The sequence below is a fragment of the Echeneis naucrates genome, chromosome 9 (genome assembly GCF_900963305.1).
Source record: "Echeneis naucrates chromosome 9, fEcheNa1.1, whole genome shotgun sequence".
NCBI classification, from domain to species: Eukaryota; Metazoa; Chordata; class Actinopteri; order Carangiformes; family Echeneidae; genus Echeneis; species Echeneis naucrates.
In genome coordinates, this window is record NC_042519.1 from 2035909 (window position 1) to 2107997 (window position 72089).

General features: G+C 40.3%; 1 protein-coding gene across 1 annotated transcript; it reads right to left on the reverse strand.

Moving 5' to 3' along the window:
* Window positions 1-399: 399 nt before the first annotated feature.
* adgrd2 (adhesion G protein-coupled receptor D2) lies at window positions 400-38376 on the reverse strand. Its single transcript, XM_029509826.1, has 24 exons — window positions 38332-38376; window positions 38101-38158; window positions 37708-37947; window positions 36984-37613; window positions 35081-35203; window positions 34390-34478; window positions 33860-34153; window positions 30737-30848; window positions 27490-27624; window positions 27036-27141; window positions 24006-24111; window positions 23862-23917; window positions 23513-23639; window positions 23301-23404; window positions 22911-23013; window positions 20926-21079; window positions 18529-18662; window positions 17861-17976; window positions 13054-13174; window positions 4872-4913; window positions 4691-4744; window positions 4375-4522; window positions 604-662; window positions 400-483 (listed from the first exon to the last, which is right to left on the reverse strand). Exons 1-24 carry the CDS (start codon window positions 38374-38376, stop codon window positions 400-402), a joined length of 3240 nt encoding a protein of 1079 aa, XP_029365686.1.
* Between the last annotated feature and the right edge of the window lie 33713 nt (window positions 38377-72089).

Here is a 72089-nt window from a genome sequence, read left to right on the forward strand (position 1 = left end):
GACAAGTGGAGAACATGCAAACTCCACACAGAAAGACCCAGGCTGGGAACTGAACCCGCGGCCTTCTTACTGTGGGGCGACAGTGCTAACCGCTAACCGCTAACCGCTGTGCCACACTCTGCAATACTGCGAAAATGGCCATGGTTAAAACTGAGGTTGGGACAGATACTGTCGTTTACTATGCATTTCAATCACCAATATTCTGGCCAGATAAAACAACTACTCACATAACACAATCACGTCATTGCACTATTAACTCTCTGCACCACTGCTTGTGCATTGTGAGACATTGTGTTAAAAGCTCAGCTGCTGGATTCCACACTGCGAAAGCTATTATCGTCCACTTTGACCTTCCACTTACTGGAACTCCATTGTCTCTTAATTTTGCTTTCTACATTTTCACTTTAATGCCACCTCAGGATTGAAGACCAGTATCCTGTAGTACATCTTACCTGATGGTTTGAACCCAGTCAGCTGAACTACCTGCTAAAATCAGAAGGGGCATATAATTAAAAATAAATAAATAAATAAAAAATCAAGATGTCATATTCAAGGGATGTGATAAAAGAAATTGTGCAGTGATATCACAGACACACTACTTACTTGGTTTCCTGATACTGGTTTCAAAGAGAAAGTCACAAAGCTCTCCTTTCTGAAACTCTCTGAAAGAGAGATATATATTTAAATTTACTGTTCGGATATAGTCAAAAACACCAGAGGCAAATACAGACCAGTGCCTCAAAACACAACAGTAACAACGTAGAGACGAAATGCAAACATGAATATTTAAAGAACATAATGAGTTCTCAGAATTAGCTGTTTAGTTCATTCTTTCTGCTGATTTCCTTAATTTAATCAGCCTTGTGTCTGCAGGACAGGTTGCTGCTGATGGCCACCCAGTTACGCTTTCTTCACCTCTTTCAAGAAGCAGTAACACTGCAGGAGATGGCAGCAGTGGTGGCCCATCATTGACCTTCAATCTTGAAAATGGAGGATAGCTTCATCAGAGGGCTGAAAGAACAGTGGCATCACCATCATGAAGCACTAAACACGTACGACAACAATTCCGATAAGACTCCTTAAAAAAACCCCTTCAGCAGCAGGTGTATTGGATCTTCATCGGCATGGAAACAAAAATAAACTCGAAACAGCAGTTTTCTGTGTGAAAGGGCTGCATTTTTTCATTCATTCCACCTCAACAAAAGTCTGTCTGATTTTGATCACTTTTTCTCCGTGTGACTCTGCAGACTTGAACTAAACATATTGATATAACTGAGGAGAATACTGATAACTTTAATGTTTGTGAATTAGGACTTTCCTCTTTTTTCGAAACAGATATTAAGAGTTTTCATTTTGCTTTAATCAATAGAAATTTGAAAGATTTTGGAAGATAATAAAAGCATGCAGCCTTGTAGTCATGGTAGAGTGTGAAGTGAATCACCACTGACTGCGTCCTTTTGTTCAGGAAAGGGAGAACAGGTAAAATGTTCAGGCACCCCAATGTAAAAGGGTTCACCGCCAGCTCTGACTGTGGGTCAAAAATGTATTTAATTGTACATTTTGAAATTACAACTACACTTCTGTACTGAACTATAACTAAAAATAAACTAAATGTAGGTGTAACCCACATAAAATTGTGTGGTTACTAAAGGGTTTACCCCCAGCAAGTTAGTGTTTTGACCCCACCAGCACACACAGGGGATGTCCTGTGTGATCAGGCAATGTGAGCGTGACCTGGGGCAGAGAGAGATGGAGATTAACAAACCTACAATCTGGAGCTAACAGAAAATCTCAATTAAGATGTTGTCTTTTGTTATTATGCTGACGAGTGTTTCTAGTGCTACTGGAGTTATTGTGGGGTTGTTTTTTTTTTTGTATAATTCTCTTATGTAAACGTTGGGTGCTTAATCATGCTATGAATGAGGATGTCATGAATTGGTATGGCCTGCTAATTGCCATTCTCTCTGGGTTTCAGTTTTGGATTTCCAGATAAGGAAATACACAATCTTACGCAGGTACACTAAATTATATGAACCAAGAACACAAGGGAACCCAAAGTTCCCTGATAGAAATACAACACGAAGAGGAGGGACCCTGAGATAAAGGACACTTTTGTTTGGATGATCATATTGCTTGTTCGTTTGTCCTGTAACAGTTTCCCTTGTCAAAACTGTAGTAAATCTGCCAACTGTTCACTCAACTCAATCTCTCTTTTTAAATTACTCCTCAGAACTTGGCGGTGAGTAGCGATTTCACAGTTTCTCAGATACTGCTACATAACAATTTTGTTATCGAGACCCCCTAGCGGTAATAGCATATATATATTTTAGAATGATACGATTTACACACACACACACTACCTATCATATGAAACCCAGAGTTCATTCATTCATCTTCTACTGCCAATCCCAGTTCACATTGGGTAAGGGTGGGGTACACCATAGACAGGTCACCAGTCCATCACAGGCAAACAGAGACAACCACCCACACCCTAACCCTAACCCCTGACCTTTGGACAATTTGGAGTCACCAATTAACCTAAACATAAAGTCTTTGGATGATAGTAAGAAAACGGAATACCTGGAGGAAACTCACACAGGCACAGGGAGAACATGCAAACTCCACACAGAAAGGATCCAGGCAGGGAACCAAACCCACAACATTCTTATTGTGGGGCAACAGCACTAACCACTACTCCGCTTTAAGAAAATGTGCAAACAGATCCCTCCGAAGTCCTATTTGGTAAAGTGTCTGCCAGTGCTTTACCTTAAGGCATTTAGTGAATGTATACATTTCTGATAATCACACATAATTGTAATAATTGCAATAATTGTAACAAAAAGGCCGGTCAGGGTTTTTGGGACAAGCAACTGCATTCTGGACATTCTGCAAGGGTTTCAATGGACATAGAGAGAATGACTGCCAAAGAGCAATGACATAATCAGGGCAAGAGATAACCAAGGGCTTTGTCAAGAAATAGGTGCAACGTGGTCCACTAGGTTTCTTTTAAACTTGCTTGCGGCAGGTGTTTACATGAATGACTATGAGTTCGGTCTTAAAGAGGTTTAGATAGATTTAGTTTTCTCCCACCATATAGATATGTGAGAGAGACAGACTGAGAGCTGTAGAGATACAGTAAGTTAAACTGGTGCCCAGTCAATTGCAGGGCTGACACGTAGAGACAAACAGCCATTTGCACTCATCTATGGGCTAGTCACCACTTAATCTGTCTGTTTCTTTAGGAGGATGCTCCCATCCATAATAATCATAATAACATGCAACAAAACAACTCAAATTTGCTTACCTGTAACACAGATAGAGTTAGTTCAGCAACATACTGGTTGGGACACATCCTTATTGCCAATACACAAATCTACACCCATGACCCCGAGATCCCCTTAATATGGAACTGATGCTATTAGATTAGCTGCCAGAGGGTATCTGTGTCTGCACTACTTTTTTCTGGCTTGTTTACTTAGTATGGTATCTTAGCTTTCTAACTAGCTAATTAGATAGCAAATGAATTAGCCTTGGGTTAGCCCTCAAGTGAGACAGAACGCCCAACTGTATTCAATTCAATTCAAAAGTCTTTATTTCGAACATGATGGCAGTATAAAATAAGAGACGTGCTTATTTATATTTATTTATATTAACATATTTAAACAAGAAATACAAAAAAAAACAAACTGTTGCTTTCAGCAGCAATCTTAACATTTTCGAAAAGGAGTAAAGGAGTAGGAAGAAGTAAAAAAAACGTATGAACTCCTACCCCTTGAACTCAATAGTAGAGACCCTCGTGATTATTTCTGCGGTTAAGATATCAAAAATGTTGGCGTACTTAGAAGTTATTTGTATTAATATTGAGAATTTTACCCTATAAACACATGTAATAGTGTACCTAAGTATAAATTAGCAGATATCTGAGTTATTATTATGCTGATCTATGCAACTGCATATAAACGATATTTACCTTGTGCACCAATATTCACCTATACACAAACATTATTTATAGTGTGCACCTGTATACACCCTTATACAAACATATACATTATTACAAGTATACAAGTATTCTTATTAATTGATATTTATATACAACAGTGCATACATATACATATATCTAATACACACTTGTGTATCCACATATCCACATACGTATATACACACACACAACCTCACAAGTCCAGTTCCCTCCACCAGACCCCACCCAGCACCCCCCAATGGCAGCACGAGAACAGAACCAGGAGTCCTCTGTCCCTATTGGCCAACACCACACCAACACCAGCAGCCAGACCCCCAGCAGCAACATCCGAGAGCCAGCCCAGGTACTCTATCGTCTATGGTTAACCCCTTTAGAACATATACAAATCAACCTACCATTTTTGATGACCAGTGATGTGGAGGTGGAGCTAGGAGGTCCGGAGGTGTCACTGGTCTCTGGGCTGGAGGGGGTTGGGGGACTGCGGCACCAGGAGGTCATTGGGACCCTTTGGGAAGGCAGGAAACTGGTTGGCTGGGAACAGTTCTGAAAATACATGATTACCCCATCAGAAGTACTGCAAAATGGTGATTTTATCATCAAGTATAGATAAGTGTATTACTGCTGCCCTAAAACACTGTTGAAGTAAGACAAACATATGAAGAAGGAATGTATTCTCTTCCATTAGTGCTGTGTTATTTTTCACTGACTCACCGTGAAAGATAAAGCCTTCCTCTTTTCTTTGATCCGCTTTATGGCATTCCTCACCTAAATGAGAGGCAACGTTTACGCCCACTGGCTTGGCAGCCTCACATACCACCCAAAGACACATTCTGATAGTCTGCCATCACGGCGACATTCAGCCACACTGACAATGGACTGAATGCCTTCTTACCTCACTGTTGTAAACAGCATACACTAAAAAGATGTATAGGCCCTGTGGACAGGAGAGGGACACATAAAAAAGCACATGAGAAAAATGTGAAGAAGTGGGAGAGAATTAACTCCATTCAAACAGCTTTTGTTGACAATATGGACATTCATAAAATCTAGTTGGCATTTAGTACTGCACTCTGTTGTCTGAGTCAGACAATGCCTTTCTCTTCATGACCATCAAATACAGAACTGCTAAATACCTCCCCGTGCTCTCCGTCTGTATGGGTTTCTACTCCCTTCTGGCACAAACATTTAGGTGTGGCATTCAGATCTCATCTGAACTGAATCCAGACCCATGACCACCTGGAGAGGCACCCGCTCAAACAGCTCATAAGGCTGAGATATGCTTGAAAAGATCAAGTTAATACGTGCCTTGCAGTCACATTAGGAAGTCCTAAGTGTTAGTTGGTTCCCCTAACTGCCCAACACTGAGAGGCATTGGGGAAAGCTTACTGTTCCAGGAAGGGGCAGGTACTGTGGAATCCGTTGGTTGTAATCTATGCACATGTTCATAGGCTGTACTTCAAAACATTTTTATGTCATTTCCTAACCACTTCATCTTGACCTGAATGGAAAACTTCAAGAGGTGAAGGAAAGATGCGAAGGAAAGTTCATAATGACTTAGGAAAAGACTACAGTGGTTTGGACCGTATTCACATGCAATAACAGATAGACATAGACATAGATACACATAGACAATGAATATTCACAAAAACTAATGCAAATGTATTTATATAGTGCCAAATCATAAGAGTCAAGGCACTTAAATATAGAGCAGGTCGGGACCCAACATATCCCAGCACCCCCCCATGAACCAGAATTTTTTAAAGTTGCAGTTGGGACAATGACTGACAACAGTGCAGTAGGTACCTGGATGAAAAAAACAACAACAAAAATCAAATCAGAATACTCAGATATTGACTTCAACCTCCTGAGCTGCTAAACAGCAGTCAAGGCTTGGGACATCTTAGGAAATACAAATTCACCTGATAAATGCTGTCTGTCACCTGATCCTGGGTAAGAGGATGAAGATGGATGGATGAAAATGCTGTTAGTAAAACCTTTATTTCCTCATCTCTTAGGCGGGTAGAGACATGAAATGATGACATGAAAGACATGAAGTGATAAGTTGAACTGAATTGATGTCCGCAACTGTTCTTGCAGGTACCATTGGTGTTTGTTTCATTTGTAGTCTGCAATAAAAGTCAAACTTTTAAGCTTGCAGGCAACGTTTATTTCATAAAGCTGCATCAGGCGCTGAAAAAATTTTGAAATCCCTCAGCTTTATTGCTGAAAAAAACAAAAAATTATGTTTACATTGTTTCTTACAATGTTTCTTCCGTGAAAGAGAGAAAGATACACAGATGACAGTGCACACAATGAGGACATGTTGCTGACTGAGAAGAAAAAGAGTTTTGTTGCTGCAGTTGTTTTGGAGCGTTTAGTTTACAGTTCAATCCCTCTGCTGTTTGGGAACAGACACCTGCAGCAACCATGTTTATGTCTAATGTGATATAGGCAGTGATGTGAGAGGAGGTGGAGCCTGAATTGATACAGTGTTCTGATTGTGTTTGGGTGATTATGCTCACAATCAGAGAAAAGTATAGTCACAGTCAGATACAGGGACTGTTACTGAAGGACACATTGCACATCCAACTGTAATTCCATCACAACAGTCTCACTGTTGTGCTGTTCACACAAGCTCTCTGGGCTAAACTTCCTGTGTGTTAACATGCGACCACAGTTGCTCTAGATCAATTGTTGTGTCGATCTCTGGGAAAACAACTTCTTTAAACCTTCATTGTACTTAAGACATACTTAAAATTTCAAGTAATCCATTCACTGAAATGTAATTAATTAATGGTCAATAAATTACCCTCTCTGTAGAAAGTAATTTTTTAAATGAAATATTGATAATTGTTTACAATTTCATAATTATGTGCATGTTAACAGCTACCAACAGAAATTATCAGGATCCAGTGTCTCAATGCAATATGTAAAACATCACTGATAACATTGAGTTAATGCTGGTGGGAAAAAAAATCTAAATGTTAATGCCCAAATGGCAAACTCAAGCTTTCAAAATGGCACTTCACAAACCAATGAAACACATCACAGATGGTTGCCACTTGGTTGCATCAGAGGGTTGAATGTGGGGGATGTCAACTAGAGGAATAGTGCTCAGCATCCATAGCCTCAAAGCATCACCCTAGTAAACAATCACCGCCTGTTACCAGTTATTACATAAATGTAGCAGAGAGAAACAGAGGTGGATGATTTGGTTACAGATAACATAAGTTACCAAAGCTATCACAGCACTAATAAGCAGCTGAGGGCTGCTTATTTACTTTCAGAACTCCGCTCTGTGTTTATAGACCACTGAAGCAGCTCGGTAAAAAAAATAAAACAGAAAATTTAAGAAGAAAACAGGCTGGCCCATCATGATCCGTCTACTGACATGAGGAAGAACTCCTACTGTAGTGTTATCTGGTCTTAGCCGGACACGGGCAGTAAATCTAAATTAACTAGCAGCTCTCTGAGGGTCACCCAGGGGCTAGCTTATTTTAATTAATTGAAGACTGCAGGGGAGCACGAGAGAGGTGGGCGGGCTAAGAAAAGACATACAATGAAAGATAGAGAAAGAGAAATGTAAAGACTTGGTGGAAGATATAAGAATAACAGAGCCAAAGCATCGAAAAGTGGACAGCAAAGGAAGAGTAAGAGAGAGTGAGGAAGTGAGTCCTTTGTGTTATCAGGGGAGGAAAGCCGGACGTTGATATGATATGACCCGCTTCTCAAAGAACCCACACACAAACACAAATGTGGATGAATAAATAGCCACAGTTATAATGTGAACGTTTCAGATTAGCAAATAAAGACGCATTCTGACGTGCTCCATATTATTTCCATCAGCATCTCCACAGTTTCAAAAAAAGTGCTGTTGCTGCTGCAGGTGAAACATTTTGTCAATAAAAATGTAATACTCTTTAATACAATTGCAGCTTTTATGAGTTGTTTTGTTTTGAGTTAGATTACTGGACTTGAAATGATCTATCTCACTGTGGTAGAATTATCATTCAGTGAAACAGGTCGACATCTGTTCAACACCATTTACTGAACAAAAATATAAATGCATAACTAATGTTTTTAGTCACAATTTTCATAAGTTGAAAATTGAAGTCTTCCACAAATATTTTTAAATCCCTGTCATTCTGCGTTTCTTGTATTGCTAAAATCACCCAACTATCAGAAAGATATGATAAGTTAAATTACCTAATCATGTGCATTGCACAGGTGAGCCTTGGGCTCACAATGAAAGCACTGAACTATTGATTTCTAATGACTTCACTACAAATCAACTTTTGCATTAGCTGGTGTGACTCGAGTGACACCAGAAAAAAAAAAAAAAAAAAAAATTCAAAAAAGATATATTTTGCATATCAAACCCCCCCCCCCAAAAAAAAAAGTCTCTGCCGATACATATCTAGCAGTGCGCTAATGAAGTTTGTCCAAACGGAGTTACCATAAGTCGCTGTCCAAGGTGGTGCAGTACAGAGCAAAGCCGAGCGTTAGCATGCCAGACTGCCCCCTTGGAGGGGGCACAAAGTCCTGGATAAGTTACGATAAACGATTCAGAACTGACACATGCTCTTTTATTTTGCATTTATCAATTATTATCAATACATTTTTAGAATAATCGATGCACAAAATAGTTGCATGTGAGTGTTGATATGTGGATACTGCGGAATTGATACCTCCATCACTGGTGGCCAGCTGGCTAAAAGATGAATAAGAGGGCCACATCAATTTGGATATTTGTTTGTTTCCAAAAAAAGAAAAAAGAGAGTGTTTTCTAAATATGATATGATTGATATGTTTTTGTTTTTTTTTTAATTTATACAATCTGGACACCACAACTGCTCTTTATTTTATAAACACGTTAAGTATTTATATATTGCCTTCTTTCATTCGTTTTTTTTGCCCCCTCAAAATGAAACACCATTAATAATGAATGAATATTAATTGTGATTAATCTAAATTAATCCAAATCGGCCATGAGATTAATCTGATTAAAAATATTTATCATTTGACAGTCGTAGTAATTATGCCATAATTGTCAAATGGATGGATTATATGGGCAAGGGCTGTAGAAAGCATTTGGGAACACAGACATGTATAAAAACAAATGTAATTGAAGTAAATTGACAGTTAATGCTTGGTTAACAACTGTATTTTAACACACAGGAGACAGAAGCAGTTAATGTGCAGTAGGTTCAACCAAGGAGTTAAAGTTTTCATTATCTCTTGAAATTTTCAGTGTCACGTACTGTTTTGTCTAGTTATTCAACTGTTGACAGGACTGTTTATTAGGTCAGATTGCTAATATCGACAGAACAAGCTCCATAGATTTTTTAAAATCAATTAGCCTTATATGTTGTTCTTCATCTGTATATAGTTTGATTACAAAGTCTGTCTTCTTATTGTATTGAGTTAAATAAAGTTGAATAAGTTATCAGTTAGGTTAAGCATTGAGTTCTCTGGCTTCTGGTTCTTGGTTCTTAAAAACAGCATCAAAGTTACTCTTGTGTGTAATGTCTTCTCTGGCCTACTCTCTTCCATCTCCTTTGCTAACCTACAGGACCTCAAATACAGTGGTATACTGTTAAACTATGGTGGATGAATGGTGATGTGAATTTAGCAAGGCAGAATGCTCTGGTAGTCACCCAGAATTCATAGAGCCATATAGTAGTTATATTTGTAACTATTCTATGGTACAATAAGTTATTCTATTTCATCCTTCCTGACAGCCACAGGCAGAGCTTTAAGCATTGGATGACATATAACAAAAGAGTCATGAAGACGCCGGATTGTAACTGTGTACTCCTTATTGTGTGGATGGAGTCAGGAAGAGGACAACACCCAGAGGATGAGGGATGTTCACTCTGGGCCCAGTCGGCTGCCCCATAGTCAGGGCTGATGACATCCATGATCCAATGGGGCAACCTCTGCCTGGAGAGAGCACCCCATCTTCTAAGACATCTATAACAGCCAACTGGACCGAGGTGTCCCAGCCACACTGTCAATGTAGGCTGTCAAAACACACATCAGTCCTGATCAAGCATCCCCTTCCCCAACCGGGCAGTCAAATCTAACTGACTCAGTGGGTTGGTTAAGGTGCAACCGAGACACAACCTTGGGTGGGAATGCCACAGGGTTACCACTGAGCCCCCTGGACTCCACCTGAGACATGAATCACTCACTGACAGAGCATGTACTGTAGCCTCCAAACATGCTTTGCCAATGGGATTGTAAAGGAGAAAACCTTTGCCGCCTGCCCCTTCAGCTCTGCCTCTGCCAGGAGCTTAAAACTCTTTCCATCACGAGTGCACCTGACACTAGGTGTAGTTCCAAAGCTGAGGACCTTAGTGCATGGGGGGGGGACATATTTTCAGCCTCCCTCTTTTAAGAAGAGGGACACAAGTCAGTGACAAACCAATTTGTCATTAGTTTGTTATTTCCTCTCATCATAAAAATGATGAGAGGAAATAACAAGAAATGCCGCACATGAGCCAACATTCCAGGTCGGCAAGAGCATGCAGTACCTCTGCTATGCTCAGTGTGTGAAAAAGCAAGACCTTCAGGTGCCTGTTGAGACCTTGATGGTCTAAAATGGTGTGAAATGGTGTGATTCACACATCCCATCAGCTGTGCCAGGGGATCTACTGGCTGGATTGGGCCCTTGGCCAGGAGGCCATTAGGAGGCATTAGAGGGTGTCTTCCTCCACCTCCACCTTAGGGGAAGTGTGTGAATTTGCCCTCTTGGAGGCAAGACCAGAGTGCTTCACCCTCTACCTCTTCATTGTTACAGGACTTCAGACTGGTAGCACGCCACGTATGAGCTGGGTCCAGGCTGAGACAGGACAGGGATCGTTCGTGGCCATCCTTAGACAATTCATTCCATGCAAGTATACAAGTTTAGCGTAGTGAGTACAACAGCAAAGAGAAATAACAGGCTGGGGTGGGAGCGGACATGCCGCCTCACCAACAATACACTGTAGACAAGCATATGCTGGGAGCAGACGCACAACCTTCACCAACCAACAGAAAGCAGCAACAGCAAAAAATATAATATTGATATGTACCAATGCTTTGGCAGTGGGAACGTACACACTACCTTCACTGGCAAAAATGAGCCACAGCAGAAGTGGAAACACTACCTTCAACAACAAAGATTTATGAATGACACTATCTTTAGTGGGGGCATACACAGGTCATCACCAACAGGCTATTCACCAGAAAAAAAAAAAGTACCAATCTGCTGCCATATTTGAAAACAACCACTTTTTACCTGAAAGTGGCCATGAGGGTACCAGTGACAACGTTATACAATACCAATGCCTGAGTCAGCTACTAGTAGCTCTCAAGATAGGCTAATCAAAGGAGGAGATTAAAAGACAGATCACAGATCACAGGCCACTTTGACACCTCATGAGCGCTAGAAGTGAACTGCAGTGCAGCTACCTTGTGGTTAATTGTAATCCCACAGTTACTCTGAGGGTGCAGATGTGCTCCTTCTGAAACACATGAGCTGCCCATCACATTTATTTCACCAATTAAGGCAAAGCCTTATGGGCAAAATACATAGGAAATTAAAGGGCCACCTTCCAATTTAACTCAAGCCAAATCAGGGTGAGTTGCATGCACACTTCATCTATTGGAATGCATGACCAAGCCCTATTTACTCAGGGTCTTTGCTGGAATAGACCTTTACTCAGACAAAGAAGTTAAATTTGAATTTACAAACAGAGCCCATATTTGTCAACCTACACTATCTCTGTTCATGCAGTTCATGGGAAGCTCTAACCGTACAAACTGTGCATAAACTGTAAACAGATGTTCCCTACCATCAACATTGTTAATCTCAATTATTTCACTTATATAATTAAGTATACTTTGAGTTAGTCAGAATGCTTCATTACACTGGAAAAGTCACATATCATTTGAAGGTAGATGTCTTTCTTTGGTTATAAAGCAGGTCTAGGTCCTATGCCCTAAAACGAGCCATCAACGCTTGTAACTGTAACAAGAAAGTCCTGCCCAGCCCATCAGGACCCATCGTCAAAGTGTCTGAGAAGGGAGAGTGCCTCTTCTGATTGGCTAGCTGAGCTGTTGTTACTGACCTTTGAGACCCCACAATAGCACCCAACGAACATGAAATGTAAATGAAGTGTAAAATTTAATTAAAATAAATTAATATTTGACTATGAATTAGTTGCCATTAATTACTCCTATGCTAAATTTAAATTATAATGCAGTATCTTTATTCTGTTTTGGTCACATGGGGGCAGCAGAAACAAGGTAAACCCAAACACTGATAAGTCACTTGTTCAAATTGTTGTGGTGAGCATATTGGCAAAATGCTTATTTACACATCCAGCTGTTACAGAGCAACACTGTGCCAAAAACGCAATGTACGCAGTTTCTTTCCACTGAAAATGGGTGCAGATGAATGAATCTGAGGCCCACACAGCTAAACAATGAGTTAAAATTCTGCAAAGCTGAGAGGAGCTGCTGCATTCCCCAGATGATTCTCTGCTGGTTAATCACCATGAGTTATACCTTGGTCAATGGCACTTTGTTTTGTCACACACCGGGTAAGTCAGTACTTTTAATTCACCAGCAAATTGCAGGTTCTGGTGTCTGGATGGGAAGAAGCAACACATTTACATACAATATGTGTTTTAACTGATCTTGTCAGAGATATATATTTGACAACTTAACATTTGTCCTGCGTCTTTCTACACCTGTAGCTGTTTTCCCTGCTACTTAGTCTTCACTCAAACAGGAGCAACATACAAATATTTAATGTTGCAATTATTTGCACTAGACAGCATTTCATAATATACAAAATAAAACATCCTGGTAACAAGTAACACAAACCAAATTTATGTATCACATGTGGTAGCAGCCTTACACGTGCCCTGGGTTATTGTTAACTAGTGTGATTAACACTCCTCCCACTGCTTGAAAAATGGATAAAATTTTTCCGGGCACTATATATTACAATATAACCTGTAAGAATAAGTCAACAACCATGGCGCTTATAAGATTTGAAAGTGAAAATAAGGTTGATAATTTACCTGGAAGGCGTTCAGAACAATGAAGACATAGGCGAGTACAACAGACAGATGGACCAGGAGCCCACACAGCCAGGTCAGACCCAGCACTGGCAGCAGGATGAGAACTGGACGGGTCACAGCCCTGCATACACGCAGGCAAAATGTACATATATGTATGAGAAATGTGCACACAGCCAGCGTTTGTATTGAAGATGCTTTCAAAATCCCAGCTGCATGAGCAAGACATCAAGCAAATAAAAATTCACACAGTTTTTGCACTGTTTAATTTTTGAGAACTACATGAGTATAGTCAAACAGAAGGTCCCAGTAAAGTGGAGTTTTCAAGGTATTTTCTTCTCGAACATTTCCTCCTTGAATCCACATCAAACGTTTTTGCACAGCTATAGATTTTACGCCTACCACAGTCATACTCCTGTTCCTTTGCAATCATCCTTTCAATGATCTTGGTGCTTATACGGCCAATAACCATTTCATGGGGCAAGGCAGAAAAGGTTGCCTTTGTTCAAACCCTCATTGTTGTCACACTGCTGCACCTGGGTAGAGAGATTGAGTTTTCAGACTGCACTATGTCTGCAAGGACAAAGCCAGCACTCAAAATAAAAGGGAAAAGAAGGCTCTTCCCTTTTATTTTTGAAAGTCGTTTTCCCTCTAATCTCCTGAATTCACATAACACTCTTGAGCTGGCACAGACATCTACTTTCTGTCGGTTTGTGAGGGAATGAAGGGACATAATGAAAAGGGGGAATGGCGTTGTGGAATTTCCATCAAACTAAGACAAAATATGTGAAAAGAAATTATGGATGGAAGAGAGCTGCTGCATATTTGGTTGAAGGACTTTACCTGAATATGAAAAGAAACCCTTGTCTCTCCTGAGCCATACAATATATTAGTTACACCTACCATTTTTAGTGTGCTGACCTGTGTATTAACCTTTGAAAGTGCACATTAGCGCAAGCAAAAAAAAAAAAATAAATAAAATACAGAGATTTCCTATAATCCATTTACATGTAACTTATGTAACAATTGATACAAAGTATGACAGGAGGAAGCTAATCACTGAAACTTATTCACAGCATTCATGGAATTGCTATTCTAAATTTCTCACTTGCTTTGTAACATATCTAGTTACAGATGGTTTTGGACCTTGTGTACAGAGTTTGAGATGTGTGCTTAAACAAATATACAATGGAAATTAATGAGCTTTCATTTGTACATTTGAAAAAAAAAGAAAAAAATCAAACAAGCATCCCAACCCATGAATAATTGTATATACTTTCCAGACCTCATTTTCAAAGATTTCTGGCTGCATTATTTATTCCATAAAGAGTAGTAGAAATCAGCTGTCAATATTTACATCATCTTCTGTAATTTGGGTTAACCAAACTGTTAATGTGAGTGTATCTTCATGTATTTTGCGAGATAGCCATCAGTCATGCAGCATCTTTGGTGAAATTTTAGAAGCTTGGAAACATACACTGTAGCAGAATTACTGCAAATGTGTGTATTATCATCCTGTAACCATAGCAACATAAACAGGCCCGACACATTTAAAGGGGAAATTATTTTTGCTGCTCAGACTCTAACAGGTTGTTTTATGTATGTAAATATGAGATGGTGGCTGCAATAGTAAACAAGCTGGCACCATTTAAAAAATGAGCCTATGATATTCTATATTCACCTATTGTCAACAAAATATTGTATCTAATATATTTTATTCATCTGAGCCTTGTAGCACCATCATTTCCAAAAACAAAACAATGAAGACAAAAGAAATCATATTTGGATGAGAAGGCAGAGCTGAGGAGGAGGAGTGAGAAGTGGGTCTGACCTGCTCTGTGCGTTTTCACAGGGTATCAATCCTTCATTGTAATTTTTTAAAAGAATCATAATTTATAAAAAATTACATCATGATGTATTGAAGAAGAAAGGATGTTAAAATCATTAGGACAATGTCTGCTGAGATAATAAATCAAGTGACAGGAAGTCATTTTCTCTTGTTCACACTATTTTCAGATGCCATGGGAGTTGCCCCCAGATGGTCATTAAATAGAATGCAGGTTTAAGGCGCTTAAACCTGAATTGGTAGAGGTAATTATGACAGGGGCAAGGGGAAAAGAGAGGTAATGCAATTTCAAGCCTGGTTTGAGGTGGATGAATGGGTAAACAGAACACAGAGCGCTGTTTGACTCACTCACTCACTCATCTTCATCTGCTTCCGGATCTCGGGGGCTGCTGGAGCCAATCCTAGCTCACATTGGGCGAGGGGCGGGGTACACCCTGGATAGGTAGCCAGTCCATCACAGGGCCAACACACAAAGACAAACAATCACTCATGCTCACATTCACACCTACGGTCAATTTATAGTCTCCATGTCATGCGCATCTTTGAACGGTGGGAGAAAACCCACGCAGAGACCCACGGAGAGAACATGCAAACTCACTGTTTGACTCACATGGGAAACAGTGAATGTTGCATCTTTTCAGAGACTTAATCAAGCAATGACTGTTATTATAGAAACCACAGTGACAGCCAAATGAGGAAAAAGATACTTTCCAAAAATCATTCAAGAAATATGTCAATGAAAGTAAGAGGGCTTGTTTAATCAATAACATATATTTGGTAATGCCCAGAAGGGTGAAAATGTTGAGTGCAAAAATGAGAGACTGAGAGGGCTCATGGGAGTTGTTATTTCGTATCCATTATTGCACTCACCTTATTCCTGTTATAATTCTTTTGTTGTCATTATTTAGGGCAAAATTGTGTGTCAACTTCAGGTTTTTGTGCATCCCCAAGATACATGACTCCACTTGTGTGCAACCAATTTTACAATTATATTTGCTGGAGGTTTATATAATGCCTTTAATGGTTCCACTATTGTGTTTCTTACTCTGACGCTTCTGGGCCTGTATTACTCGTAAGTATGCTCACTGCTGCAAACTGAGCATGTAAGAAAAAAAAGAGTCAAATCATCCTTAAATAAAGTTTTCATGCTTCACATTACAGACCAGCCCAAATCTCAGAATCTTCACTATAATGCATTTGTTTCTTTTGCATGTAGAATTATATTTCGATGATTAATGGGTGATTTGTGGGCAGCACACATAGTGGTTAGCACTTTTGCCCAACAATAACAAGATCACAGGTTCATTTCTCAGCCTGGGGTCTTTCTGTGTGGAGTTTGCATGTTCTCCCTGTGCCTGCATGGTTTTCCTCCGGGTAGTCCAGCTTCCTCCCACCATCCAAAGACATCATGTTTGGGTTAACTGGTGACTCTAAACTGTCCGTAGGTCTGAATGTGAGTATCAGTGGTTGTTGGTCTCTGTCTCTGTGTGTTGGCCCTGTGATGGACTGGTTACCTGTCATGGGTGTACCCCGACCTCACCCAGTTTGAGCTGGGATTGGCTCCAGCAGCCCCCACGTCCCAGAAACAGATAAGAGGTTGAAGATGTATGAATTAATGTCTAATATTCCATATGAAAAAATCGATTCATCCAATGAACCCGCAAGCTTCTTATCGTGGGCGCTAACCACTAAGCCGCCATGCTTCCCCCATGACAAAATCCATATTCTAAAAAATAATACATGTCAAAGGAAATATTCAATAATAAGGGACATAGATATGAGTCTAGGCAATGATGAAAATGTATTATTATTGTTTAAGTTAAGTGGATTTTGTTCTAGCTCTTATCGTGGCCCTCAAGGTGCAATAAACTGTAACCTTAAAAAACATGTAAAAAGACAAAACAGAACAAATCAGAAAACATCCTCACCAGTTTGACAACACGTGGTGCAAATCCAACCAACTGAAAGTGTTCCAAAAGAACAAAAATAAATAAATAAATAAATGAATTGATAAACCCAGTTGGGACAGACTTGGGAGGATGTGTTATAATACACTGATGCATACTTTCAATATCCTCCGTGCAACTTGCAAAGTGGCTTTTTGGAATCGGATGTATTGTATTCCCAGAGCGTTCATTGTCAATTTCATAATTTTTTTGTTTTGTCTATTGACATGTGCTTTCTTAAGTAGCAGCATGTTGAGCCCTCAGGGCCATTGCCGGATCTGGACCAGAGGAAATAGGAGAAAGTGGTGTGCACAAACTGTGCCCAGCTGTTTCAACAAATATTTAATTCTTAAGATAAACTTTTGCGCTGTTCACATTTTCCCTGTCCATAAGCATCGAGCAGTAGTATTTCTGTGTGTGATGCTATAACTGCTGTTTAATAAGAAATAAAGAGAATTAACAATGGGTTTTCCTCCCAGTCAGAACAGTCGTTTCAACAAGCTCCTATAAATAAGATTAACAACGTATGCATGTTTCAAACAGTCTTTCAGTAATGGTACAAATCTTCAAGTTTGACTTGAACTGCACTCTTGTCACTTGACCTATGCTGGATAATATGCACTTAAAAATGGACATGCCAAAATTTTGGTGAGATGTACATTAAGATCTCAGATGCACTGCATGTGCACACATACACACAGAACTAAGAGCCTACAAATATAATAAACAAGCACCCACACTCACAGTTGTGCTGGGACTAGGTGTTAGGCTGATAAGCCTTTACAACTCCCACAGCAGACTCCCTCACCTAAACTCCCATTCTCTCACACTCTATTGACTGTTGCCGGCTCCACCAAGAAGCAATCAAGTGTGCATGTCTGTGTGTGAGAGAGAGAGCAAGACTGAGAGAGAGGGAGAGCGTGGGTGCACAAGAGAAACATTAATGAGAGCCAAAGCACAAAGGCAAGAGGAAGGAGCGTGAGTGACAGAGAGAGGCAGAGAAGCCATTGTATCTCACCAGGTGAGGTCAAAGGTCTGCATCTTTGATGCTGAGCTTGGACTGAGCATCTTAGCACGGCGACGAGCACTGGAAACGGTCACCATGACAACCCGACACAGTACAACTGCGTTGACCTGCAGGCAGAGGACAACAGCATCTACACGGCCTCCAGCAAACACAAGACATGCCACAGCAGATCCACTTAGCCTCCAGCTCAGATGGAGAGGAAGCAAAGTTTAGCCTCCTGCTCAGGCTGCAGGAAATCAGTGTTCAGTGATGTACACCTCATCTTGTATTTAGTTGTTCTCTGCCTTTCTAAGCATAAAATATCAAAATTAATAGAAAATAGATGGGCAACATATCTTCATCTAGAGGTTTCCTGCTATAGCTTTGGGATTTTATTTTGGTCTTACTTCTTAAACCTCAAATTGGTTTCCTTTACCATAAAATAATTGTAAAATATGTATTTTTCTTCCTCTGTGCCCTTTGTCAGTGCACTTCTACATTTCTTGATCCTCCACTGGTGGATCAACAAATGTCAGGGCCCATGCAGGTGCATGTTTGTGCTACAATAAAACACAAATGAGATCTCCCTTTTCCTTGACCCCCTTTCAGCTTCTGAAAATACACATAAATGAATGTAAAATATTATGCTAAGTCATGACAGACGCACACAGATTACATACCACCAAGACAAATATAACAGGTCCCACAAAGGCCCAGATGGTGTCAGTCTTCATATTTAGCCAGCAGTGATCCTCTGCCTTGTACTCTTCCACTGATATAGCCAGTGTTACACCAACTATCAGAACAGGTAGTCCTGAAAAACAATCCAGTACAGGAAGATGAACTATGTTGCTATGTTAATAGATTACTGTATAAAAGAGAATATTTAGTCTGTTGCATTCTCTTTAGTCTCACTGGGAACATTTGGCACATCTGAGTGAGCTGAGAGGAACACCTGGATGTCTGTGGTGTATATTTACACACTTGGATTTGGGAACATGAACGGTAGCAGCTGCAGAGTGCATTGTGGGTTAAGGTTGAACTGTCGCATAACACTGCATTATGTTAACAGCAAATGTGAACAAATTATCATTACATATTATAATATAAATTGACAATAATTAGCACTAGCAAGCAAGCCTGTCATTCTAGAGCTCCACTAGCAGCCCCAAGAGGCTTGGATGCTCATTACATTAGAGTACAACAGAAGTAAGGGTGTAGAAAACACAACATACCCCAAGGGCACTGGTGTTGTTTACCGCTGTGGTGAGCATTGAATTAATTTATTGGCACCAGACATGACAACACATCTTCACTTGCAATATTAAAACCACATTGTGCAACCCAACATAATAAAATCCAATAGGCACACACCAAATAACCTACAACTTTGATTAGAAATTAAAAACAGGTTGATCTCATAATCTAACACTAGCTAATTGACATTGTGACATTTGGAAGGCATTTGGTTTTATTTTCCTCACAGGAAAGTCGTTATCTTATGTCACCATGATGTTGCCACGAATCATTTAACAAAAAACTGACTTTGTCTTTGCCAAGTTAAATATTTTCTCTCGGCTCTCAAAGTGCTGGTAATCATAACCAGAAATATTTTTGGCTTTAAGAAGCTGAACATATCTTTTTAATCCCCCCCATGTCAGGCTCCACCCTGGAGCTCCAGTAACAACATTTCTAAGCTTTCTAAGTGATCCAGTGATCACAAACAAAGTGGTCAAGATTTCACTTGACCACTTTGTTGTGACATTAATACAGATAAAATGACAAATAGTGTGAAGTCTCAAAATCAAGGTTGTGTGTGTTCCTCTGAGCATTTTCATAACATTAGTATTCATATAGGGCCGACACCTGTATCATTATAAAACTATTTACCTCACACTATGGGGGACCATAAAATGTGTTGTCAGAATTCTTTGTCAGTTCAACATTTGCATTCAGACATGGTCCTGACATTGAATTTTTGTCAACTTTGTAAGCTCCATTCAAGCACATATCAGCATGAAAGGATATTGGTAGCAGCTGTATGTTGCAGCAAAATGGCCTGCATGTTCAAGTATTACAGAAGTAAGTTAGCATTCAAATAATAAATTTAAATCATAGGTAAACGTTTATTAAACAAAAAAACATTACAATGTATAAATAAACAATATTGTACTCAAATAAATGACTTTTACAACGCTGTTGTAGCTTAGTTGCGAATGTTGGTAAATAGTAAAGTAAAAGTATGGCAGAATATATCTGGATTATCTAATGAGGCAAGTGTCTGTTGCACTCTCAGCTGACGCCATCAGCTATATAAACAAATTTTTAACTCTAAGTGTGAGAGATGTGAGATGTCTTTCCACCACACCATACTTATGTTCTTTAGAGAAGAATCCTTTGTGACTTTTTAGTAGTCAATTAAATACATTTCTCTTGTGTTAAAGTGTGTCTTGTTATCCTTATGTGACTGAAAGAAAATTGCAATGCTGAGTGTTTGTTGTTGTAGTGGCAACAAATGTTGATGCACAGTATCAATTGTTAAAAAACAGGCAGATAGATGCATGGTTTTAAATGCGAAAGCCACATTGTGTTTAGCTGCATAAATGCAGTCATGAACTGAACATGACCTCCTCTAAAATTAGACATAGAGAGCCATAAACCAGTCTATTTAAGCAGAATAAAAGAGGTGGAAAGCCTGACTCTTTCATGTTTTACCACCAATAAAGATTGTGATTGCAGATCAATTATTATGAGGTGACAATATGTATCTGTAGGAGGTTAGGAAGTGGTTTGATCTATGATGCAGGATCTTAATTATGCAAAAGCTTAGTGTCATATTTGCCTCTTTTGTTTCACTGGCTATGGTTTACTTAATTGTAGATCAACATTTCTTTACTTAATATAGATGATACAGCTGTAAAGCAAAAACCAATTTTAAAAAAGTCTTCAATTTGATTGAAACCTGACAGCTACACATATTCCAAAACGTTTTACCTAGATCAAAAGTCAGTTATAGTGTTGAATCCTAGAGCTCAACAGCTCACAGGTTTAACCATGTCATAAAATAATCAGTTTACCCCAGCCAATGATGTAGTAGAGCTTCATCCTGCGGTCCTCACTGATGTTGACAGACACAACTTTGCTCCAGAGCAGGAGGCCCTCGACCAGCATCCAGGAGAAGGAGGCCATGAAGAAGAGGTGTAGGAGTGCTGTGACCACAAAGCACACTGCCTGCAAATGTGAAAACTTACATTTAGCAAGCGCTGACTTTCTCCTAATCAGCAAGTCATGTTTCCATACTGCATCACATCAGTTCACGCGCCCATCATTCCCCTAAAATGCTAAATTTGTTATCTCAGATTTTTTATAAAATGCATGTGGTCTTCCAGAGTTTTCACTCAGACTGGATCCAAGAACAAAAAAAACATCCAGCTATCAGGAGAGCCAGTTCTTTACCTGGGAAACTGCTGATCTCCTGGGATTTTCACACAATTATCACAATATCATAGTTCAGAAAATGGTGAAGGTTTGTGACAAATTTGTCATTTTAAATCTGGATTTTTTTACATGTTTGAAATAGTTTTCCAGTACAATGTGCTTTTAAAATTGCAAGAGTTATTTGCCAAGTAACAATATGTAATGTTTCTTATTCAAGGAGCAATGTGTAAGATTTGTCCAGGAATTCAATTTAAAATGTAAAAAAAATGTGAAGGAGGAGCAGGAATGGGGTCATGACCAAGCCCTCCATTTATTGTATCATCGATTGTATTTCAGCTCCATCCCGCATCATTTTGTAATACCACTTTGTGACACTGGATGTTATGTGAGCTAGTGAATCATGTAGTCTGCTTTCACTCAAGCAGATTTAAAAAACAAAACAAACAAACAAACAAAAAAAAACAGCTACCTCAAGATCTTGAAGTTTGGATACATCTCCTGATGAGCATTATGGCTATTCACTGTTGGAGAAAGCTCTTGGTGAGGAAGGAGATGCTGAGCTTTTTTTTTCCATCACACTAAGAATAATCTGACTTTTTGACCGTAGATAAACACACTAACAAAAGCTAAATGACCCCTTCTACACGGTCAGTTGTGTTTGCGTGCCAGTTCAGACTGAGCACACACTTACAGTTACAGGCATACATATACACCCACAAACAGAGACAGACACATTTAATAAGAGCGGCTAAGCTATCAATTGCAATTGCAGTTAAAATTAGCTGAGTAATGTCTGAAAGTGATATTCAGTTTTACTAATGACTTCACCATACTGTCTCCTACATAGAAGCTGTTGGATAGAGGGATGAGTAGGTGAGCGTGGACACAGCCAAGGGCTTCTCTCTCTTTCTGCCTATCGGCCTTGGTGAGTTTGACACATTTAAACTGAAAGCAGTTACCAGCAGCCGAAAACAAATTTTGGTACAGTGTTGCTTCCCTTTGCGCTGAATGGCCGCTCGAGTCTGGCCCGTGCAGTGAGTCAGTGTCCTATAGACCCCAAAATAAGCTTAGAGTAGAACAGCTTACAATTTAAAGCCTAGAACAAAAACAAGGTTTTGGTCTCCATTGCTAATTTCCTACTTCATGGCAAATCTATATTTTATTATTGGTTAAATCAATTGGACATGAGTTGCTAGGCAATGTTTGTGGTGTTGGTGTCTTTTGGAGGATTTTTACCATATAAATAACAGATATGAAAAGCCTTTTTGTTGGTGAAGTGACTCTTGAGGCTGTACGTGCCTTCTACTTAAAGGGTATGTAAAATTCTGTTTCATTTGTATAAACTCACCAGATCTGACATGCTAAATTAGCTGGTTCACATGCTAATTTACTTCAAGTAAGTTGTTCTGCTGTCCTCCTGTCCAGCTGTCCTAATTGTGGTAACAGAATCATATGCTGGCAATAGTTATTAAACAGTTGTTAAAAGCATGCTTGAACAATAACCTTCCAGTCATGTCGTCTGACTGTGGTCAAGACCTCAGTCTTTGAAAAAATTCTAACAACATTTTTTTTAATTATTTTGTGACTACTCAAGCTTAAATGCTTTTCAAATGAGGACTCTTACCTCATTGACAGACGCCCAATCACTGCACATCAATAGCAGCTCAGCAATGCCCAGAGAAACAATGAGATTTTTGTGGACAGTGGTACGGTCTGATTTAGGGACACTGCACAATTAAACACACACACACACACACACACATATAAAATGCATAAAATGCATGGAAGCACACAGCATGAGTTTCTGAGTGAAGATCTTAGAGTATTTCTATCAATTTTTGAAAAAAATAAATAAATAATAAATTCACAAATACAGTACTGTCACGTGTCTACAGAGCACAATGTTCTGTTTTTTTCTATTTAAGTTCTATTGAAGTGAAACTGGCAGAGTTTTATGAAATGCTTTTCACCCTCAACGCTTTACAGAGTGCACTCTGTGATGTTTGTGACTCACCCCACAGCGATGAAGAGGATGAAGGTGAAGAGGAGGCCACATAGAGACACTCCACAGCCGATGAACGTCAGCACCTGCAGAGCATTTTCACTCTCTGGGCTCCTCTGACACACACACACACACACATACAGTGTGAGCTTTAAATAGTAGCACATGCTGCAGATGAAAGCCTACACAAAATACAGAGTGATAATTTGAGAGAGGGATGTTACCTGTGCTTCGTAAACCTGAAGTAGCAATGCAAAATTGGTTGTGTGGTTGCAGTGACAGACAGTGTATCCATATTCTTTGGACATCACCTCACAGCCTCTGGTATTCCACCACCCACCAGACTCTGGACTAGTTAGACACAATCAGTGCATACTTACATATCTACACACACACAGGGATGGCAAGAATGTACATGTCTTTTTTTCTAAAACTTTTGCAGAATTTATCAAATTTTTTGATCATTCAGGTAAGATGTGTAGTGCATTAGAGAGGAATAATAATCTATAATCTATAATAATAAGAAAGGGAAACCTCCACAAGACTTTTTCAAAAATATTCATTGGTACGTACGTGAGCTCAAAGTCCCAGAAGGCACACACTGGATCATGCAGCGTTCCAATGGGATTCTGACAGAAAGATAGAATAGATGATGGACATGATATTCAGTTCAGGAATAAATGGGATTGATGACAGTAGCAATTTCAAAGTGCTAACCTGTACTCTGTGCTGGAGTTGGAAGCGAACTGCTGTGTTAATGAGTTGGTCATCTCCCAATGCAGTGGTGGATATGACTGAAGAGCCCAGGATGGTGCCCAAATACCTGGTTATGTACACATGTATATTTGTTACCGAAATTCACACAAGGAGTGGAAATTGTACAGAATTGACTTTACGTTGAGGCTCCACACATTTACTATCTACTGAGTGAAACCTGAAGTATTTCCAAATTAATTTTTTTCTCTTTGCAGTCAAGTTGGGTTGGGAACTCACTGCAATAATAATCCTCTTTTTTATTTTACCTACATTTAATTTTCAAGCAATAGTAGCGTGGCTGACCATTCATTGGCCCAGAAAGAACCATGAGCAACTATCACAGGACACACGTTGACACTGTCTGAGTCTATACAACAAAAATAATAATATATAATATCATAATACATCATAATATAATATCATATCAAAGAGCAGGGCTGTGCACAGACCTTTAGAGGAGCAGATGCTCAAGCTAAGTGAGGCATCTCTCACAGTATTAGTGAATAATTAATTCCCTTTATATCTTGTTTGATTTTAATAATGTCCACTTGCACTTTTGTAACTTAGAAATCTCACAACCACAACCACAATAGTCTTTAGCATTGATATTTATATATTATATATTTATTATATATTATATATTGTATTTTTACAGGAAAAACAAAACAAAACAAAACAATGCCAGTGCTTTTTCATATGGATAAAGATGTTTGTTTTTTAATTGGACTATAAATATAAATACAATATAAATCTGTTCTCTAAATAGATAACAGAAGCTCGACACTGAAAACTACAGTTAGCAAAATCCATTATATGGGTAATGTAAGGGTTAAACTCTGGATAACACAGCATAAGTTGAAGCCTTCATAGTTGACACATTGCCCCTGTAATCTTCACCAGATGGTATCTTTATCAATGGACCAACTTTAAGTGCTCTACTGTAGAGGTACGGATTCTGAGGGGACATATTTATGAACTATATGCCCTGTCTTTTGATATTATATTTGGTATGCTAATTTAATAGCTTCATAAAATGTGTCATTATGACTGAAGAAGGCAGATACACATGAGACACCAAACATTAACACCCAGAGCAGCCAGAGTAGGAGGGAAGCAAGGAGAGAAAGAAATTATCATGAGACAATATGTTTACAGCAGCAAAACAATGAAAGTATTAGGGCTTTCACATGACATTGTTCCTGGAAATGTTGACTGCCGCTAAGAAAGTCCTGTGTTGAAGGAAATAAAGGCCTCGTCACTTTTGGAGAAAGAACAGTCGTATAAAATAGCTGAAAACTATGATCATTTTGTCAGTAAATATAGCTGAGCTCACAACTCAGGATTTGGCCATTATTCCATGCATATTTTAACCTCTACCCTGGAACTGCATTGTTGCTCAGCTTAATTGCTTGGCTGTGGTCCGAGCAAGGGTGCCTGTAGTTGTTTTAATAGTGATAAAATTGCACTAAAGTGACAAGTAGTGCCAAGGTTTAGGGCAAGCCATCTTTACTTGGTTGTCTTTAATGAAGGCAATTTCACTGAGAAGTGAATGCTGCCCTGCAGGGCTCTCAGTGTAGCATGTTAACTGTGCTGTTGGTGAAAGGTGCTAAAGAGCGAAGGAGAGTGGCAAGGACTTATGCATTTCACAGAAGTAGAAATAAAAAATAGTAGTGTGTCATTTCAAAATAGCTCTAAATGAGAACTGATGTAGAAGGATGGCGGCTTCGTGGTTAGCGCTGTTGCCCCACAGCAAGAAGGTTGCAGGTTTCTTTCCTGGGCCTGGGGCCTTTCTGTGCAGAGACTGCATGTTCTCCCTGTGCTTGCGTGTGCTTTCCTCACACCGGTCAAAGACATCACCTTTGGGTTAATTCGTGACTCTAAATTGTCCGTAGCTCTGAGTGTGAGTGGTTGTTTTTTCTTTTTTTTGGCGCCGTTCTAGCGGCAGCCTGTAGCCGCAGCTCCTCGTCGTGTTTCGTGTAAACTTGTTCATTTGTTGGTTCGCTCTTTTGTTGTTTTTTTTTTCTGTTCAATCTCAACCTTTCTGTTAGTTGCGAAATTGCTTTAGTTGGTTTGGTTGGTTTGGTTTTTCTCCTACTTTTCCTACTTTTTGTAACTTGGAAGATCGCCGCCGGCAGTTGTGGCAGTTGATTGCGCTGTGTAAACCCGCGCTGTTGCCTGGAGACAGGCCTGTGGGCCCGCAGGAGCTACGGAGGAGACGCCGGAGCGAAACGGAGGGAAAGAAGGAGAAGACACAAACCAGCGGTCCCAGCGATCATAACGGGGAACGTGAGGTCTTTGGGGAACAAGACGGACGAACTGGCAGCGCCTGTGCAGACCCAGAGGGAATACCGTGACTGTAGCATATTTCGCTTCAGTGAAACATGGCTGCACTCGCACATCCCGGACAGCAGCGTTGAGGTCCCAGGTTACAGTTTGGTACGGGGAGACAGAGACTTTTCCAAATGTCATGAAGGAACGTCTCTATAACCCAGACATCGAACTGCTGGCTGTAGGAATGCGCCCGTATTATTTACCAAGGGAGTTCACGTCCACCATTGTTGTCGCTGTTTACATCACCCCGTCAGCTGATGCAGCGGTAGCCTGTGAAGTCATCAGCTCCACCGCTGCCAAACTACTGACCGAACACCCAGATGCATTAATGTTATATATTTTATTCCCTATGTGTAATGCTGCTGTTACACTGCAGTTTCCCAGTCTGGGATAAACAAAGTATCTATCTATCTATCTATCTATCTATCTATCTATCTATCTATCTATCTATCTATCTATCTATCTTGTTTATCTCTGTCTGTCACTATGTGTTGGCCCTGCGATGGACTGGCGACCTGTCCAAGGTGTACCCTGCCCTCATCCAATGTGAGCTGAGAACCGAATGTGCAACCTTCTTGTTGTGGGGCAACAACGCTAACCGCTGTGCCACTGCGCTATGTTAGTGGGGTGAGTGGAAATTTTTAAAAAGCATAGACTTACCTCTGGCTTCCATCTGTGACGGTGGGAACCATTGAAATGTTCTCAGGACTGAAAAGGGGCGGCAGAGAGCCATACCACATGTTGACTAATGTGAGCTTCTGGAAGCCTAAACATAAGGATGGAGCTTTCTTCAGATTGCACCAGACCGTTAAATACAACAATACCAAAGGAAATGTAGTTAATTTAGGATCACGTATTGTTTAAGATGAATAGTTTTTGCAAAACCCAACAATGCCCATCCATTACAACTGAGACCTTGGGAGTGTAACTAAGAATTCATGCTACATTGAGATGTCTATCATTGTCAACTGCATTTATTGGTAAGAATTATATTAATATATTATATATTATATAAATGTTTCTGCAAACGCTCAACTGTGATAGATAATCTGAATAAGTGTTTGCTGTAAGCGCAATAGCAGGAATATTATTGTGTTTTGTATTACTTTCCTACCGTTGTTACGGAGATCCTGCATCTTCTGATATGGGACTGAAATGCAGTCTAGGTTGTTGTGTTTCTCTGTGTCAGGCCCACAGAAGCTTTGTCCCCTGGATCCTTCCTGCAGTGTGTACTGCTGCACCTCCAGTTCTTCAAAAGGAAGATTTATATACATTAAATACATTGAATTCTGCATTAAGACTCTGGAGAAAGTGATGTCACATTATTTGACTCTGGAAATATATTTTTAAATAATTAAATCAATTTTTAGAGAAAAAGGAAATTAGACCATTTTTAACAATATATATTATATAATCTCATCAATAAAAAATATGAATAATAATAGAGATCAATGTTTCAAAGCTTCTTTACAAATATATTTTCAAAATCATACCCCCAAATAGCTTTTGCTTCCAATTTTATGAATGGCTTCATCTTTCTAAACAGACAATTTCAATAACCCCATTTTCAAAACAACAGTAGGGGCTTGAATTTCAAATTGACCAGCTTAAATGGGCGTTACCATGGCAACTTAAACATATTTAAGAAGGCTTCATTTTAACTTGGAAATCTACTGACACTGTGTATCCTGTGTACTGTGGTAAAGTAAAGATAACAATTGTATCTATCTTAAAGAATAAATAGAGAAAATTGAGATTTGGAGGAAGGAGGAAAATATTGGAATAAATAAGTGGAGCTGAGGAAGAGAGAGAGAGAGGGCTGGATCTGACCCAGTCCGTTTTCTATCCTGATTTGTTTCCGGTTCAGTCTATCAATCACACACCTGACACACTACTGTCACCAACTGCTTGCTCATGGAGAGATTTGTTGGGTCTCTTTAACAACTATGTAAAGAGTTTGGTCTAGACCTGCTCTATTTGTAAAGTGATTTGATGTAACTCTGTTATGATTTTGCACTATGTAAATAAATTTGATATTGATATTCATTTTGGTGTGGCTATCCTGTGATTGGCTAACTATACCAGAAATGGCCACCTGCCGGAGAAAGAACCTATGCTCAGCTCAACCTGAGATAAGGTTTCTTATGGTTTCAAAAAAATCATGATGTTGACATCAAAGTGAAAACTTCAGGCTTCGGAACAGCAGTTCACAAACCAATGTGCCACAGTTGGTTGCCACTTGATTTAAATCAAGAAGTCATAGGAACATACAAGACATTACTCAGGTAGATCAGGAAGATCAGGTAGATCAGGAACAAGCGAAGAAGTGAAGACGTTCACTGTGTATTCATTCAAACAGCCTGTCCTATCATTTAACATCTTAACTCATGTAAAGTGACTTACCAAATCTTCTCCTTTGGAGATCTGCAACATTACTTGACAATAAAGAAATTCCAATAAGAAACACTGACAGTGCTGCAGTCCCAAGTGGTAGTAATATATATATATATATATATTATTATTTTACAATCCCTGAAAATTTTGTTTTCAGTTTAGCCAAACCATTCTAGATTAGGTTTGAGAGATATAACATATTTATGATGCCAGAATATCACTACTTCAGATAAGCTAAACCTGCAGGGAAGAGGAATATACGTTAAAGATTGCCTTAAATGTTTAGGTGTTGTGTTGGAAGCCGCTAACATCCATAGAATATGTTGCACTGAAGAAGATTTTGTCCCAGTATATGTCATTCACTATTGCTGGACTATGCAGACCCCTTTCAGATAAGAATTCATTTTATGTCCAGCTCACAGAAATCTAAATAATTTATAATAATTTTTCACCCAGTGCTCTAGTATACCTTTTTTGTTGGACAGGGAAAAGTATGTTAATGCTTCTGGTTTTACATCTAGCAACATTAGGTTTTCGTTGGGTGTTCCTCAGGGTTATGCTTTGGGACGCCTATAGTTTATTCATTACACTAATGATCTCCTGCAGCATTGTCATGGGATAGAGGTGCAGATGTATACTGACAATATTGTATTATATACACATGCAAAACCGCTGGATTAGCAGCCAAGAAATGATCAGTGATCATCAAATGAACCACAGACTGGCTTGGTCAGTCATGTCTTTCCATAAATATGGATAAAACAAAAGTTATGTTTTCACTAATACTATTAAACAATTAATCTATACTGATGTCGTCATGAAGTCTGAGAAGATCCAAATTCTTACCATATTTAGGTATTTCCGAGTAACTTTGGATCCTAACCTCAAATTTAAGTTACACATAAAAATACTGTCAAATACAGTTTAGCTAACTTTAGAAGCTAGAAACTCTCTTATTATGGCTGCTACCAAAATTGTATGCATTTCATGAGCCTTTCTCTCATGTCATATTACATTGCATCATTGGGGCAAAGGGGGGGGGGTTTCAAGTCTGCTCCAAACTGTGCCTTAAGTATAAAATCTTCATTGGTCTAGCTCCACCTCCATTAAAAGACCATGTCAACATTGGCACCAAAGGATTCGTAAGAACAAGAGACAGTGTCCTTTCCATTGAGGCCTTTGGGCATTCAACGTTTTGTATGAAGGCCACAAGTCAATGGAACCCCCTTACTGATACCATTAAAAACTATACCTCCATTTGCAGTTTTAGAGCATGTTAAAAGATACCCAGCATAGCTCTTGCTGATTTTAATACTCTGCCCATGTGTGTGTTTTGTTTATGTACCGTTATTATGCTTTTGTTTGTTACCTGCCTAGGAACTGCAGATGTAAACAAGTTCTAAGTTAAATCTGGTACAAAGTATAAAATGGCAATGTTTATGTTATTATTTTACATGGTCTCTGTACAAATGTACTAAAAAATGTGATAAATTATTATTAAATGAGGTGTAAGTCAAAATCCAACCTCATCTGCTTCAAGGGAACTTTACGTGTGGGTTTGGTGTGATCAGATTTTATTGATAGCAGAGTTGACAAGGCAAAGAACCTAACAACTTTCATCAGCTTCTGATTTCAATGTCACTGAATCATTCTGCACAAAAGTATTTTTGCTGCTTTTTTAGCAAAGCATCTTGTCTCAGTATGAATATAACAGAACGATATGTTGTAATTAGTGGACTGCTGAGTTAAACAGCCATTTGGTGGAGACTGCCCCAGTTTGTGGTACTGACTGAAAAATCTTTTCAATCTTACTTACTTTCGCTTTTTTATCTCTGTGATTATTATAATATTATGTGTGGATGGACACACAGAAATGGTGGGGACACATTGTTTTGTTTTTTAACCTGGCATCATAAGGTCTAAGTGTTAAGGTAAAACAACATTGTGAGTGTGTGTGTCAGACTCACTGATATTTGGGCTGTGAATGGTCAGGTGATCAGTCTCTGCCATCAAATGTGGGCTCATGCTGGTCACCATCCGGTCAATGGTCTGGACCACATCCATGGGACCATTCACCACCTATAACACACAGAGTGACGGTGTCTCAGCAGCAGCAGCAGCAGCAGCAGCAGCATCACTCAATCTGCCCTGTTCATTGCGACCGTCAAAGCTAAAGAGCTACATTTCAAAATGACCATTCATGTGCCACACAATAAGAGAACACTTTCGGTGCAGTAAAATGTTTGCCAGAGTCTGCGCTCAGTTTGGCTGAAGTGAGAGATAGGCATATAATGCAAGGCACAATTGTAGATTTTGCCTTTGTCCGTTTTGAAACCCCTCATTTTGAATTTAATATGCCCATTTGAGCTGAGCCTTGGAGACAGGGCTAGGAGCAGAGCGAGGTGGGTTTGTGGATGAGTACAGCCATAGTTTTTCAGAGTGCTGCTCATCCATTGAGTCTGGGCTGTGGTGGCCTTGAAGCACTGAGAAGGCTATGGGGGGAGGGGGACTCTACCACAAGGTGCAACTCCATAAAGATCCACTCCAAGCACATCAACAGTGCAGATTCAGAAGTGATAAATACATAGAAAAATGTAGGCATCTAGTTGAGTGGCAGCCAGAACAGACCAGGGTTCCATTCAGATATTCAAAATTGGAAATTTAAATAATAACCCATGTCTCAATCAAGAGGGTAGCTGTTTTTTTCAGTTTTGTTCCTCAATTCCTGAGGTTATGTCATTCTACTATACGGTATAGAATCATACTGCCCTCTAGTGCACTAGAGTTGAACAGCACTAGTCATGAACCTACCCACCTATCTGATGAATTCGGATCTGGCTACATGATGTGCAGCTGTGATGTAGGCTCAGCACAGCTGTATGCCGTTGAATATGCACATAGGTTTTGCACATTGCATTGGTGTTATCACCATAGAGTGAGAAAATTTATATTTCTCCATTTCTTATGTATGCAAGTGAAGTTTGGCAATAACAAATAACAATACCATTTATAGCCGGAAGCATTAATTCAGGGTATGAATGCTTTTGCTCTCAGCCTTAGGACACAACTTGTTTAAAGCCAAAATTGGGCTTCAGGGTTGAGAAAGCCAACTAAAATTCAAGTAAAATAAGGCAAGACCCAGCCACATTCGTTTTAAATCATTAAAAAGCCTGCTGCATGTCAATTACTGAGCAAACAATGGTCTACCATTTTGACTTCATTTCTACTTCTCACTGCTGGTTTTTAACACTTCCTTGGCTTAGTTTAAAATGTTTTCATTCTTTTTTTCTTTATTTAATTAAACCCCCTGATAGTTTGATTGAGATTATGGCTGACTGTTCAAGTTTCACAACTTGGAGACCATCTAAAATGAAAATCTGAGTGATTAAAATAGCATCACCAAGACTGGGATTCCGTGCTGCATGCAATGGAATTCTCCAAACCTAAATAAATCAAATAATGCAGGACTCATCGCTGCTGTGGGCAGTGTTGTTGTGATACATTGAGACAGATCTATTGATCTGTGGCTCTCTGTTGGAGCATGCTCTCCTTGTACCAATGTTATGTCATGTTTGATGTTTGAACAATCCCGTATATAGGCTAACTGGCCATTTTGATTTGTGCGGTTTCTTTTGCCATCTGTGAAAAACTATGAAGGACACCTTTACACATTAAGTCCAGTTGATTCATGAATGTGGCAGCAGATTTCTGGTTTCTTCTGTGGCTCTGGATGATCTTTATCAAGCTATAAAACACAAAGACCTTCCAACAACACAAAGCTGCACTTCTTATTTCTGCTTTTCTTACCAATTAATTGCAGTTGTAAAAGTACCATCTTGTTTGTACATTGATAGAGTGTACAAACCAGTTGGTGGTCATCCAAACCCAATTTAATCAATAGACGATGCAGGTTGCACCTCCTAAAATGCCTTAGTTGAATCATGTATATATGTGTGTTTCACAATGTTACAATGTATAATGCCATTTTACAATAATTGTAGAAACCAACAGTTTACAAGAATAAGTTGCAATTTCATGCTCAATTGATTTATGATTTAACATTTTTCATCAATTGTAATACATTTTCAAGACACATTTGTCTGTCAAGGGTAGGGCAACTGCTGGCACTGCAGTTGTGTGTCAATAAGAGTGCTTAGCACATTTTACATGTTACTGCAGTGTCCCAGGTTTGATTGCATGCTGCAGGTCACTTATCTCAGTTTCCTGTCTGCCTCTCTCCTATTTACTCCCCCACAATTGATGATGAACATGCAAAACTCCAACTATTGCAGGGAAAAAAGGCTGTCCTGGGAAATCTTATATGTGACAAAAATGTTCCTAGTTTGGATTCCTAGAATGATTCATTAGGTATACAATGTAAATAATGAATTCAGCTTTATTAGCTGTCCATTTTTTCACAACCACATTTATGCAATTAAATAAACTAAAACTAGAATTTAATTGTGTTGTGTTTAATTGTGTAACAGTATTAAACAGTAAAATAAACTTACTGGCCCCATTTGAAGACATCTTTGGCTCAAAAGCCACTTTCTCGTCAGAGTTAATGGTTAGTTTTTTTTACGTATCATATCCCAAAGAATAAGGAGAAGTTAAAAAGGTATCTTAGGGTCCTTATCTTAAGGGACCTTAACCTGGGTCTGCAAAAAAACACATTTCATGAAAAGGTCCAGCTAAAAGTAATTACAGTACAGAGGTAGAGCATTTAGTGCGTCATTCAAGCTTCAAAAGACTGTGACATCTTGCGTCTCGGTCATTTCAAAATATGTGCCTTTATACAGTAGATCATATATTTAAGAGTTTTCTTTAAACTGAATTTGAAAAAGAAAACTCTTTATCACAATTACAGTGTCTAGGCTGAAAAATACTGTGTTAAATGAATAAAAATGTCCTGTAGTGTCCCTGAGAACTGAATGATGATGATGATGCCATACATAAAAACATTATATTGACGTATACACAGCAATATAAAATGCAGAGATTTACAAAATCCTTATGCATAGACTTTCTTAAACCTCCACACTGAGAAAAGGCACATAACAAAGAATGAGAGAGTGTTACCACAGTGCTACCTCTCTGATGGCCTGCCACTTGACAGTGTTGTTTTCACTGATGATGCTGTCAGCCACACTAATGAAGTGTTGGCTCAGTTTCTGGATGCCCTCCTGGCTGTGGTTGGTGGCATCTGTGACTGGCTGCTTCGGGACATCAGCAGCCAGAGAAAGCAGCTGGATGAGGGACACCATGTCTTCTGGCTGCAGTCCCTCCTGCTGGGTTTCCAAGGCCTGGACAGAGATTTCGAGTAGGGCAGATGCTTGGGCGATGTTACTCAGCCCTGAGGGGTGCTGTCTCAGCAGAGGTTGGGTGTAAAAACAGAGACACCAGGATTAACCAGACTGCTTTTTGATTTTTTATAATGGTCCATGGGTCACTGTGAGAGCCATTCAATACATTTGAACTAAAGCAAAATGTTAACTTTTAAGTACGGTTTACCGACAGGGAAGTCGCTTACAGGCAAAGGACAGAAAGATGTGAAACCTTCAGAGATGACAGAAAAGAAAGGAACATACGCAGTGAAGATTTATGGTTTGTTTACCTGAGTTTTGTTGGAAATCTTCATCAGATGGTTCATGAAGATGGTAGGCTGTGACCTCTGAAAATCATGAATCTGTCTCATCTTCAGGTAGCGCTCTGTGCCAGACACAATTTAATGCAGATGATATAATGGCAGGGCACTCAACATACCCAAAGGATGCTGAAGCATCTACGAATAAAATATTGAACTCCAAACATGACCTGAACCCCAACCAACATGTCAGGAGGAGGATTTCCCTTATTCAAAGTTATGTCATTCTCTTTTTTTTGATAAGGCAAACATTATACATGCGCTTATTTGTCACAGTAATAATGTGACAAAGACTGCTTTCTACTTTTACTTCATACTAAAATTACATATTGTAGAACGTTCTTCATAGTCTGAACAAGTGATGTCAGACATTTGGACCCCCTTAATTATTAAATTTAGCTCAAATTCTTGCCAATTTTTCTGGGTTTATTTCTAAAATATTTCTAACCCTTGACTGTAGACCACCTGTGGTAAACTCAGCACAAACCTATTATCAAAACTGGATATTGAATAAAAACTGCAAATCTCATTAGCTCCATTAATTCCCATAACATTTTACTTTCGTCAGTTTCATGCATCCATAATTTATCATTAATATTAACAATAAGATGACAGACTTTTCAAAGAGCAGAATAGCATGTTTGTGTGAAAGGTGTCTAAGTCTCACCTCTGCTGCTCCTGCAAATGAATGGTAGTGAATCAGAGCAGTCAGCCAGTCCAAACTGTAGATGCTGGTTTGACCAGCTCTGCAATATCCTGCAACCCTGCAGCTCCATCTGCTGGTGCACTGCTGCCCACACAACCAAATGACCATGACACACAACAAGAAACGAGTGAGCTCCAGCATGATTAGAGGCCTTTACTTGCGAAAAATAAAATCAGCAAAGTGGGGGATCATAAATTACTGCTGCTTGTGGAGGAATTTTAAGAAAGACTTTTCGCCTTGACTTTCATTCTGTCCTTTCAATCATACTAATATGTATCTAGAAGTCTCTTTCTCACACTGTTAATGTTGTGTTTTGGAAATGCACTGCATTTGCAAGCTGCTGCAGGGTGGAACACTGGTGATGCAGATCAACCTGTGGATAAGAAAACCTGCTCATTACTGACCAGTTGGAGAGTCAGAGCAGAAACTCCAGAAAGAGGGAAGAAAACAAGAAAAGAGTTGTCCCGTGATGATGAATGACCCTGGTTTTGTCTGGTGAATTCTTTGTGAGTTGCTTCTCTGGACCCCAATTTTGTCTGTGCTCTGCCCTCAGGACCTGGGGACTCTGTTTACTAAATGTGACTAAGGTGTTGCTACTATAGCCCTGCTGCTAGGGATCAGTGGACCTGGATTCCTGCCTACATGCCTCCTTTGGTTATGGACTCATCGAGCGTGGGACCCTTTCTGATTGCTATAGTGTTTTGTGTTACTGGGTTTTCCTCCTGTGGGAGTGATTTTGTTTTGGTTGGACATTCCTGGTGAATGTAGTATTTTAAGTATTTTTTGAGTGTGTCCTCTTTTTCTTGGCATTTGAGTTAAATTAGTTTACAGTTTAAAAACCCTAACACACATCCTCAGTTCTGTGGTTGTTTAAATCCCACTCGAAGATAATTTTGATGACATCATCATGAAATGATTTGGACTATGCTGTTCTTATCCAGATGCACTGCAGTTGTCTTGAAGGATGATGTGCTCCAGTAAAGCAAGAAAAACTGGTGGTCAGATGATCAGAGAGCTTGTAAACAAACCAGCAGTTTATCTGGATGATCTTAAGCACTTAATCTGGAAGTCAAAGTACCAATTCCTCTATTCAAACAAATACTCTACTCAAAACTGGAATAAACACAGGAGGTCAAAGTTGATCTAGGGAGTGAGTCTCTAACTTGTGACAAATATAATAGTCAAAATATAATATTTTGGTCCTCTCTCTTTCAGATTGCAGGCACTTTGGGTAACCTGGGGGTTTGTTTAACACCCGATTACCTTTAGATTGCACTGCAGCATATTGGTGTGTTCCTTAATCCCATTCAGTGTGGTAAGTGGTCTGTGGTTTTCACAAGACCAAAGAACAGGCTAACCCAGGGCTTCACTCCAAATATTCTGCTGATTTGCCACTCAGACTGTTCTGCTTTCTAACCTCACAAATACACTACTTCTCAGATACAGGAAGACTACAACATCTTTTATCCACTAGCTGTTAGGCTGCTGAACTCCGTTGGCCCCCTTTAAACACATCCACACACACTCACCCCTGCCCCCTCATCATGGACATGGACGTGTGCATCTTGCAATATTGGCTAAATTAGCCAACCGAACTATTACTTTTTAAGTTTTTTTTTTTGTACTATATTTAATGAAAATACATTATTTATGTAAATTTTGTATTTTTATTACCAAAGCACACTGTATATATCCAGATTTGCATTGTATTTTTCTTTCTTATTTGTAAGTTGTTCTTGGCTTGATCGGCCTCGGTTCTGAATTTTGTACCTCCCTCATGTGCATGCATGTTGGCATGTTGGCATGTTAATATGACAATAAAGCTTGGTGTGAATAGGAGATGATACGCAGAATCTGGTCTTACCTGGGCAAAACAGAATGGCCTGCACCTCTTTGACCACTGGGTGGATGCTGAGCAGGTTTAAATTCCAGCTGAAAAGCAGTTCCTGTGTCATGGTTGAACATGCATTGAGGGCACTAGCATGCATCGTTTCCAAAGACATATTCCAAATATTTAGGTCTGTCATATTTCCAAAAAACGGCTCTGTAAAATTTCCACCAAAGGAATCTTGGTCCTGACCCAGAATAAATATTCCATCTCCATGGATATCCTTAGATGTATCTGTGCCTGAACCCATGTCCTTTCTCTCCCCATCCACATAGATAGCCCATTGGCCACTGGTGCGGTTCCAAGTGACACAGATGTGATGCCATGCTCCATCATTCGGGAAGGACGCTTTATATGGCAGGTGCTTACCGTGGATGATGAGTGCCAGGAGGATGCGTTCTCGCATGTCCACCTGACCTCGCAGTTGGAACTCATTGGTGAAGACAGGGGAAGCATAGGAGAAGATGGTGGACACCTCATTCCACTCAGTGTCCCACTGAACTCGAACACACAAACTAACACATGACAGCGTGGGGAAGGACATGTTGACACGAGCAAAGCCCTCATGGGAATCCTTTGGGAAGTTTAGGGTTGAGAATTGTGTGTCTAAATAAGAGCAGAAGAAGAACTTTGTGATTAACTTGCACATTTACTTTTATATTCCTTTAATTTCTCTACAAACTTCTAGAAATCCACTCACACTGCTTGGCCAATGCCACAGGCTTTGAGACTGCTTTGCTGGGATTCCTGACCCAGATAGGTGACTGAAAACCAGAATGTTGAAGCAGCATCAGTGCCCCTTCCCCATCCTCTGACTGGTTCAATGTGGCGAGGGAGCTGAACTGGCCTCTGCAGAAACTGTCAGCCCTTGAAAAGGTCTGCGAGCTATTGACCAACTGGAATGCTGAGTGAGATGTTAAATGGACCAGCCTCGATTCTCCTGAGTAGACAGATCAACAGCCACAGCAAAGGCAGGATGTAATATTGATCAATAGGCATTGAATGCTTGATTCAGTGGATTAATTGAAGACACAACAGGACCCTGATTAAAAGCTTGAACTACTAGCAACTAAATGTTGTTTCAGTATCTCACCATGTGAGCCCTCTTCTGTGTCTGGCCAAGATTGCGTTGGCTCGCTCTCACATACCACCTACAGGAAAGAAGTCAAATTTACTTTTTCCTGAAAACTTGCTATGTGGCAAATTGAACAGAAGCATCATCCAACGGCTGAAGAGTGCCTGTCATTTGAAAACAGATTTGTGAAACTGAGTCATTTCTGTGTAACTTCATAAAAGATATAGAGAAAGAAGATAAAGTCGTTACCATAAAGAAGAAGAATATGAGTCCAATATTCAGGGGTCTGGTCATCTCTGAGCCAGTGTTGTCTCCAGATGATATCAACCACTCGTTGTACCCAGAAAATAATATTTCCACTAGACCTCCTCAGAAAACAATCTGTACGTCCATTAAGTCAAAAGGTAAATACAGCACCCTAACACATATTTAAACCCATAATATCTGGAATCTGTATTTGTACAAGGCAAAGTGAGCCAAAGACATTATTTGTGTCTTCAGCAGATTGTTTCCAGTGTGTCCTTGTTGCGCTCTAGTCAGTTGTAGAATTTGCATATTCCTCCAAAGCAGCAATGAGTTTTGTATCGCAAACTTGTAGAACAATCAAGCCCAGCACAGACCCCTCATCCAGTCCATCAGCCACAATGTCCAGCATATCCATCAGAGCCTCCGGTCTCCTGACTGGGAGACAGCCAGCAATCCCAGTGTGTCTGTCCAAGAGTCCCAGTCTGCCTCCTGCATCATTTCAAACCACCCAACCCCTCCCTCTTCAGCACCCTGAAGGCATCTGCTATTCTCATGCAAATAGGGTGATTTTTTAAAAGAATCCTACTTACGCAAGCAGATTCAAGCCTTTGGAAAAGAGTTCGTCTGAGGAGCAGGGTGGCAGGGTGACATTTTTAAACACTCCGGACTTCTATTGAACTCCTTAGAGTTACTTAGAACATCTGTTTTATTGCCGTACTTTACAGTTAATGAAAGATTAGTAGCCCACTAAAAATGTAAAATGCGTAACCAGTATACAGTGATACATTTTATTTCACTTAAAATACAAGTGTAGCAACGTATAATAAACACAATACATGTAAATGTTATTCTCAGTCTAATCCAAGACAAAGACACCTATGACATCCTCATGCAATGCTGCTGTCAATAATAATTCCCTGGACTGGGAGGACCCATTAATTTTTGACATGCGAATCTGAATCTGACTTGAAGTCAATTTTTCTGAATGGGCATTTGGTTACATGACTAAACTAAGAATTTCCAAGGTTTATTATGTCAAAAGATGCATCTTTGAGTATGTTCATTTATTTCTCACTGTCACACACCTTTCTGTTATGTTTGCTGTTCACAGCAAGCGTAAGATGAATGAGTAATAGCCAAACTCTTTTCATTACTTTTGCAATATTAGGACTTTTTTAAACTCATCCTTTTCCCCGTCTTGTTCCATCCATGCATTCTACCACTTTTTCGTTTCCAGGTCGCGGGGCTCCTGGAACCAATCCCAGCCAACGTTATGGGCGAGAGGCGGGTTACACCCTGGACAGGTCGCCAGTCCAGCACAGAGACAAACACAGACGAACAACTGCTCACGCTCACATTCACACCTATGGCCAATTTAGAGTCACCAGTTAACCTAGGCATGCATGTCTTTGGATGGTTCCCAGAGGAAACACATGCAGGCATGGGGAGAACCCACGACCTTCTTATTGTGGGGTGACAGCGCTAACCACTACGCTGCCGTGCTGCCCCCTGTCTTGGTCAATTGACAAATTCTGTACTATGTTTAAATTTCATGCAATTTTTTTCGATAGAGAAACAGAAAAAAGACAGACTACAACAAACTGAATTATTGTGAAATTTTATTAATAGCAAAGTATAGTATAGGCATGAATAAACATGTGCATACATAAAGGAATAAGACATAACAAGACCTGATGCAGTTTAATTGACTGACAACATGAAAAAGTCTATACTTTGTTTATAAATATTTATAAATATTTAAATAAATATTTGGAATATGTGCCTGTGCCATTCATGTTTGGCTTTGTTGCTTAGCTTGTTAACTAGCTAATTAGACAGCAAAAAAAAAAAAAAATGCCTTGGGTTAGCCTTCAAGCAAGGTGCCCAGCTGTGTTAATGATGCTAATGGGAGCATATGCCAGGCACAGTCAGACACTGCCAAGATGCAGGTGGCAGACCTGTCGACTGAGCTTCAAAACCACTACCAAAAATTTGTCAGAAGCTAAGTCTATCTTTATTCCCAGATTGAACCCCCCCCCTCTTGATATAGAGCCTGTGAAAAAATAAAGATGTACTCCTGATCAGAGAACACCCTGTAGTATTTACTTAACATAGCTAAATATTTAGATGTAAATTTACGCAAATTATAAGTGTTTACATTTGAGCTCACATGCTAAAATTTCCTCTTTCCAAATCTTGGCTGCAACATAACTTGGTTTGAATGAAAACATTGTCATTGGGTGCATTGGGATGGCATACTGTAAGTAACCCCAACTATTGAAAGTTCACAGTAGTGAATATGTAGTTGTTGACGTAACTTGCCTGAATTTTGCTAGGAAAGCACCTAACAAGGTGAAGGCACCTGAAGGTAAGACAGTTCAGGGTATTTATTTGTGCTAAATACTGGTTAATGAGTCTTGATGGGCTCTGTGCTTGAAATGCTCTTAGAGAGTCTGTGACAGCTGATGCAGGTGAGTTTAAATGGTAATTGTACCGTGTTATTTCACTGCAGGTTGTAGCTATGCCTGCAGGGTCTCTTTGTGAATAAAAGCTAATAATAATCCATTTACATTGACATTGTGACTTTACACACACCTTCCTAGACTATTACATAGAAACTGGTGAACTTGAAAGACAGGCTGCTGCTAAAGCTTAACATCCCAAATGCCCAGAATTCAGGGACACAGCCAAACACTGACAAAGCCAGCCATTAGTATTCCCTCCATGTATCCACTCACAGTTTGAAAAACTGGACAAGAGCCTGCAGAAACATAAAGCTCCTCTGGCTGCGAATCCTGAACGTTGCTCTCCTGTGTGCCCTCCTCTGCCGTCACCTATTCATCTGACTGAACAAGAACTCCTGTCATACAGCAGCATAGACTTGGCTGTTGAAACTTAGTTTATACTGAAACAACATAGGCAGCAAACAACAGAGTTCGGAAGGTTTTTGTAAATCACAATCAGGTATTTCTTTTCTTCAAGAGTGTCAGCTATAGATCAGTTAAACGAATTTCCCATAGTTTGAGTTTTTTGTGTCCACATTTTTAATCTATATCTCATTATCATTATCAAAGACTATTTTGCATTGATACACACGATTGTGGGACTCTTAAAGATCGCATATTGTATAAAGGAAAATATAAATGTGTTTTTTCATTATAAAGCCAGTCTTTGTCCTGCATCAATACTGTGAAAGTGTCATTGTGGTCATTCCCCAGAGAAATGCATGCAGCACTTCTGTAACTGTGATGTCACAACAACGCAGTCACCACTAACAGCACTTTAATTTACTACGATTTACTACACCTAAATTTTGCTGTGCCTTGCTGGTAGCTCAGCAACATTCATATGGAAATCAAGAGATTTTTTAATCATTAAAATTTTCATTTTCTTCACTGTATTGATCATCAGTCAGTCAGTTCACACCATGCATGTGACCTGTAGTGCAGTTCATATACACATACAAAGTATGGGAAATGTGCAACACTCACACAGCAACATCACCATTTAAAAGAACTATATCTCTGTGGAAGATTCACCAAAGTCTTACTTGAATAATGGAGTGTTTGGTATGACCAGTGGACAATGAATTGGAATGTTAATTTCTTGCATGATGTTTTGTTTTCATTCCATATCCATCATTAATTTCATTATTTTACAGTTCCTTTTTCAAGGAGCATGAACTACATTTCTCCAAAAATGAGCTTTTCAGTAGTTTAACTTCCAGTATGAAGTGATTAGCGGGAAGCCCTGCTTTCAAAGCAGCTTCCACTACTCTCTCACGTTCATTCAAGGATCATTTGAAGGCTCTTTGAAGAGAGACATATGTCAAAAGAGACCATTTTTATTGCAAAAGTCTGCTGCTGATGAAATCATTTTAACAGATATTTGTGGCACAAAGAAAAATTAATTCTCATTACAAAAAAAATAATAATAATAATTACCAGGTAGCACAACTCAAACGTTTTCAGTCTTATATCATATACCATATCCATCACCTGCTAAATAACTGCTTCGTAGAAGCAACAGCTTCACAAGGGCAAACATGACGAGAGTTAAATTAAATGCTTTTGTTTGTCTCATGAGGAAGACAAGAATATAATGTCTGACCTTGAATATTAAATGTATGATCAATTGACCAAATTTGATGGGACAGATTAAATGTCCTCCATGTTGGTATTTCTGGGTATTATAACTGGTTAAACATTCTCAGGCCTCAGTGACTTCTACTGGATTTGAATCAAGTCTATACTGTTCACTCATGCTGCCTCCAGAAAGCAGAGGGCTGCAGTCTAAAGTCCAACTCTGACCAAGGATTCACCCTCCTGCCTGTTTCCAGACTAAGTGACAGAATTATATCATAACCTTAATCTTGCTTATAGGAGGGCAGATGTTGACTGACTGAAGTTTTGACCTAAGGGTTTATTATAGCTGCATATTGTACAGCTAAGACAGTTCATGCTGGAACCTAGCTGGTTTGCTGTTGATAGCCACAGAGACTCCTGGAGGAATTTGGGCCTCACCACAGTTAGACAGTGGACTTGGAGCTAAGAAATGCTTTATTCACTGGTAATAATTGTTTTGTATTTAAATTTACACACATTTATTTCTGATTATTTCATTGGGAAAGCATATGACATATCTAGCACCATTCAAATGGATTGTAAAGTGTGTCCAAACTTTTGTTTCTAAAAATAGTGTTGTTTTTGTAACTATAATTCTGTAAATTCTGTAGTCTGTAAATGAATTTTAAATAGACTTAAATCATATCAACTATTTATGACACCAAATCATAACAAAGTCACATCAAGGCATGAAAGAATGGAAGAGTGTGGGTCAGTCACTGTGCATCCCAGGGAATCACATTTAGAGCCCTGACCTACATCAAACGTGAAATATTTCTCTGGGTGGATATATCTCAAAAATACTAATAGTATGTGCTTGTATCCACCATCACAAGCTCTGACTATATGTGCAGACAGAAAATCAACATATATGGAGGCTGGACTGAATGTAAGTGGTGTTGTGTGTGTGTCAAAATTTACAGAACACAGGGTTAGGGTTAGGGTTCTTTACTCTGCCCATCCTGAGCTCTATGTGCACACAGTTATTAAGAAATTTTCAACTTGTTTCAAGTCAACATCACACTCACATTTCATTTCACACTGAGCATTAAGCAGAAGATATTCAGGTTTGGTTTAATTTAAGCCCACAATGAGCCATTGCAATCAGTTTGAAAAATGCTGTGGTGGTTTCCCAGTTTATGGACCAAATTCTCCTGCTTTTTCCTTAAGTTAACAAATGACTTTGGTCGGAGCTTTCTTCATCAACCAACTTGGATAAAGTGAGCAAATGCTCACAAAAGAGGGTAGGCTAATTGCGCTCCCTCCCTCTACTCACTCTTCCCTTCACTGTAATGTCGCTGCCACTACCACCTAGTGTATTTCCATGACAACCTTGGAATTGTGAGAGTGGTATGGAAATGTCAAACACTTGGTGGGCTCGCATCACTGAACACAAAAGACTAGTGACCCACATGTGGAGCAAGAATGGCTTTTCCCAGAAGAACATGCCCAGCAGAGCAGTTGAGGATGGAATAGAAGCACAGTAACAATGACAGGGTTTTTTGGGTGGTGGTGGGGGTTTCTGTTCTGCTCAGCTGCAGAACAGAACTGAAATCATAATGACTCCTCCATCATGCAAACCTGTCCCCGAGATACATACTGATCTTGACAAGGAAAAATACAGTTAGATTAAAATCTACCCCTGCTTCAGAAAGTATGAATGGCTTGAACATGCTGCTTTCACCACATTACATAGTGCAGCAATATGACTTCAGATATATAATTTAGTAGAGGCTCAAAGAATACACAGGGCTGAAGCCCCCTTGTAAACAAACATTCCTGACTGGTCAGCAATCGGGGGCCATGTTTGTCTGGCCTAATCTAGCAAAAGCAGATCGCTTTTATGGCCACCTCTTGGTCATCAATCAGGCATGCTACTGAGGACCTGCCTGACAACAGCAGGGGTCACACTGTCACCAAGGAGACTGCCTTTAAAAGCAGCCATATAAACAATATAGGGTGTTGGCATGACACAAAGAGAAAGGGAAAGACACCCAGATGGAGGGGAGGGACAGTCCAAGGATAGCTGTGACTGAGTGAGCCTCTATATATATATATATATGTATATAGCCCAGGGACACAGCTCAGTGGTAGAGTGCAGATATTAAACCCAGGCTGCAGTCCACAGTGTGTGGCCAAATGGGTAGGCAAGGACCAAGGACGCAACGCTACAAGCAGCCCCGACCCGTCGCACAAAGCATCACAACAGGGCAATGTGAGACCAACAGCACGACAAGACAACGTCCCGACAGCAGCGTGTGTAGGGATCCAACAAAGCAGCAGGCTTCCATATCAACAAAGCAACTGATAGAAACAACGCAAAGCAGCAGCAGCGGTCCCAGTCAGCCAGTCAGCTGCAATCAGCTGAATCAGCTGATTGCAGCAGCACCAAACAAAGATGATAGTAACATTACTGAGCGACGCTGAAGGTGATGCAGTTGCAGGCTACATTAAGAACTACATGCCTGTTAGCAGTAACCACAATAGCATTACCTATGTTAATAAATCGTGAAATAAGACTGGCTGCAAACACAAAAACCAAGAATGCCCTAAGCACATTTAAGAGATCTACTGGGCAGAAAAATGAAACAGTGAGCATTCATACTTATTCAGGGTGAACACTTCAGACGTGGAAGTGAAGCATCAGGCGGGAACACAAAGAAGAAACCTACAGAGGGACGCCGACCTTAGCCTGCCTCAATGATCGGCAATCAGCAGCCCTCCATTAAATGAAGCCACATGGCACATAGAAAATGAACATATTCATGCTGCAACACTTTCAGGGGCAGAGCTTTGAGTTTTGGTTTTCTCTTATTAATTTATGTTACAATACATTACATTACAATGTATGCAGGTATACATTTGTGGGATTACAGCTAATGCATCTTCTTTTTACATATAATCACCAGACCAGTTAGGCAAACCAGACCAGCTGATGGAAACTTTATTTCTTTCTTGTGTTTCATCAATTAGCTCAGATTCATAAATAATTTCCATCCATGCCAAAAGACTTGACAACACAACACAACCATTCACATCACTTTTGCTACGTTTGCATACGGAAGATATACTATAGCAGTATCAATTTATTGGCCTGAGTTGCTTTCACCATTGGTACATGAGGCTGCAAAGACCCAATCTAAGAGGGGCTGTCTGGGGTCTATGCCATCACTTGCCAAATCTTCTTGGTACTTCTTTGTTTTTGCTTGCCCAAAATAAATTGATACTGCTATAGTATATCTTCCGTATGCAAACGCAGCAAAAGTGATGTATTTCCAAATTAAAATGTGAAAATCATCTGAAAATAAACACATCAGTCATTGTATTTTTTTCCTCCCAGCTGAGTTTTTAAGCGTAAGATATCCGCTATTCTAGAAGGTCTATAAGAAATATGCCATCACATCTTCCTCTGCTTCTGCGACAAAATTAAGTCATCTGTCACATATGATACAGGAGAAGCTTCCTGATATATGATTGAAATACTCCCACTCCACTTAATGACCTGTTTATCGTTGAGCTATTATATGTCTGTATACCTTATATGAGCATGTGCAAGTCTTCTTTTTTTTCGGTGACTCTTCAGAGGGAAGGGAAAGCAATAGGAAATTCCATGAAGACAAGAAGAAAGAAGCTGTAAAGGGAAGTGGGAGAGTGTAAAACCTGAACCTATTGGTCCAGTGGGACTATAGTGAATTAGTGTGGGGACTTTACATTCACCATACATATGTGGTGACATATATTGCTCAACATTTATTAACAACAAATAGAATAAAACTTTTTATTTAAACACAATTTATAGATAATTAATTAATTAAGCAGATATTCTGGCAGAGCAATGCTGCTCCCCTGTATTTGTTAATAATCAGAGGGAAAACCAACACCTAAATGGTTAAATACATTTAGTATGAAATTAAATGCTGAATGAAAGCTGAACACCTCGTAAATATTGAAATTGCTTATGATTACGTATTTTCTTGCAATATTTGCAGGGAAAGAGATCCACAACACAGCATTTAACTTATGAAGCAGCAAATACCATGACACACTAACAACTGGAATACTGAGTCATACAGAGTGAGCTGACTACCGTGAACCTGGAAATAGTATAGAAAAAGGTTTACTTTTCCAAGTTTGTAGGTTGTTATTTGTATTAGTGTAATTCTCGCATAATGCAGTTTAATTACTATGCTTCTGTATCTCATTTACTTGAAAGATATTTTATATAAGAATACAATGCATGGTGTCTCCCTGCACGATGAAAATTAGTTAAAGGCGTGGCTTATGTAACCCAGGTTGTTCCTATTTCAGTTTGGTTTTGGAGTTGAGGAATAAAGTTCAGACTCATCTTCGTCTCCTGTTTATTTTATTTTCATACAATCAGGGACGTCCCCTGCAGTTACCGTCCAAAAACAATGTTACGCTACACTAAATGGAGACGGATCAAGTACTAGGACCGAGCGGAAAACGGCCGCTCAAGCTGAAGGCTGTTTCCCTTCTTCAGACCGCCCACCAGCTCATCGATTGGTTCTGCCGTTTCTTGCTAACGTGTGACTGGCCGTCCCCGCTGTCACTCCATCTGGTTGTAAACAGCGTTTGGACTTGCACACCGGTGTTTGGCTAGATGGTCAGGATTCCGTGTATGTGGCAAAGTGACAACTTTGTATTTAAAAGCCTCTAGGCTGTAGTTTTATACATATCTTAAACTGCATATTGCTTTGAGGTGTAGGGTGGATATCAGGGCACTGCACCCTCCACCTACCTCTGAAATCAAAATTTCGTCCCTGTATACAAAAGTAGGCTTCATTCCTCAGCTCTTTACTTTGTTACACTGACATCCTGTGGTCAAATGCTGCACAGCTTTGTCATATGTCTTCGAGGCTGCATTACACTATAGACCTAATTAATTCTACTTCCTTGCTTTACTTAACATTTCAAGACATCCAGAAAACACAAATCAATTCCTGCTTCTCATTTTAGCTTGCCCACCTAGTTCAAACCTGCATGAACATCTCAGAACATGAATTTTAGTCAATAATTTCAACTTTTTCAGGGATCATGCTTCTTGTTTTTTCATTCAATATCCTTTATTTATTTTTTATTCTTGCACCATCAGACACCCCAGTGCATTACTGACCTTCTCCTCACTCATACCACAAATCAGACTCATGTCTTCTGAACACAAATTACTGGCTCTCCCTTGAGCAGGCTGACTGGAGGTGAGTATTACCCTAAAGCTCCCATCTTAACCTATATATTCTTACCCTGGTATTTCTTTTTTTTTTCAGTATTTCAATACAATTTATGCTCCCTCTTTATCACATCCTAAGGGTGTTCTACTGGATTCAGGTCTGGAGACTCATTGACATGTTAATGAAACCAGTTTGAGATGTGCAACTTCACCCTGCTAGAGGTTGTCACTTCACCACTGGATGGCAAATGATTCCCAGGATATCAACAAATCTGTCTGAAATAATACTGTTTAACCTTTGTATTGTGCTTGTGTCTGTGGGACCTATTTACATTTGTTACGTCATGTATTACATACATGATATTCCGGCCAACTGGACCAAGCCTAATAAAAGTGCAGAAATTGTCTACCTTTTCTTTCTCCTTCTGTCTGGACCTGCTATTGGTGTGTGTGTGTGTGTGTGTGTGTGTGTGTGAGTGTGGTGGTTTCTGTGAGTTTTGTGTTTCTACTCTTGCCGTTCCCGCACAAAGTTATAAAATTCTGTTCTCACATTCCTGCAAATTCTATATTCTGTCTTGTGGGAACGAATCGTTATTGCCTCGATCCCAGGTGGAAACTGGGGGCAGGACACAATAAATACAGCTCTGCCAGTGGGGTTCCCTATCACAACTGATCAAGATGGCCCAAAGACTCCCTGCTCAGAGGGCCTTGCAATTGATCTTGGAAGTGAGAGAAGCTTTCTCTCATGCTGTACAGGAAGAGGTTTCAAAATGTGAGGATCACATTTCAGAAAATCTGACAGCCTGAAAGAGACTTTGAAGAAGAGGATGAGATTGAGCACCATCTATTTCCAAAGCAAAGAGGAGCTTCAGGACCAGCATGTCAGCAGCAGGACCAGAACAAACCCATCAGCAGCTAGCAAGTGAAGTATGCAACCAGGGCCAATGCAGATAGCAGTTAGTCAAGTGTAGGACATCAAGACTTCTTTTGAGCCTTTCATCTCACATTCCATCCACAAAATCAGAACCATTAAGACAGTTTGATTGTGTTGTTGCAAGCACAAAAACATTGTGGGCTCACCAGTCACATTGGCAAAATAACAAAAACATGAACACAACAAAATGGTTGATGTACCCAACCTCATCACTCCCATTCTGACGGCCCTCAGTCCCTGTGTCAGCATCATTCTGGTTTTTCTGTTTCCTTGCATGTGTGTGTGTGTGAGCGTGTCTGAGTGAGCAGGCAGTCAATTCTTCACACCTGCAGTCCATCAGCTGTATTCAGAACAGCTCTTCCCCTCCCCTAATGTTCTTAGCCCCCAGCTTTGAGAAGATTTTCCTTTCTTATTTATTCGTTTTCTGTGGACAGTTCTGGCTCCAGTCTCCTTTTGCCTCCAGTTGACCGTCTCAGGTCCAGCTGCTGCCGTCCTGCCTTGCCTGCTTTCCCTTTCCCTGCCTTGGTTAAGCCTAAAATGGTCTTCCCCTACTCTACTGCATCTACAGACGCTGGATCTCCCCTGTTACTTGGCTAAGCTCCTCTCACCACCTTCACCTACTGTTCTCCACCTCTGCCCCTGTCTGTAGCCTGGCCTAGTGGCGATGTCCCTGACTTCCATCCTGAAGACCCTGCTTCAAATGCTGCTCAGTCCTAGTCTGCTAAGGTTTTGTTGTGGATAAACCTTTGAACTGACCTACTGATTGTCTGCTGTATTTGAGTCTACTCTATTATCAAAACATAACTGCTACAACAGGCATCACACCAGCCAAATCCCTTCATTGGCTCTATCTATTTTAGAATTAGATTGAAGGTCTTACTGAACACTTTTGCAGCACATCAAGACAGACAGACAGAACTACGTAACACATCTGAGCCAGTATCCAGCCTTAGCTTAATTCCAAAGTCCTGCTCTGAATCTACACTCTATATTTTGTCATAAACTCATTCTGAAGCTTTTCTGCTTGTCAACAGTGGCTGAGAAGTGTCTTCATGACACTCAGACCTGCTGCTCTGTTACAACAAATGATTTCCAAACAAATCAATGTGATTAAGTTTTCAATTTTTTTCCAATTAGAGTTTTTTTTTTTATACTCATCTTTTTTGTTGATTTTCTGATTGGATCTAATTCCTTCAACCTTTATGTGCATGTAATCCACTAAATTACATGTCTAGTACCTGTGCACAACTTTATCCTTTGTTCCATAAGCTTGTTTTAAAATAGTCAATATTGCTTCTGATTTCTTCAAAGTTTTCATTTGTTGTAATAAATTTTATCCTTTTATCTTTTAGAATATTTGCTTAAAGTATTAACACAGCATTGTTCTCAACGTTCCCATTCACTAGACTAATTATGATATCTATTCAATGTAATACAATCAGGAGTAATACATTTGTGCAAAATCGAAAATATAAGAGAGCTCACATCAGTGGAACAGAACCTTATTTGATGTACTGTGCAGATCTCTCTTACACCACTCGGTGGTGCTCTGATGTAAGATATGCCGTACTGTACTACACGTGTGTGCATAAAAAAATGTAAATATATAAATAAATATAAATATATATATATTTATATATAAAGCTGTCAAAACATCCATCCCAGCATATCTCCACTGATCAGAGAGCAAACAGGTTTCACTGGCAGTCACCTGCAGCCAGCCTCAGTGGAGATGACTAAGGAGTAGGCAATTACAGAAGCCAGCAACAGGAAACAGATGAGCAATTATGAGAACAGAGGTCTGCACAGACCGTTCATCGTGCCAGTGCCGTTGCTGCTCCATAATGTCATCTAGAGTTAATGGAATCCTCGTCACACCTGGAGAGCTACAACACCTGAACGAGTCGGAATCACATTCTGTGCTCTTCCTGACCCCACTGCAAGGGTCTACTCTTAATACATTGATCAATTTCTGAGGACCCGTAACTTATATGGCATACCATGCTGATGTGGAAGCCTGGAATGGCTTTGTACCTTTAGATTGAGGCAGCCAGAAACTAACATTACTTAATCCTTATATTACATATAAAATCCTTTCTTGTTGCCTTCGTTTTTCATTTGCCAGGTTAAATTCTTATTTACTGAAATCCCTGTGAACATTGATCATGCTGTCCATCACCTCCATCTGCAGAAGCGTGTCCTTCCGACACTTCCCTTGTGACTCTTCTTCAGGGCCAGGACTCCAATCATGGTCAGGCTTTAACTGCTTTCATTAAATGGAGCGATGATCATTTCCCAGACCATAACGTTTTGAACACTAAAGAACTGATCATTGACGTTAGACAAAGTCAGGACACACTAAGGGCAAGCACCATTCACAACGACGAGGTTAAAGTTGTTGACAAATATCTTGCTACCATGCTTGATTCACAGCTCAATTTTAAAGAGAACACTGACCTAATTGTCAATGGGGGTCAATAAATAACCCACCTAATCCACAAGCTACGTTCTTTTAATGTTTGTCAAACCATTTTGTACAACTTTTATCATTCTTTTAATGCAAACCTTTTAACATTTTCTTTTATCTGCTGTTTCATTAAGTTGTCTGTGAGGGAGAAGACCAGCCTAAACTCAATTGTAAAGGTATTTTCAAAGATTATTGGTATACAGCAGATGAATTTGGGCACAATCCGGGAGAAACGAGCGGCTGAGAAAGCAAAAACAGTTATCAGCCAACCAGACCACCTTTTGTCTACCAAGTTTTTATAGTTGCCTTCCAGTCAGTGCTATAATCTGCCCAAAAGCTAAACAAATCACTATGCAGATTTTTTATCCCCTCTACTTTTAAGCTTTCAAACACAGACCCCACTCTTTTTAGAAAAACCTGTATATTTAGTTATTTATCGAGGATTTTAAATTCTTTCTTTTTTTCTTAGGAAGACCTATTTATGAGAATTTACTTATAGGCTTTAGCCATTGATTTCTAATTCCTGATTGCTCATCCTGTTTCCTCAACTGATCTGATTATTGATTGCTTCCTTGACTGTTGGTCTGAATGTACATGGAGAGCTGCGAATGAAATGCCCATTTGGGATAAATAAAGTTGTCTGACATCTGAAATCTGAGAAGTGAGGGTAATAGTTGTATACAGTACTGTAGTACTGCACTGTAGATATGCCTGTTAAAGAAGTACAATGGTGCTCTATGGCAAGTTTTAAAAAGTCTTTCTCACATAAAAAAATTATTTGAGTCTATGAGTCTATGAAGACAGCAAAGGTACAAACCACATATTCAGAGAAATATTCGGAATGATGCTGCCATCTTTATGCCTTGTGATGTACTGATAGTATTAAGATGACAATACTTAAAGATGCCATACGGAAGCACTTAAATTCTGTATTAGCAGAACTGAAGTGTTGGCTCGAGTTTTGATTTCCATAGATTTTCATAGACTACATGTGAAAGTTGAAGACATGAAACTAAGTAGATTTACCTCATTGTTCACTTTAAATGAATGACTGAATAGGCCACAGGATGACTCATCCATTTTGACTCACGATAAAAATGTTTATGCTTGGAAGGTAAAAACCTGTTCACAGTTCACCTTACAAACCCAAGTCCAAAGTCTGAGGACGCAGTATAAGTTCCACTATCTATGTTCACATCTACAGATTAAGATCTTATGGATGTGTAAAATTAAATGATTAACAAAAATGCTGTTAATCTATTTGTAACAGCTGTTGAGACTAGTGAAACATCTGGTAAACAGCATTTTAAAAATAACTAACATGAATTTGACTCCGGTCTTATTGGCTATTTAAACACATACACCTACAATTTCTCCTTTCCTTTTAACTTATGCATATGCCCCCACTGACTCCAGACACAGGGGCCATGTGGAATGAGGTGTGCCTCTGCTGATGAGGGAGAGATTGAAGGACCTACATGCATTTCCTGTGTCTCTCTGGGCTTCTGAGGAGATCTGCTGCTTACTCAGGAGTGAAAGCCTCAAATTAAACTGTTTGTGCTGACAAAGGACAAATGGGATTTTTCCTTTGCGCAAACGGTGCAGGATTGTGTTGGCCTGCTCAAAGAGTCAGAGGAAAAAATGTCTCCTGCTCAACACTTCTAATGAAACATGCACATGAAACCAATGCCTGCTTATTGTTTCCAATGTTTAGGTTTTACATGGGCAAAGAGGTAGAAAAAAGGGGACAGGGAGCAGGAAAAAGAGAGATAAGGCAAGATACAAGAAGAAAGCGACCAGACAGAGAGAGAGATATGCTGCTTTTCTCTCATGTGTATAAAAATGTCTTTTGTACCCTTGAAGTAAGAATAAATTGAATATTCATGAGTGAGTATGAATAAGTGCTCTGTCAGCTGGTCTTGTCACTGATAGATGAGGGCTGGGCCTTCACGGAGCTCCTATGGCCAGCCACAGTCCTCTGAAGAGAGCCCCAGTCATGGCCCGGGGGGTGGGGGTGGTGGGCTATAGAGAAGTCTTAGCAAGCAAACCGACAGGTGAGAGGGTTAACTTCAGTGAACTACACCTCTACATGCAGGTAAAGTCAATGTGGACTTGACAGTTTCAAGCTTCACTGACTGGACTGGAGATCACTGGAGCTGGGTGGAGATGGTAAAAAAGCTGATGGAGGAGAGATTCTCTTCCTTTTACACATCACTGGGCTGAAGTCTGTGGGCTTCTCCTCTGATTCCTGTTTTCCAGTCAGTGACAGTCCAAAAAACCCCTCTAATTTCCTCTGACAAGTTCTCACAGTTGCTTCTCAATCCCCCGTGTCTACCTCCTCCTTCTCTTCCCCCCTGCCAGTGAAGACGGCCTACACACAAAAAAAATTGATAATTTCACCACTAATATTTTAATATGATAATTTTATTCATGATACCACTCCTCGGCTGCCGTGTAGCTCGTCTGTACAAGTGTAAATGAGGAGTGTTCCAAATGTAAAATGTTCTGCTGAGGGGGATCTTTGAGGCTCTGTGGCCAAAACAAGGCAATATACAAAGTGAGTCATGTTCCAGTATGCAGACTGGCCTGGCCCACACCAACTCAAGTCAGCATGCCTGGCTCCTGCAACATACACCAGATGGCCCCGTTCTCAGTCAGAGAGAGCAACAGAGAAACACAAAGAGGGAATGGGAGAGGGAGAGCACTGGTGCGACATGTCCCAGAGGTGCCGGGCTCATTCAAAGTTATATTCAACACTAGAGTTCATCTAATACGAAGCCTAACTAACTGGAAAAGCCTGACTCCTACAAAATTTATATAATAGGTGATCTTATTGCATTTTCTCCCTCTTCCTTCAATTTCTTTACAAATGGGGATTTACTGTCTGAAATCACTCACAAAAAACAAACAAACAAAAAAACCCAACTAATCAAGAAAGCAACTTTTGGTAAATTTTCACTGCAGAAATTTACTGGCAGAATACCCCCTTCTTCACAAACTGAGTTTCTTTTATTTTGTATTTGAAATAGAGGCTCCAAAGATTTTGTGTCACACATCCATCAGGCAGGGAGGGTGGATATCCTGACTTTTAATTCCTAGTATGGCTTAAATGCTTGACTGTATCCCATAGTGAAAGCTGATGTGGTTCTTACAATGTCATACGCGGGTTTCCTGGTAAAAAACTGTCTCCTTTACAACTGATAAATAACTTATATATTCTTTTAAGCATTTGTACTATTATCATCAACATTTAAAAATACCTCATAATATTTTCCTCTTCACGCCATCACGCAGGAGATTTTAAATTTCAATCAAGTGTGGGATACAAGAGTGAGGAGAAGTTTTAACACAACAGAAAAATACACAACATACCACATCCCTGGAGACCTTGAAACTATGATCTTATTAAAGAAAAGTGACGCCATGTTAAACCGGCTACAGGCAGACTTGACAGGCACCAGATCACCTGATTATCCAGGTAGTTTAAAATGTAGGTTCATTTTTAAAATACATTTTAATAGCAGAAACATTTGAACTATCTTTCTTTGTCCTACCAAAGTATCACATTTTATTTAAAGATCATGTGAAGTCTGGTTGCTATGCTTGAAAGGGGTTGAGGAAAAGGAAACTTGGAAATATTCTTAAATTTTTTAAGTGTGCTAGGAGAATATGAGAGCACTTGGGCTCACAATATGAAAAGCGGGTGCAGTTTTCTATCTCCAAATGACCGTCCAAGGCCATAATACAGATGGCCCAGTGGACCGCTTCTCACCCCCTACTGCTTTTTGTTTTCATTCCTCTCTTTTGGTGATAATGTATTGTCTACAGGGTGTGTAATGATCCTCGAGAGCAGCCATATACCGCTAACAGGCACTTCTGTCAAACACATCACAATCGCTGCGCTCATTGATTTGTGTTGCCTTTAAAATGGGCTGTTTCCCCCCCGTGCCGGGCACAGCCGTAATTGCAACTTGCCTAAATGATTCAACTAAGGCACTCTGTAGCGCTTACCTCCGCTTCCCCTCCCTCCACTGTCACTGTCACCCTCAGTTATTTCATTACAGATTCAGCAGACTTGATAAAACAGCGGGGGTGCCCCATTCTACAGCGCTTAGCCAGCCTGGCTGAGACAAAGAAGTGGTCAAGCGGGGCAACAAATCTCACCAAATGGAGCGTTTGCTCTTTGTGCAGCCTAGTTATGGAAAACTGATAGCTGCATCCAGAATACTGAATAGGTGCATTAAATGTTGAAGAAGGGGGATTCTTCTCCTAATTGGGCGAGGGGGGGTGGGGGTTTACCCATTTTGTATCTGACAATGAGTTCTGTAAAATAGTCTAATAGCTTGTACACGTTTAAAAGGGGCAGTGCGACCTCTCCCCAACCCCCCTTCTCCTAAAAACCATCTCATTCTGTCATCAGGCTGACAGATAAACATGTTCTCTGCTGGCTAATTGCACTACCTGTTACTACCCAGTCTCCAGTGACAGCCTAGCTGCATCAACATGATGCTTCAGATCTCAAGTACCATACAATGCTTGAGTAAAACATTCATATAAACAACGCCACAGTAATGCTGAGAAACTTCTGAGGAAGAAAGTTGAGGATTATGCACCTTGAATGCACTTCAAGGTGCATAATCTCATTTATGCATCTTCCTAAATGAGCAGCAACATTTGCAGCTCAAAGGGACAGCTGTTGGACCAGTGCTGATGGATAAACTAACATGACAAGTGCAGCAGGAAATATAACAGCATCTGTCTGATTACATTGCTGTCAACGAGAGGGAAACGGCAAAGCTGACCCAAGAAATTTGTATCGAATCATTGCAGGTCTTCCCCTTTTTACAATGAAATAAAGATGTTCAGAATCAATATACAGCCACATACATCAATATACATGTGCTGCAGCTCCCTAAAGTCTTCCATGGAAGTACTGTTGTCTGAATGGACTGCAAGTGGCCATAAAAGATGCAAGCCCTCAGCTGGACACTGACTCCCTCCAGTCACATGAATAATAGTACAAAGGGCTGCTAAATCATTGAGATAGCTGCTCTGCTCTGTCCAGACAACACTGGTCCAGCACAACACCACTAACAGATCAATGCATAACATAAGAGGAACTAAGGCCCATAATACCCTAGACGACTTTCAGTTGAGGGAAAAAGTCTGATTAGTTGGAAGCATCAAAGCTGATTCTGCATAATAAAAATGGGATTGTGTTTCCATTAATCTGATTCTTAGAAGTTAAAGGTGAAGAGTCTGAGAAGAGAGGGTAGACTACTGGACAAACTGTTTACTCTTTTCTCAGACACACGGTGATCATCTTGAAGGGGAATGGGGTTGGCTTGTCTCACACAGTTGAGGAAATGACCCAAATATAGGGCAAGGTCACTACAATTTCATGAGGATGTTAGCCAGGAGCACGATCTGTAGCTGGAAGAGACATCATGTTGTTTAAGTAAAACCCTCAAGAACATTATGATTTATTTAAGTGAGGAGAAAATATGAATAATGTATTGGCTATACGGAGCATGAATCTCTTTTGTACTAATTGTCAGGAAGGCTTGCATCCAGTGTGTGAGGGGTGGAGGGGCTGCAGGACCCAGAGATCACAGAGTGCTGAAGCTCAAAGAAGCTGGTCCTAGAGCCACAGCCATTGACTTGCAAATGAGCTCAAGAAGGCTAATTAATGGGGGGGGCTAATGAAAGTACTGGTCGGGTTTGGGTGAAGAAATAATCTGGGACCCCCTTTTCACTCACGCCCTCTTTTTCTGACTTTCTCTCTCTCTCTCCAGTTCACTGACTTGATTATCCTCTCTCTTCCCACAAGATGGCTTGTACCATTGAAGTTGATTGCAGAACGCATCAATATGTGAACAAAGTTGTTGGTGGTGGGGATGGGGGGGGGTTAGTAGAATTAGCATTCATTTGAAGAGAACCCCCCTTCTCCAGCTCTGTTATTTATTCTGTAGCTTTTGGCACATTTTCTGGTTCTCCACTCCCAAGAGGAGAGATGGAGGGAGATGGAGCAGGGTGTTTAAGATGTGTGATGGGCTGTAATCGTAACTTTTGCACTTCTTTCTTGTTTGCACTGGAGATAGTTAGACAGCAGCAAATACAGAAGTGGCTCTGGCGTCCTTGTTCTAGTGGTTGGAGGGTGTTCTTGGATCAGATGCTCTGCCCTGCAGTTGTCTCTCTTTTCTTTGAAGCAGCGTGACTTCTCTCAGTGGAACACCCTGTGACTGTTGGTATAACTACAACTGCTACAACATTAACCCCTAAAACTGTAACAAATTTTCATGGCCTTAGCCAAATGCAGCTGCGATGATTCAGGCTACATTCACACTACTATGCGTTAGTTTTAAACCACTCTTGCTATGCTAACACAATATAGTTGTGTGTCATTACTCATGTTTCTTATGCATTTTCATGTGCATTAGTAGAATTGTATCAAGCCAAGTAAAGGATGAGTGTATCAATATAATAGCCCAGCGCCAGGATTGATCAGATACCTCTCCCCCAAACTCCTCCTCCCAAGAGGTTTTTAAGCGGGTAAGTGACGGTTTTCCTAGGTCTTGAATAACGCCATCCAGTCTTGAGATTTGCCCTCTGAAATAGGGCCCTTCCAGTCCAGATAATGATGATAATATGGGACTAATGTGCCAAAACATAAAGCATTTCCTTTTTTTTTTTATGTACACTGATAAGACATAACATTATGACCACTGACAGGTGAAGTGAACATTTTGTCGTCAGAGTTGATCTGTTAGAAGCAGGACAAACTGGGTCAGAGCTACTCAAAAATTGCAGCTCTCGTGGGGCGTCTTGTCTGCTGTGGTCAGTATCTATCAAAAGCAATCCAAGGAAGGAACATAGTGAACCGAAGACACAGTCATAGAGGGCCAAGGCTCATTGATGCATGTGGGGAACAAATGCTGGCCTGTGTGGTTCCATGTGGTTCCTTCCATGTTAATGTTTTCTTGACATGTATCACCTACCTACGCATTGTTCATGGAAACGGTATTCCCTGATGGGTGTGGCCTTTTTATTTAAAGATAATGCGCACAAAAAAAAAAAGGTTCAGTAATGGTTTTAGCAGCACAACAATGAGTTTGAGGTGTTGACTTGGCTTCCCGATTTTCCCGATCTCAATCCAATCCAGCATCTGTGAGATATGCTGGACAAACAAATCTGATCCATGTAGATCACACCACGCAAATTACAGGATTTAAAGGATTGGCTGCCAAATCTTGGTATCAAATACCACAGGGCACCTTCAGGGGTCAAAAAGAGTCCATGCCTTGACAGGTCAGGGCTATTTTTATTAGGCATGTGTTCATAATGTTGTGCCTAATCTGTGTATCTGTGCAGCTCAGCAAATCCAAATCCATTTAATCCAGAGAACTGTTCATCTTATATGTCTACTCTAATATAAACCACTAAAATTACTACTTTATTCTCACAATATTGCAACTCTTATGCAGTAATGTTGTGTTTTTTTTGTGATATCATAGCTTTATTCTTACAAATTGACTGCCTAATAATTTAATAATTTAACCTTGAAATCTTAAATCTTTCCCTCAATGTAGCTCTTAAGCACTTTGCTCTTAATTTGTTGTCTGTAACAGAGAATTTTTCCTTCAAAATGAAAAAGCAGAAATTGACATGTGAACGCTGGATCAATCAACATAATGCTGAAGGAGATACAAATTCTTGTTGTATGACCTTCCTTTCTTTCTCATCACCATCTACTGGATTGGCAGGTGAATGCTGTTGCTTTGATTACTTTTCCAAACATTATTGGTCTCATTAGCATAATCTCCCCAGTACTTCAAGCTGCTGTTGGAAAGCACCAAAAACTGGGCCCCAAGAACCTTTTAGTTCCTCCATGACTGTGCTATGACAGTTTATTTAAAACAACTTGAAACATTGCCTGTGCACTATTACTCCAATTCAGCCTGGATTTTGATTTTGACAAAAATATTGACCAACTATTCAGGAAATCAGTGTAACCTTTAAGGTCCACTTACTGGACATCTTATCTTAAGCTAACCCTAACCCTGTCCAATGTGATTATAGGGAAGGGAACATTTGTCTGTTACTTCATAATCAATGCCTTAAGATCTAAATTTGTTGTTTGGCAAGGCCCTGGACAGAAGACAGGGTGAACAGCAGCTTTCTGTGAACCTCAGAACAAAAACTGACACAACATCCATTTGGAGGGTTCAGAGGTCAATCGACACAAGGGGGACATCCGAAATGGAGTTCATCTGTGAATAAGAACATGGATCGCCATTTCCCCTATATCCACCCCCCTTAATTATTATCACGTGATCAAGAGCCCACACCTTCAGGCCCACTTCATTTGGAAACTGATGATGGTGAGATGTGGCTGAAGGTTCTGGAAGCCAATAGTGTGGATTTCACTCACCGAACTTGGATTCAAGAATGAGTCATGTAAAATCTTCCTGTGAGACCATATTGTCAAATGTGTGCGAGACCATTCACTGAATGCTATTAAAATCAAGAAAGACAGCTGACGTGTGCAAGATCTTTGCCAACTTTTTGCCACCACAGTCACAAATATAATTAATTGAAACCAAATCTTAATTAGGCCTCTTCCAAAATGAGCAAGTGGACTGGTAACTACCGCTACTGACTTCTGCTTCCACTGATACTGCTATTATTACGTCCATTATTGCTTTTTAGGACTTTAACTAATAATACTACTTCTGCTACTATTTCTTATACATTTATAGTAGCTCAGTTATTTCAGCCTCAACCACTAATACCACTACTGCTTCTTCAAATAGTACGACAACTTCAAAGACTAAAAGTTGATGGCACTTTTTAAAAATAAAATTTGTCTTTTTTTATTTTACTCTGTAGCTCTTGGCACATTTTCTAGTTCTCAACTCCCAGGAGGAGGAGGAAGATGGAGCAGGGTGTTTAAGCTGCATGACGGGTTGTAATGGTAGCTTCTTCACTTCTTCTCTCTTGTTCACATTGGAGAGAGAGTTAGGCAGCGGTGAATAGAGAAATCACCCTCTCGCCCCTCTCCCTCTATTCCTTACTGTGGTGGTTGGAGGGCGGAGGCACGTGCTTGGATCAGATGCTCTGCCCTGCAGTTGTGTCTTGTTTCTTTGAAGCAGTGTGACTCCTCTCAGCCACCCCAGCAGCTCCCGGCATTGCCACCGTCTGCAGGGTCCTGCTGCACAGAACCATGCCACTGTTTGAAGATATGGAAAGAAAGCCTTCTCTGCTCGACCCTCGCTACTGCCACAGGCGCACACACACAAATTCATACACATGAATACTCGCACAACATCTCCCTACAATCAAAATCAGTCTCAGTTTCTTCATGTTACCCTTTGATATGTACTCATTCTTTGACTCCCATCCTCTCCATAACAAGCAGCACCATTGCTTGTAAAGTAATAACACTTACAGTTAGTCGCATTTTATGATAGGTGATGACCATATCTGAACCATCCTACTAATATTTACACTCTTGCATATGTCACCAAAGGGTATCTTAGTTTGTTTCAGCTGATGATTTAATGGTGGGAAGGCTAACTGTATTTAACACATCCAGACAAAATATTTAGATTTATAAATACATTATTTCCACACCAGTCTTGAGACTGATTGTTAGAAACAGTCATGCAAACAACTGATCCACATCCTGATTGGGTCAGGATGCTATCAGTCACAAGTACTTGAAATTGACAAAAAGTGTTGATAGTCACATATGCATTGTCTAAGATAAACAAAATATTATCAAATCCCATTTTTTACTGTTAATACAAGGCTAATAAAAGAGATATTATTGGAAGCATTTGCCCCTAATTCCATCAGTCACATTTGTAACTAATTTCATATTCTACACTATGCAATATATGTGCATTAATAGAACTAGCTGTCAGTAGCTACTCTGCAGCTTTTAAAGGAGGTGATAGTTGCTTACTATCAAACTGGCACACCATGATTCCTACAGCCACACACACAACAGACAGACAGAAAGATATAAGAGGGGGTAATATACGAAGTCTAGAGATAGGCTATACTACATTAGGTCTGGATAATTCACATCAAACTGAGTGAATAATGTGGTGCCCTCAAGGTAAAGGGCACATACAAATTGCTTCAAATCCAAAGTGTAGATGAGAATAGGAGCACCCATACCTTGTCTTTGAGACCACAAGCTTGTAAGAAATGCCAGTAACCAAGTTATAGAAGGCTAAGCCGAAAAGTAAAATGTCATAGGCTATTTAAAGGACTGGTCACGAGGACCAGGCAGTGGTAAATACGACATGGATAATGAAAGACAAGTGTCATTAATTTGTTGTCTTAGCTTGCAGTTGGCATACAGTTAAATTGAGCATTTTAATCACCCAAGCTCTTCTTTGTATTTATTTTTTGGTAATTTGGTAATTAACCAACTGCAGTGTAGACTAGGTAGGTCTGCTTCTTGTTTATGCTTATACTTATAAGTTGGCACACGCATAGTGTAAGTGAATGGTCATGTGTTTTCAAGTGTATCAGCACAGACAGAGATATTTTCTGGATATGGAGCTAAAACCCTTGACCGTTAAAAAACCTGCAGTGGGCCAACATCGCCTGTTAGCATAAAAGACAGCACTGAGTTGGTCTGCTTTGGAGATCCTATAGCATTTTTCTCAGGAGCACTTCAAAACAAAAGTATGGATGAATGCTAAGATCCTTTTGTATCTGCTGGATTGGTAGATAAGCAACTGTCAACCTATTTTGCTGTCAAGTTTGCAAGCTTTTCAATTCCAAGCTGATATTATGTCAGTGTTGTGTGTCATGACTTGTCCTGTGTTCTGTGTGTGCTTGTGTGCCACTTCCTGTTTTATTTTGATGCTCACTTTCTGTTTTCAGGTCATCTTGCCTCCTGTTCCCTCGTGTTTCCCGCTGCTGGGATTGCCCTAATGTGCGTCATCTGTCTGTTTAATCACCTCCCCCTGTCTATATATACCTCCCTTCACCCTTTTGTTCTTTGCCAGATCATTGTACCATGCCTCATGTTCCAGCACTCCTTCTCATGTTCCTGGTTTTCAGCCCTTTTTGGATTTATTTGACTTGCCTTTTCCCCCTTTCCCTTTGTGATTCTGCCGTGTGGACTGGTTTCTGTGTACTGACCCACTGCTGTGGCTTTGGACTCTGCCTTTGCCTCACCCCAGTGGTAACATTGATTGAAATTAGGACTGACTACTTGTGCACTGAACCCAGATTAAACTCTGTTGAGGTGATCCCTGTGTCTGAGAGTCATGCCTTTGCGTCCTTTCCCCATAAATGTTCATTACAGCACGATCTACCCCAGTGCCTCCATAAAGAGAAGGTGTTGACTCAGCTGCAGCAGGATTTCAGCCACCAGGACTATCTAATGACTGACCTGGGAGGCGAGCTAGCTGCCATCCTAACCAAGGTACAGCAACTCCAGCCTGCCTTGACCCCTGTCCTTGACCCTGTTCCTGCTCCTGCCTCCATCCCTTGCATCTGCTCCTGACCCCATTCCTGCGATTCCACTCCAGCTCTCCTATCTAGAGTGACTCTCCGGGGATTCAAGAGACCGCAGCACTTTCCTCACACAGTGTGATCTGCACTTAGAACTCCAGGCACCTTCCTTACCAAGTGAGCCAAGGTGCCATTTCCTCAGGTGAGCCGAGGATTGGGCCCCCACAGAGTGGACCTAGGGATCCCAAGTCTGTGTGTCCCACAAACTCTTTTCTTTTCTATTGAGTTACGCAGGGCTAGGAGGCTGCTCAAGCCCTGGTTAATTTGAAGCAGGGACGTCGGTCAATGATAGATTACGCGAATGAGTGCCATACCTTGGCAGCGGACAGTGGCTGGAATCCGCCTGCCCTCCTTGACACCTTTTTACATGGACTCTCCCCTCCTTTAAAAGACCAACTGATTCCGCTCGACTTCCCTGAGGACCTTGATAATCTCATCTCAATGGTGACTTGAATTGATAAATTCTGGACCAACTATAAGAACTTAGAATATATCAAGACTGCCCAATGGCTAAACTCCCGGCAGGCGAGGTGGGCATTGTTCTTCACTTGATTTAATTACTTTCTCTCCTATTGTCCTGGATGTAAGAACATTAAGCCTGATACCATTTTATCTATCTTTAATTGGGTGCCCCAAACCACCTCTTTGTTTCTGCCTCTCTCCTTTCCAAGGTCATCCATTGGATACTCATGCCTCTTCCTTTTCCTGCCATCCTGGTCAAAAGAGGACATTATTCATTGTGGACCAACGGTTTTGGTGGCCTGCCATGGAGAAAGACGGAGGGGAGCATGTCGTTGCTTGTTCGGTTTGAGCCTGCAACAAGTCTTCCAGATACCCTCCAGCAGGTCTCTTTCCAGCATTGGTCCGGGGGGCGGACTCTTTAGTAATTTTCAAGACCAGGCTTAAAACTTTCCTGTATGACAGAGCTTATAGTTAAAAAATTAAAGTCCTCTACTCTTTAGCTATGCTGCTATAGGCCTAGGCTGCTGGGGGAAGGACTGAGATTCTCTCTCTCTCTCTCTCTCTCTCTCTCTCTCTCTCTCTCTCTCTCTCTGTCACTCTCTCTCCCCCTCTCCCTCTTTCTCTCTCCCTCCCTCCTTGCATGCGCTGATAAGAACCATCCTTCTTAAAAAACACAGTTTCACCCAGTTCTAAGCAATTATACTGCATTTACTAACTGTGTTTTGCCAAAGTCTCTGTCTCTCCCAGTTCCTCTCCTCTCTCTCCCTGTCCTCATCCTGCAGGTGGTGACTCATCACCATCCCATGTTCCTGCAACACCTGCTGGTCTCATATTTCATGAATTCTGCACTACAGCTCAACTCCATGAACTCCATGCAGCAACATGTTCCTGCCTACACCCCCCCCCCCCTCCAATGCCTGTCTCACTCTCTCTCTCTCTCTCTCTCCCACTCTCAACCCAACCGGTCGAGGCAGATGGCCGCTCCCCCTGAGCCTGGTTCTGCTCAAGGTTTTTGCCTCTTAAAGGAAGTTTTTCCTTGCCACTGTTGCCAAGTGCTTGCTCATCGGGGGATCTGTTGGGTCTCTTTAAATAAATTTATAAAGAGTTTGGTCTAGACCTGCTCTATATGTAAAGTGCCTTGATGTAACTTTGTTATGATTTGGCGCTATACAAATAAATCTGCTTTAATTTGATTTGATTTGGCACGTGATCAGCCTTTCATTTGACACCATCCCCAGACAAATGGAGACAAATGACCAAACTGAGAGGCTCAACCGGGAGCTGGAGCAGCAGCCTATACTGCCCAGTTTCTCAAAATCCCCCCTCCTGGTACAAACACTTCACCTGGGTCCAGCGCACCCACAACACCCTGTCCTGCTCCTACTCGAGTTTGTCACCATTCCCATGCACCTTTGGCTTGATGTACTCTGATGAACAACACTGAATAGCATAAGACAGCAGGACTGACTACTCATACACCAAACCCAGATCAAAGTCCATTGAGCTTATCCCTGTGTCTGAGAGTCATGCTTTTGGGTCCTTTCCAGTTCATTACATTGTATTTGCAGCTGCCTGCCACCAATTAGTCAGACAGTGAAAATAGACAACTACAAAGCTCTTTTAATCTTCCAGTGTGTTTTCCAGTATATTGTGTATCAGTGAGGAGCTGTGTATGACTAGGCAATATTGTTTATTTAATTGATTACGCTATTAATGATTAATATTAACACTGGAATAATGTCCAGTGCTGAAATTTCCACCAGCTTGTAATGCATTTTATCTTTTAAATGCATTCCACACTAGTACTTAGGCCTTATCTCCTCCTGCCTCTTACTCATGGTGTGGCCTCTGTGATTGTTCCTCTATTCTGCCCCCTGGGTTACTAGGTCATTGGGTAGGTAGACACCCCTGGCCCGCTTCTTTCTTTACTTTCCCCAGGTATATGAACCTCCTCTATTCTCTGCCTCCCATATCCTCTTGCCCTGTCTTCGTCATCAGGGAATGGGAGCTGAGATGGATGGTGAGGCCAAGCATAGCCCCCCAGATGGGCTGATTTATAGTGCCTCCTTTCCATCTAGGCAGAATAGAGTTCCCATGGGGCCTTGCGTGGAGCGCACAAGGGACGTATGCTGTCTCAGACCTGATGGCCCCAAGCTCCCAGTCCACCTTGATGCCAAGTACCAAACGGTCACTCCAGAATGGTTGCCATCCGTCATTTGGGCAGCCAGGGATCTTGGTTAAAGAGCAGCAAAGCAGAGAGGTGGAACAATGAGACTTGCTTCTTTCTTTGCCTCTTCCCACAGACATTGATCTGCACAGCAATAATTTATTATATCACCTGTGCAATGGTTGTCTGGGGGGATGGTGGGGGACACCTCCTTGCTATTGTTTAATGGCTGGTGCCCTCACTATAAAGACAACACCATCCCAGCCAACTCAGAACAGTGTTTTTTTTTTATTTTTTTTCCTGTGCTGGATTGATAGCATGTATATATATTTTCTAATGTATTTAAACAAACCTCTGTCTGTCACTGAGACAGCAAGTTTCTCAGTGACAGACTTACAAGGATTATATGGAGAATTTTAATGATAAAATTCCATAAAATAGGAATAAAGTTACCTACTTAGAGTAAGGTACACCCAATGAGTAATAATTTCACCAAGAACTGACATAGAATGATTTGATACTGAGCTACACAAACTGACATAGCAGACTGAGAAGATGTTTACCTTAAAATAGTAGTGAGTGATTTTTCTATCTCTGATGTAACCGCTCAAACAATTACTGTACTACTTTTGTACAACAAACCCATTACACTATTACCCTTGCCTTCACCTGAGCTACAAAGAGTAAAAAAAGGACTCAATTATCCCATTGATAATGATAACATATCATGATAATGATCAATAATTTAAAGCAAATAAAAACGTCAATGGAAGATTTAATTATTGTCCTTATTATTTTTAAGTCAATGTACTGATTTTATATGGATTATTTAAAGTGTAAACCATCCATGTCTTTCTTAAATTATCAGATGGAAACAGCCATGCCTGCTGTGGCTGAGTAAGAGTGAGCATTGAGGACTAAAAAATGAACATAAGCTGAAAGAACCTGAAAAGCTTTTTAAAGCTAAGGAGAAATAAGAGTTGGAGTTAAATTATCTTCCTCTTTCACATCACGGATTGCATTTTTATATTTAATATTGATAATATTGCTTAGTGAAACATTAATTCCATGAATGAAATATTTACACCGGGCAGCACGGTGGCATAGTGGTTAGCATTGTTGACCAACAAAAAGAAGGTGATGGGGTTGGTTCCCAACCTGGGGCCTTTCTGTGCGGAGTTTGCATGTTCTCCCTGTGTCTGCATGGGCTTTGTCGGGGTACTCTGGTTTCCTCCCACTGTCCAAAGACATCTTGTTTGGATTAACTGGTGACTCTAAATTATCCGTAGGTCTGAGTGTGAGTGTGAGTAGTTGTTTGTCTCTGTCTGTCTCTGTGTGCTGGCCATGCAATTGACTGGCAACCTGACCAAGTTGTACCCTACCCTACCCCAATATGAGCTGGCTCAAGCTGACACCCGCAAACAGACAAGCAGTAGAAGATGAATGATTGAATGAACATTTCTACCACCAATTAGTAGCAATTGGAAGCATCTTAGTGCATCCTGAGTACAATGCTACAGTTCTGTTAGGTGAAAGTGTCACAACAAGGATGCGGGAGTGAGGTTACAAGCCAAGGTCTCTGGCTGGAAGCGCTGCCAGAAGCTCACTGCCTCAGGCCTCACCAAAATGTAAATGAAAACCGAAATGAAATGTAAAACAGGCTTTTGGATTGTATGATCCAAGTGTTCAGGAATATTTGACTGATTAGGACACACACAAGCAAAAGAAAAGAAAAGAAAAAAAAAAAAACAACCTAAAAACATCAGATGGCTTTCGTCTACACAGAAAAGAGATTTCTGTCTTTATTAGTGATTTCTGATTTCCACTGTTTTCCCTGAACCTCAGCAGGCCATTCTTGAGTACACAGACAAAATGTGACAATAGGCAAAAGACTATCAGTGAAGGATCGGTGGTGCTGTTCTGTGTTATCAGTGTTTTTTTGTTTTTTTTAAGTGTTATTTCAATTAAAACGCAGATAAACTGCTGATTAATTCAGCCCACTTCCCAATTACAGATCAAACGGGCCTCCTGGGGGCTGCAAAGCCCCAAAAATGGCAGCTGCACTGCACTCATTCAGGCATATTTCATACAGCTATGAAATATTGAGCTTGTGTGTGGTACCGCTGGGTGTCTGTGTTGTTGGAGCTGTATGGAAATCTGGCTGTGACACCCCTGTCTGCAGCAGGAGACTGATATCTGGGACATACTATGGGGACAATGATGCAATCTGAAGCTAAGATGCTTCAGACAAGTTGTGTCTCACATGGTGCTCGCTGCAGCAGAGCAACACTAGTGCAACTTTGATGGCAAATGAATGTGGATGTAAGCATTATGCTGGGATACTGATGCATATAGAACTTCAGGTAATTGATTACATAAAGCAGATTTTTTTCCCTACATAAATTCTAAAAAACAGAACTGACTTAAAAGCCATATCCCGTTCTATTGATCCTTCATCCAGATCCTTCTTTATGCAAGGTTACATAACAAACAGATGGCGCATCTTAAATATTCTACCATTCACAAAAGGGCTTTTCTGCCAGAGCTTTTGTATTTAAAACTCCTCATCCTACAAATGCAGATGGCTTTTCCCAGTCCAGCACCCAGACGCAAATGTATTTAATTCAATAAATACATTTGAGTCTATCTGCAAATCCATGATGTGTTTATTTTTGTGATGCAAGCAGAATCAATACATTTTCAAGGTAGTAGCATTAAGTACATATCATTCCAAAGCGTCTTTAAACTGTTCCATAAATGTGCTTCAAAAGTTACATTACATCACAGCTTCAGAGGTTTGCAGTGTTCTTTGTGACTTATGTGTTACACAATGTTGCAATTCGACATAAATAAGGTTCTCCAGGGAAGTGCTCTGTCTTATTTCCTGGTAAATCCTGCTCCAGTTTCCTAATGAGCCCTAGATTTAATCACACTTTTCATAATATAGCATAAAAGATTTTTAATGCCAATTTATGCTATTACTTCTTTGTGGAGATGTGTGCATGGATTCACTCAGCCCTTCCTTTTCCATCAGAACACATAGAGCTGCTGCTGACCTGTGTGTGGACTGTGGAGTCACTGGGCAGGCATAATGTGTGATAAACTCACTGCAAATTGAATTTCATTCCATGTGAAATTCTACTGCGAGCGTGAGTGGTTGTTGGTCTCTGTCTGTCTCTGTGTGTTGGCCCTGTGATGGACTGGCGACCTGTCCAGGGTGTACCCGCCCCTCGCCCGATGTGAGCTGGGATTGGCTCCAGTAGCCCCGTGACCCGGATACAGATAAAGCGGATGAAGATGAGTGAAATTCTGCCACATTTTAACAGCAATAAGCCAGGTTGCAAGTGCATCTAGATTTTAAAGGGAATGAGAGGGCTGATTTATTGCATTTTAAGCCCAATTACTGCTGTTAAAATAATAAGATTGACATGGACATTTCCAAAATGCACTTGCATATTGTTTTTGACTGTGTGCTTTCACCTGTTGTAATAGAATTACTTTTTATGGAAAAATAACAAGAGAGGTGGCATGGAAGCAAATTCTTTGATTACAGAACGATAAAGAAACTGAAAAAGGAAAAATATCCTGTTTATTATTATTTGCCAACAAATCTCAAGGGAAGGTCAATTCCATCAATGAGCTAACTATGTCATGTGTTTATCCACAGAAAAATATGCTGTTCATGTTAATCTGAACATTCATTCTCATAAACACACAACCTGAAGTTATTTTGACTCACATATCATCCTGCAACCCCCAACAGTCTCAGCTGTGCCTGAGTCGCAGGTTGTCCACTAATTGGAAGGCTGCTGGTTCCTGGTTCCACCAGTCTGCATATTGAAGTGCCTTTCTGCAAGATACCCAACCCACTGTACACTGAATGTGTGTGAATAGGTGAATGTGTTACTGCTGGGCTCATTCACTTGGATTACTTGTAATGCTGTGTATTTATTTCCTAAAATTCAATTCAACCCATTTGTTTTGGGTTATGAGTAAAAGACAATTGCAAAGATAAAACTAAAATAATAAAACCTGATAGATACTACCATCAGGGAGTTATAAGAATATCAGTTTAGTAATATGGGTAAAAGTGGAAACTCTACTAGCTTTACAGCCACAATACTGTATACAGTATGAGCGAAAAAGCAGCTTGAGTGTGTCCAGAGGGAGTTATACTGTAGGTCTATCTGTTAACTGAATGAATGTCATTGGGTCTGAATATAGTGCAATGTTCACTCTAGTTGGTACCGGAACTATTAAGCATCCCCTGTGATGAAAATCAACTGTTAAGTCTTGTTAATGTCCATGCTGTGCTCTTCTCTATTTTATTTTTTAGATTAATTTGCTGTACCACTGCCAATCCCATTAAAACTCATTCAGAGGGTAAAGGATTCATCTTTAATAAATCTACGAAACTAATCCTTTTAATTGATGGAGACGGGGGCATGGCTAAATAAAGTTTAAGTTAAGTTTGGATAAAAGCAGCAGTAGCACAATCACTGCATTTTGTCACCCACTGCCAATTGTACAGTAACAACATACAACAACAACATATAAAGATAAAATTAGTTTGAAATAAAAGATGTCTTCTGGCTATTTCAGCAAAGATTTGAGCTCCTACACCTTTGACTCAACATTAAACCAAATATGGGAAAAAAAACAAAACAAAACAGAAATCTATATCCTGAAATATTAGCTTCCAAATAAATCGGTAAACAGACACACATATACAGTAACCTCACAGAGTAAGTATTTATGTTTTTAGATGCTGCACACAATCACCTGATTTTTCTCTTTTGCTGGGTTGCTGGGGCTTAAACTTCCACTACTGTCAGACTATCCTGATGAAAGCTTCTTACACAGCAAGATTCATGGCAAACACTCCCAGCTCTTCTCCCTCATAGTGTCCATAACTCATTTGAGTGTAAGAGCAAACAAACTGCTGTAACAGCTCTCTGGACAGAAGTTTGCCTGGTCCAGTTATATGATGCTGCTCCTCTCTCACTGTGCCGCCTACCAAACGAGCCCGCAGCACTTTGTAACCACCACTTTATGTCCCAAAAGACACCGGACCAATAGTTGCAGAAATCCAATGTGACCATAACACATAAATCATCTTTTAAGCACTGTGAAGAGCAGGTGCGAGCATAAACAGTGTCGACGCTGCTTTCTCAATGATGTAAATAATTTATCAAACCTACACACACAGCACTGTTTATTCCATCCCAGCCAGTGTGTAATCCTCAGACACCATTTTAGTGGAGATCCTGTCAAGACATGCACACACACTCACACACACGGTCAGTGTTTTAGAGGCGGCCCTGTCTGTCGTCGTAATGAATCCCACTGTGATCACTCTGGCAGTTGTGGTCATCACTCTCCGACCAGCACACACACACACACACACACACACACACACACATACACAGACAGATGCATGCATGTGCGTTCTCCCCCCTGCACAAATACATGCGCGCGCGCGCACACACACACACAGAGGTCCTGCTGCCTGTCTGCTCATTCATCATGCGACCCCTCATGGAGCTGCTTGTGGGAGTCTGGGGATACGATGGAGATGGAAGGACTGAGGAGGAGGAAGAGGCGGCGGTGGAGGTGGGGGGCGGTTAGGGTGTTGGTGGGTGGGGTAAGGGAAAGAGAGGGATGCGTCTGTACAGGCGAGGGACCCTGTCATAGAAGAGGAGGAAGCTCATAGCTTGGTGCCTGGGGACTGGCTTGTAGGTAGAACAGGGAAAGGAGGGGGGCTCAGGGGAATAAACACCCAGAAAAACCTCGTTCTTCAGCTTACCGGGCTCTTACAGAAAAAAACTTGGTTTATTGGGGCTTAATTTTGCCAGTGCAGAGTCCTACAAAGAAATATCCCTTTTGTATTTCCCTACAGTTATGTTGACAAGTGTTTCCTCTCACTCCACCCGCCAGCAGTGAGACGTTCGCTTCCCCAGGAGCGTTAAGTGCATATCTAAATAGTTGATGAGCACTAAGCTGTTGGGGAAAAGTGTCGCCGGCGGCGCCACATTGAATGGCGCCTCAGAGACACCCAGTGGGACTGCTTTAAACAACCTGGCATCCCGCTGCTCAGCAACCTGGGAGAGGAGACGGTTTTTAAGCCCAGCAGGTTCGTCACCCCCCCAATCTTTTTAAGTAATTATCAGAGGAGAGACCTGTGTTTTATATCACTCAAAGTATGAAGTTGAAGGAGACAGTCTGAGAAGAGACTCAAAGAGGGAATTCCCCTCCTCTTTTTCTCACTATCATCTTAGTGTGTTAGTTTCACTACACTGTGAAGTTTTAAGGTCCTAGTTGGTAATCACATCTCCCATCACCCTGCTTGGACAGCTAAACTTTATGATTTTCAACATCTCCCAGGATGTCAACTGGCAACATCCTTGATTGATCATTACAACATTTTTCACAAATAGCATCAGACACGTAAAACAACCTTATTGCTTTTCTGACAAGAAATCTTTTATAAGGTTTTTCTTTGAGAAATGGAACAAACTGAACACTGATTTAGCACCACAAAACGTTTGTAGACTTAACGCTCCAAAACATAATATCTGATATCAGTCCAGCCTAAATATCGTGGTATTGAATATTACAGTGATATTATGAAATCATTAAATGCATTTAATTAAAAACAAAAGTTTGAATTAAAAAGTTTCAGAACTTTCTAATTGTATGATATTAATATTAACGCTTGATCATAACATTCAATTTTTCTGGTTTATGTGACACCACATCCAAACAGAAACACGTGCTATTCATCACAAAGTTCAACACATTCAAAACTGTGGCATATGGGTAGAAACATTCAGAGGATATGCTGCTGTAGACCAGATCCACAGATGTTGTCAAAATGTGCA

Bases quoted from the DNA above. Each gene is read 5' to 3' on its own strand.
- adgrd2 (XM_029509826.1), bottom strand. From the start codon at position 38,376: ATGACCAGACCCCTGAATATTGGACTCATATTCTTCTTCTTTATG. The intron at 23,918-24,005 runs GTTAGCACTTTG...TCTTTCTGTCAG, and splicing joins AACTCCAGCACAGAGTACAG to AATCCCATTGGAACGCTGCA. The intron at 21,080-22,910 runs GTAAGAGTCCTC...TCACATTTGCAG, and splicing joins ATTGGGCGTCTGTCAATGAG to GCAGTGTGCTTTGTGGTCAC.